This window comes from Lissotriton vulgaris, chromosome 6 (genome assembly GCF_964263255.1).
Source record: "Lissotriton vulgaris chromosome 6, aLisVul1.2, whole genome shotgun sequence".
Lineage (NCBI taxonomy): Eukaryota > Metazoa > Chordata > Amphibia > Caudata > Salamandridae > Lissotriton > Lissotriton vulgaris.
Genome location: NC_141694.1, coordinates 1,773,779,985 through 1,773,852,073, shown reverse-complemented (window position 1 = coordinate 1,773,852,073; position 72,089 = coordinate 1,773,779,985).

The window sequence follows — 72,089 nt, the reverse complement described above, 5'->3', positions numbered from 1 at the left end:
TCACATTGACTGTGTCTTTGTCGTCGACCCTCTACAGTGCTCACTGCATTTTGGCTTGGTTTGCTATATAAATAGTACGAAAATGCATATATATATATATACAAACAAGATTAGTCCTTTTACTCTGTCTACAGAGCAAAACAAATGTGTCAGTGGCTTGGAAAGGTAAGTTCAGACAAATTAAAATGAGTGCAGACTTTTAACATTTTATTTAATGGTGCATGCACCAGTACTAACAACATATACAGTCAGATTTGAACAAGCCAATATGTCTGGTTCTTCTATTGTACATGCACACAATGACACACCACATGCAGGCACCCATATCTGCGTATACGCACACAAAGAACACAGTGTACATATTCACGTTCCCATGCACATACACAGCAAATAACTACAGGTATACAATAACAAACATAAATCAATGTACATATGGAAACAAATGCTCACAGCCAACAGACATACAGACATTCATATGCACTCAATTCAATTCAATTCAAAATTTCTTTATTCGACTGTAAGTAAATTCAGTCATAAAAGTACAGAGAAGGGGGCGTGGCTTGAGCGCCGAAGGGAATGGCGGCGTGAGCCCGGAGCTCCGCGCCTCTTCCCCCGCAAGAATCCTGAACCAGGGCCCGTGGAGCCCGTGTGTGCCCCGGCGCCAGATGGTGGCCCGGCGGTGACCGCCTGGGCGTGTTTTGGGCAGCCGGCGACTCCGCGAACCCGAGAACGGCCGCCGATCGCGGCGGCCTCTGGAGCAGCTGAGGGTCTGGCGCCGTGCAAGATGGCGGCCGCTGCGAAACCCTGGAGAGCGGCGGCTTGCTGAAACTCGCACTGCCGGCGTGAAGGGTGAGGTGCGCGACAGCTGAGGGTGCCGTGCACCGCACGGAAAGGATTGTTTTCTCGACGATCGACCGCGGCAAGCAGCGCCACCGGTGGAAAGCGAGGTGGGCGTGGCCTCCTGGTGGCCCCGTACGGCAGAGATCTGGCTGCCCGGCCCGGACTTAGGCATCGGCCGGCCCGGTGAGCGAGGGAGGACCTCCTGGAGCGCAGGGGACCTGAGGGAGACGGTGAGAGCTACAGCGAACTCTGGGGCCCCCCCCCCCTTCCCCAAGGCAGTGACACACGCGTCTCGTGGAGGCGCTGGGTGAACCCGCGGAGGCTGCATCGAGCGGTGAAAGGGCCCCTGGCATACGGCCTGTTACACCGCCTCGGTAACGAAGAGCACGTTACCCCACAGCACCTGGGGGCTGGACACAGCGAAAAAAGCACGAACTGCGACACCCATCCCGGGGCGCAGTGGCCGTCTAACGAAGCCCCGAGGAGCAAAGGGGCGACACACGACGCCGGAGCCAGTGGGCAGTCGGGGTGACCGAGAGCAGCGGGCCGGCCACGATGGGAAAGCCGAGGACTAAGGCGGAGGAGGCGGCAGCATCAAAGGCAGGAGAAGGGGGCCCTGCGGAACAGACGGACCTACAGCGGCTGCAGGACCGAATACTGGACGCCATAACGGCCACCAGGGACGCGCTCCACAATGACATAGCGCAGGTGGCGTCGGGGCTGGGCCTACTCCGAGCTGACCATGATAAACTGAAAGACAGAGTTAAGGAGGCGGAGGTGGCGATCGGGGACATGGCGCCAGCTCACAAGGCGATGGAGAGTAAGCTGACGGAGGCCCTGGACCGCATAAGCACCCTGGAGAGGCGGGCGGAGGACGCCGAAAATAGAAACCGACGCAGCAACATTCGAGTCGTAGGTGTGCCGGAAACGGAGGGGACGGGAGACATGATTGCCTTCCTGGAGGAATGGCTGAAGACGGTGGTGGCGCCAGAAGGACTATCGCCATTCTTCACTCTGGAGCGGGCCCATAGAGTCCCCTCAGGATCACCCAAACCTGGACTCCCACCCAGACCGATTATTGCTAAGCTGCTACATCACAAGGACAGGGATCTGCTCTTGCGTAGGGCCCGTGAGGACGGCCCCTTCCAGATTGCCAACAGCAAAGTCACCCTCTTTCCGGACTTCACCTTTGAGACGCAGAAACAGCGCGCCTCCTTCCTCACGATCAAGAGGGAATTGCGGACCGAGGGCATCCCCTACTCCCTGCTATTCCCAACCAGACTACGAGTGGTGGTGGACGACAGGGCGCTTTTCTTCACGACGTCGGCGGACGCTTGGGACTGGTGGGAGACGTACAAGGCCGGGACCGATGGAGCCAGAATGAGAGAAGAGCGGGAGAAAGAGCGGGAACGATCGCCCAAGCGGCAGCGGAAATCGAAAAGACTCTGGAAAAGGGGCCAGGGGCAGCTGGGCCCAACGGCCTCACAAACGGAGGCGGAGAGGAAGGCGGCGCTGTTGGAGGTGGGGAAGCTCGGCCGAGCAGAGGGCTCCGAGTCCAGAGGGGCCTCAGACTCAGACACTCATGTTTCGGCCTCTGGCTCGGAATCGGACTTGTCGGGACTACATCGCATGGAGGGACCACTGGTGACACCGCAAACGGCTGATGAGGTCCACAATATCTGAACTACTGTCGATGATGATCGGGTAAAGTTGGGGCTGTACGGGTGAGGGGGTAGCTGTCCTCGCACACAATGGGGGCCGGGGTGCACGGCGGGACTCGGGGCAGTTGATCCATGAGGAACTGGGGGGAGGGACGGAGTTGGGCGACACGGCCTCCCTTTGGACAAGGCCGCACTCCGTAGGCCCTTAAGGCACCCACAGCTGCGGCTGTGTAGTTGAGACCTGGGCTACCAGGTGCGGGAGTTTGGATGGGGACTGGTATTTCGATATTGGGGCCTGTTCTGGGGGAGGAGGGGGATTCCACAGTTGGGGATTGTTGGTTTGTTTGTTTGACACTGCTGACCCTGGGTACGCCATTGACAGGGCTGATGGGGAGTTTTGTTTTTCACACAGGGGGCACCATCACCGCCGGCGGGCTAGACCTGGGAGGAGGGTTTCGACCGGATCACTGGGATAATGGCTAATGCAAATGTTTTGACTTGTATGACCTGGAATGTCCGGGGCCTTCACACTATGCAACGCAGACACAAAGTGCATGCCTTCTTAGTACGGAGAGGAGTACACATCGCGCTGCTGCAGGAGACGCACCTCACACAACGGGAGGGGGAGGCCTTACAAAGGAGATGGCGGGGCCAGGTTTACCACACCAACTACTCAGCTTATGCGCGAGGCGTGCTCATATGGATTAGGGCGGGCACACCTTTCCAACTCTCACGGCAATGGACTGACCAGGAAGGGAGGTATGTGGTGGTGGAGGGGAAACTCGAAGGTAGGGATATAGTGTTGGCTAGCGTCTATGCCCCGAACACGGACCAATTGGCTTTCTTAGCTGCACTGTCGGGTACGCTGGCCCACCCCCTTGCGGGCCCGGTCCTGCTGGGGGGTGACTTTAACTCCATTGCCGACCCCCTGCTGGACAGGTCTCACCCCCCCCTTCGTGACTCCCCGGTACACAGACTCTCTAAGGGAAGGAGGGAATGGCAGGAGAACTGGGGACTCGTAGATATCTGGAGAGGGCAGCACCCGACTGAGCGGGATTACTCGTTTTTCTCAGGGCTCCATGACCTGCACGTCCGACTGGACGCCATACTCTGCTCCCGGGAAGTGCTGCCGTGTGTCACCAGCTCGGAATATTTAACGAGGACAATCTCAGACCATAACCCGCTCTTGGTCCGACTGGCGTGGGTTAGGGGGAAACCCAGGGTTCCGCTCTGGAAACTGAGGCCTGAGACACTGGAGGACCCCCTCTTCGGGGAGGCCCTTGCAGAGGGCGTGACCTCGTATTTCGCGGAGAACGCAGGGACGGCTACCTCAAGAGCGGTGGAGTGGGATGCCTTTAAGGTAGTGGTAAGGGGCATCTGCATCCGAGACTATGTGGGTGTGCGGAGGGTACTGCTGAGGGATTTGACGAAGGTAGACGAGGACCTGAGGGAGACGGAGAGGAGGAGGCCTGGGAGGCCCGAACTCCAGGACGCCCTATGCTCGGCCAAGGAGGCGGTAGCCGTTGAGGTGGAAAGGCTTCGGGCTTTTGACCACAAGCGGTACGTGCTACGCTCCCATGTAGAAGGCGATAAGGTTGGCACCCTCCTGGCATGGCTGTCGAACCCCTCCAGAAGATGCGCTCCCATACTCCAGCTGCGGGATGCGACGGGAGTGGTACAGCAGACCCAACTGGGCATAGTCAACGTGTTCCAGCAATACTATGAGGGCCTGTACAAGAGTGACCCGGGCGGCAGGGCGGAACTGGTGGGTCCCTTCCTGGCTGACTTGCCCCTAGGCCAACTAGAGGAGGAGCAGGCGAAGGACTTGGGGACGGACATTGACGCGGGTGAGATACGGCTAGCGGTGAGGCGGATGGCGAGGAACAAATCGCCGGGGATAGACGGACTCCCCATAGAGTTTTACGCCAAAAACCTGGACATACTGGCCCCCCGTCTCCAGACTGTTTACAAGGAGGCGAAGGCAACGGGTCGCCTACCGCAATCGATGAGGGAGGCGCTGGTGGTCCCACTGCTGAAGCCCGGCAGAGAGAGCACTGACCCCACGTCCTATAGGCCCCTATCTATGCTCACCGCAGATTATAAAATCCTGAGCTCCATTTTGGCGGCGAGACTCCTACCGCACATGACGGGGCTAGTACATGACGACCAAAACGGTTTTATACCGACCCGCAACACCACGGCCAATATCAGGCGGCTCATCCGCATAATGGACGGGCTCACCGAGAGGACAGGGACGGAGCTGGTCATGTCGGTTGATATTGAAAAGGCCTTCGACAGCCTCGAGTGGGACTACCTCTACGCTGTCATGGAGCGCTTCGGCCTGGGAGCTGGCTATATCCACTGGACTAAGGTCCTTTACGCGGAAGCGATTGCGAGAGTGAGGGTAGGTCCGGCGGTATCCCTGCGGTACCCGGTGGAGCGGGGCACTCGACAGGGCTGCTCCCTATCACCGCTCCTTTTTGCGCTGGCCATTGAACCGCTGGCGGCCGCGGCCCGGACGGGGCGGCACTTCCACGGAGTGCAGACCCGTGACGGACATCATTTCATTTCGCTTTATGCTGACGACTTATTGCTTTTCCTCCGCGACGGAGGGGAGGACCTGAGGATGGCGGAAGCTTTACTTGAGAGATTCGGAGAGTTGTCGGGCCTGCGGGTCAATTGGCCCAAGACAGGCTTGTTCCCGCTGCTGGAGGGCACTGCCCAGCCGCAGCACCAGTCGGAGGCGACCTGGAACCCTACCTGCATGAAATACCTGGGGGTTCATATCTACCACAAGCCGGAAGACTTACTCGAGGGCAACCTGGGACGGTGCGTGCGCGGACTGAAGGGCAGTATGTCCTTCTGGTCCACATTACCGCTATCAGTAGCGGGCCGGATTTCCCTGCTAAAGATGGTAGCCCTGCCGAGATTACTGTACTATTTCCGGACGCTCCCAATTTGGATACCTGGTTCCTTTTTTAAACTCCTCAAATCTCAGATCACGTCGTTCATCTGGGGAGCGGGACGGTGCAGAGTAGCGCTGGCCACGCTCTCTCGCCCGAAGGATGAGGGGGGGCTGGCGGTGCCGGACTTCGAGCTCTATTACCTAGCGGCCCAATTGCAGATATTCACGCAGGAGGTTGCGAGGGTTTTCCGGGGCCCTGAGGAGGAAAACCTGAGAGGAACGCCCAGGCACGTCCTGGCGTACATAACCCTCCAGCAGCGGCTGGACAATCGGGATTTGTCGTTGGAACAGCGCACATACCGGCAATGCTGGAATCGGACCCAGAGAAGAGCGGGCTCCCGACGCCCTTATGCGCCTGAGATACCACTGGCCATGCTGACGGCGCTGCCACATGGCGGCGATTGGTCGTGCCTGCAGGAGTGGGAAGAAGCGGGAATTCAGATGGTTGGGGACCTCTTTGAGGGTGGAACACTGCTCCCGTTCCGGGAGCTAGCAGACCGATTCGATATTTCGAGAGGGGGATTCCTACTGCACGCAGCGGTGACCCGGGCGATGCATGCCCATTGGGGCACGGGACTTGGGGAGCCCGAGACGGCGGCGGCTTGCCAATACGCCATGATGGCGGCGGGCACGATTAAGGCAGTTACGTGCCTGTATAACCGAATGGTTAGGGAGGATATCCCTCCTCTCGCATCCCTAAAGGCCAAATGGGAGGCGGATCTGCACAAGGACATTCCAGACACGACCTGGGCGCAACTTGTCCGCAGGGCCCGTAACAGCACAAGGAACGCCAGGTTCCAGCTGATACACTACTATGTGTTACACAGGGCATATATGACGCCAGGTAGAATACGGCGGTACTTTGGAGACGACACAGCAGCCTGCCCCCGGTGCCCGGAAGAAGGAGCTGAGTTAGTACACATGCTATGGGCGTGCCCGCTCCTGCAGGACTTTTGGCAAGAGGTGGGGGAAGTACTGAATGAGGTGACGGAACGATCGCTAGAGTATGGACCGGCCGAATGCCTGTTGCACTGGTTCCCCCACACTCCCAAAAATAAGCTCACGAGTAAGTTCATCGACATGGGGTTGATGGTAGCGAAGAGAGAGATCACCAGGAATTGGAAGGCGCGGCTGGGGCCTACTCCACGGAGGTGGCGGCAGGAGTTTCTGAAATGGGCCTCGGCCGACAGCACACATAGATACCAGGTAGCGCGCAGGACCCCTAGCCAGACAGCAGCTGACACCGCGACGGCATGGGAAGTAATGGTGCAGGCGCTCAGGGACAGCGAGGCTGAAGCACAGGAGGAAACTCCCGGAGGGGAGGGCATAGAGGGAGAGAGTTGAGGCCCCAGGAACAGCAGGAACACGGGGAATATGAGGCTAGTTTCCCGGAGGTAGTCTTAATGAAGCCTTAGGCGGGGGATGGTGTGCGGGTTGGGGTGAGAGGGGGGGGGGGTGTTTAGGGGCTAGCGCGGGGAAGGGGGGAGTTGGGGTTCAGCGCGCAGTTTGGTAGGGTACTAAAAGTAGGCATACACTTCCTCCGGACATTAACCACTTCTCTTTACGGAACGTCAGGCATGGCAGTGCAGATACTCTACCGCCGCCCGACCCCCGGGTTGTGGGCCGGAAGGCTGTGTAATGATTAACGAAATGTACTGTATATCTGCTGACATTTAGACTGCTACTGTTATCCGTTTATTGGCCTGTACAGGTATGTCTACAATAAAAATTATTTAAAAAAAAAAAAAATAAAAGTACAGAGAAAAGAAATACATATGTAAACAGTTCATTAGTTAAAAAGATTCAATTTAAAATGGTGGATCGCGAAGTAGCCTATCATAGCTCACGCAAGCATGAATGTACAGTTTATCAGAGATTTGTATACATAAATAATGCGGGTCAAGTAGAGGTTAACCTTCCATGCTTTTCCTGAATTTCAGGGCTGTTTTTAAAAAGTTGCACGTAAATAAAGTGCTTTCACAGTGCAGCATTTTAAGATAAATTAGTGCAGGCCTTATTTGCACAAAATTCAGTTTTTTAAAAAGAGGTTTTAAAAACATTTTTCGCGGTAACGTGTAGTAGGAGCATATAAATAAAAAGTGTGCCAGGTCTTGCGGAGACCTATTGTCGCAGCCGCAAGCTGGCAACACTTGTCAATCAATCAATCAAAGACATTTATAGAGCGCACTACTTACCCGTAGGGTCTCAAGGCGCTGGGGGGAGGGGGGTGCCGTTACTGCTCGAACAGCCAGGTCTTCAGCTTCTTCCTGAAGGAGAGGTGGTCTTGGGTCAGGCGCAGGTCGGTCGGGAGGGAGTTCCAGGTCTTGGCGGCCAGGTAGGAGAAAGACCTTCCTCCTGTTGTTGCTCTTCGGGGGACGGCGGCGAGGGCGTGGTTGGCTGATCGGAGGTGGCGTTTGGGAGCGTAGAAGTTGATTCGGTTGTTGAGGTAGCTCGGGCCTTGGTCGTGTAGGGCTTTGTGTGCATGGGTGAGGAGGCGGAAGGTGATTCTTTTTTTGACGGGGAGCCAATGCAGGTCTCTCAGATGTCCGGAGATGTGGCTGGTTCGTGGGATGTCGAGGATGAGTCTGGCTGAGGCGTTCTGGATCCGCTGGAGTCTCTTCTGGAGCTTGGCGGTGGTACCGGCGTAGAGGGTGTTGCCGTAGTCCAGTCGGCTGGTGACGAGGGCCTGGGTGACGGTCTTCCTGGTCTCGGTGGGGATCCACCAGAAGATCTTCCGTAGCATGCGTAGGATGTTGAAGCACGCCGAGGAGACGGCGTTGACTTGCCTGGTCATGGAGAGGGAGGAGTCCAGGATGAAGCCCAGGTTGCGTGCGTGGTCTGTCGGTTTGGGTGCGGTGCCCAGGGCGGGACGCCACCAGGAGTCGTCCCAGGCGGAGGGCGAAGAGCCCAGGATGAGGACCTCCGTCTTGTCTGAGTTCAGTTTCAGGCGGCTGGTCGTCATCCACTCGGCTACATCTTTCATCCCTTCGTGCAGATTGGCTCTGGCGGCGGCGGGGTCGTTGGTCAGGGAGAGGATCAGCTGGGTGTCGTCGGCGTAGGAGATTATGTTGAGGTTGTGTTGGCGTGCGATGGCCGCGAGGGGGCTCATGTAGACGTTGAAGAGGGTGGGGCTCAGCGAGGATCCTTGAGGGACGCCGCAGATGACTTCGGTGGCCTCTGACTTGTACGGTGGTAGGCGGACTCTCTGTGTTCTTCCGTCGAGGATGGAGATGATCCATTCCAGTGCCTTCTCCTGGATTCCGACGTTGCTGAGGCGCTGTACTAGGGTGCGGTGGCAGACAGTGTCGAATGCCGCGGAGAGGTCTAGGAGGATGAGGGCCGCTGTGTCTCCGTTGTCCATCAGGGCTCGGATGTCGTCGGTGGCAGCGATGAGGGCGGTCATCGGTGCTGTGGTTGACTCGGAAGCCAGACTGTGAGGGGTCAAGGGATCCATTCGTCTCGAGGAAGGCGGCCATCTGCTTGTTGACGGTCTTCTCGATGACTTTGGCTGGAAACGGGAGGAGCGAGATGGGGCGGTAATTCTTGAGTTCGGTGGGTTCCGCTGTGGGTTTCTTGAGTAGAGCGCTGAGTTCGGCGTGCTTCCAGCTCTCAGGGAAGGTGGCGGTGTCGAAGGAGGTGTTGATAATGTCCCGCAGGTGGGGTGCGATGACAGCGTCGGCCTTGTTGAAGACGTGGTGAGGGCAGGGGTCGGTCGGAGATCCGGAGTGGCCGGAGTTCATCATGCGGACGGTGTCTTCGGTGCTGATCGGAGTCCAGGCGCGGAGGGTGGTGGTGGCGGGCGGTGGTTCGGTCGTGGTGTGCGTTGGTTGGGTGCTGAAGCTGTTGTGTATGTCCGCGATCTTGTTGTGGAAGTAGGAGGCGAGGGAGTTGCAGAGGTCTTGCGATGGGGTGATGTTGTTGTTTCCTGCGCTGGGGTTGGATAGCTCTTTCACGATGTTGGAGAGTTCCTTGCAGTTGTGTGCGTTGTTGTCCAGCCGGTCCTTGCAGTTTTCTTGGCGGCGCGGATCAGCTGGTGGTGCTTCTGGGTGGCAAGCTTGAAGGTGGTCATGTTGTCCGGTGTTGGTTCCCTTCTCCAGACTTTCTCGAGGGCTCGGCAGTTCTTCTTGGAGCTCTTGAGTTCGTCGGTGAACCATGGGGCTTTCTTGCTGCCGGGTCTGCTGGGCGGGGTCCTCAGCAGGGTGAGTTCGTCCGCGCAGTTGCTGATCCACTTCGTGAGGTTGTCGGCGGCCTGGCTGGGGTTCGCTGCGCTGGCAGGAGGGTGCTGGCTCAGGGAGGTGGCGAGCTGGTCGGCTGTGATCTTGTTCCAGCTTCTGCGGGCAACCTGTTGCTGGTGGTGGTGGATCGTCGTTCTTTTGAAGGTGAAGTGGACACAGCTGTGGTCCGTCCATTGAAGTTCTGTGGCGTGGCTGAAGGCGATGTCTGTGCTGGATGAGAAAACGGCGTCGAGTGTGTGTCCGGCGAGGTGGGTGGGGGTGGACACCAGCTGCTTGAATCCAAGATTGGCGAGGTTGTCGAGCAGGGTGCTGGTGTTGCGGTCATTGTTGTTCTCCAGGTGGAAGTTGAGGTCCCCCAGGAGGATGTAGTCAGCGGAGGGGAGGGCATGCGGGCTGACTAAGTCGGCGATGTCCTCGCTGAATTGAGTGCGTGGTCCCGGAGGTCGGTAGATCAGGGTGCCTCTGAGGGTGGTCTTCGGGTCAGTGTGGATCTGGAAATGCAGGTGTTCGGCGGTGGTAAGGGTGTTGTCGGTGCTGGTCGTGATACGGATGGTGTTCCTGTGGATGATGGCGATGCCTCCTCCCATCTGGTTGGCGGTGCGGTCCCTCCGGGTGATCTTGTAGCCCTCAGGGATGGCGATGGCGATGTCGGGCGCTGAAGAGGCGTTCAGTCAGGTCTCCGTGAGGAAGGCAACGTCCGGGGCTGTGGTGTGTAGGAGGTTCCAGAGTTCGATGGCGTGTCTGTGGACGGAGCGGGTGTTGAGGAGGATGTAAATGTAAATGTAAATGTGTTGTATTTGTATAGCGCGAACAGTAACCCGTAAGCATCCCGGCGCTTGTACTCCTACCACAAGGGAACCCCTCCTGGCTTTTCCTTGTGAGGTGTCCACTCCTGGGCATCCCATGGTGAAACCAGGCATCCCTTGTGTATCGGGGGCCGTTGTGGAGACTAAGCAAGCTATTGCCCAGAGTTGCAGCGTGGGGCCCATGCTTAGATTCGGTACTGAGGCGAGAATATCCGGTCAGAGGAATTTAAGCCCGATCCCGCCGAGGCGGGAATCGAACCCTGGTCCCTGGCCAGCGCTCTGCATCAAGGTCTGCCGCTCTAACCATTGAGCCACACTTCTCCACATGAGGTGGTTGCTGCTGGTGTTCGGCTTGGCAGGTGCTGGTGGCGGGCAGGTCCGGATGCAGGTGAACTTGCAGGCGTGACAGCTGAAGGGTCCGTGGGAGCGTCGTGGGGTGGCTCGGTAGCATCCTGGGGTTCGGCCGGTGTTGAGTGCGATGAGGGTGGCGGCGGTGTATGTCAGGCGGGTTGGCCGGGGTCCTCGTGGGCCAGGGGTCCTCGTGGGCCAGGGGTCCTGGCCCTGGGCGCGATCCAGGCGCGGACGGGCGCAGACGGGCTTACCTTTGGCGCGCCTTCGGCGCACAATCGCCATATATGGCGAAGTGCGCGGGGGGCGGAGCAGGCGGGAGCGGGGAGGGTACAGAAGGAAAAAAGGGGCGGGGTTAGCGTCGGTGGCGGGAAGCGGGGAGGGAAGGCGAAGATGCAGTTACTGGCAACAGAACAGGCAATACAGAGGTACAATTAATACAATTCTAAACAAATCTAAACAAAAATTACCGCAGGGGCACAGGGTGAGAAGCGGCGCCCAGGAGCGAGCACGGACCACGCCGCTCGAAGGAGGGGGCGTGGTCACGCGGCGGCAGCCGGGCAGCGAGGCAGAAGGCGGGGAGACACACGCAGCAGCTGGTGGCCGTGCGGCGCGGGGGGGTCCTAGAACTAGGTCACACTCACCTGCGTCGCACGGTCGCCATATATGGCCAAGTGCGCGGGGGGGGCGGAGCAGCTGGGAGGCGGGAGCGGGGAGGGTACAGAAGGAAAAAAGGGGCGGGGTTAGCGTCGGTGGCGGGAAGCGGGGAGCGGGGAGGGAAAGCGAAGATGCAGTTACTGGCAACAGAACAGGCAATACAGAGGTACAATTAATACAATTCTAAACAAATCTAAACAAAAAATGACCCCAGGGGCACAGGGTGAGAAGCGGCGCCCAGGAGCGAGCACGGACCACGCCGCTCGAAGGAGGGGGCGTGGTCACGCGGCGGCAGCCGGGCAGCGAGGCAGAAGGCGGGGAGGCACACGCAGCAGCTGGTGGCTGTGCGGCGCGGGGGTGTCCTAGAACTAGGTCACTTGTCCCCTATGAGCTCCACTGGGCAGGGCTAGCATCAGGTGAAATAAATCAAAGCGAAATCTAGTCAATAAGAAGCGCTCATATCTGGAGATGGACCAGGATAGGTATGGTTCTATTTGTATACATGATTTTGTTAAAACATGATTCATCACACTACCCTTCTTCAGTTCGGACTCTTCCCTGGCCAGCTGCAGAGTCAACAAGAAAGCGTCCTTTACAAATATTACATCGCGCTTAGATACTTGCTGTGGTGTTAGGAAGAGGTCCGACCTGCCCAAATCTTGAAGACAATTTCGAATATATTTTATCCAGGGTATCTTGAATTTACCTTCCCAGTTGAGTGCTTCAATTAAAATGCTTTGGGTGAAAGGTATTTCGTTATTCAACCAACAGTTTAGCCAGCACAGCAGGGGGTTTACAGCAATTTTGTCCTCTAAATGGGGCATGCCCAGTTCCTCATGAATGGAAAAGTTAGCCGTGCTCTTTGGTAGGCATAAAACTTATTTTAAGAAGTTGTTTTCAGTGATTGCAAGATCGGTCGCTGGTAAGAAGCCCCAAAGATCACTCCCATAACAGGCGACTGATATACTTTTGGCTTGATATAGTTTCATCAATGCAACCACTGGGGTGTTACCCATTTTGCGAGCAAAGTCAATTATTGCAGCATTGGTCCTTATTAGATCTCCTCTCTTTTTCCTTAAAGCGGGGCCCTATGTGAGTTTATGGTCAAACAATACACCAAGATATGAGAAGGTTGTTGTAGTAGGTATTTTTTCCCCATTAACTGAGAATGGGTAGGATTTTTTAGGTCCAGATCCTACCTTCATGACATATGACTTAGCATTGTTGATACACAGGCCTCGTGAGTTCATAAAATAGAAAAAAGAGTCTAATAAAGTCTGAAGGCCAAGTGCAGTTCTGGAAATAAGGACGGCGTCATCAGCGTAGAGCAGCACAGGGACGCCCCTTTTCCCTATGTATGGGTAATCCGTATTTGTTTTTAAAAGGTGCTCCTCTAAATCGTTAATATATAGATTAAAAAGAAATGGCGCTAAAATACAGCCCTGTCTAACCCCCGATTTATTTTGAAGTCTCTGGTTACTTTTAAGTATTTGGTATACCGCACATTTGCTCGTGTATCGCTGTGAAGGTCGGCCAAAAAATTAATCAGATTTTTTTCCACCCCCATTTTCAACAGGACATCCCAGAGTTTACTTCTGTCAACGCAATCGAAGGCCGATGAAAGGTCCATAAAGTCCATGTTTAGTATTCCATTTCTAGCCAGGGTGTATTTGCCTCTGATTAAGTATAGATTCTGGCATTGAGTTATTGTAGAATGCCCTGGTCTAAAACCATATTGCACTGGTGACATAACTTTGTTGTTTTTGGCCCATACAGTCAGCCTGTTTAAAATGATCCCTCCAACAACCTTGGCGACTGAGTTGATCAGGGAGATTGGCCTATAGCATGCTGCATTGCTTCTGTCTCCTTTCTTGTAAACGGGTACAATAGTTGAAGCTCCCCAAGACTTTGGTACCCCGGTGGCAGCTCCAGCATTGACGACCGCCGTAAGGATTGGGGCCCAGAAGGAGACATTGGATTTAAATAAATCTGGGGGAAGGCCATCTGGTCCCGGTGCTTTATTGCTAGTTAAACAACGGATCCCCCTTTCCACTTCCTTATCTGTGAACAGCAGAGGAGCTTCTACGGGAGGATTAGGAGCTTGTGTCGGCCGTGGATCATCGCTCTTAAAAATTTGGCTAAAATGGGAGATCCACTCGTTTTCTGGTATGATAGATCCGATGCTAACGGCGTTGGGGTCATCAAACATCGGTTTGTTGATTATGCTCCAAAATTTGGAGCTATTTCCCAGGATTGAAGGGTCAAGTAGAGACTCCCAGATGTTCGCCTTTATGACCTTTTTGCGGGATACCAAGGCAGATTTGTATTCAGAGCGCAAGGTTTTAATTAATACGGGATCCCTTGGTTTGTTCTTAAGAGCCGTTTTCAGTTGTCGACTGGCTCTTGAGCAGGTGTGGTCAAACCATCTTGGCTGTTGGTCATTTAGTCCCTTCGATGGTACTGAGAGTAATTGATCGACTCTACGAGTCAGCACAGCAAAAGCAGATAATATAAGATCAGGAGGTGTAGTATTAGAAATGCAGAGGGTAAGTTCTTGATCACAACTCATTTTAACGGATTCAAGCAGAGCATCACTGTTTATCGATGTCCACTTTAAACGGCGGTTACCATTGATTAGTTTTAGGACACCCGGGTCTTTGCGATTTTTGTGAAGTTCAAAGAGTCCATTTTTAACTTCCACTGAAATTGGGTTATGGTCGCTGTAGATGCTTTCGTGAATATTAAAATTCATAGCTGAGTTTGCCATGTCAACAGAGAGGAGAATATGGTCTATAAAAGATCCTTGCTCTGAACCTTTGTAAGTTGGTATTTCATAGATGAAGGAGTCCTCTTTCAGGGACATTGCAATTCTCAAATCCATACCATCTATTAAATTGTTCATGTTGGAGCCTCGTGGGCAGTGCGTAAAGTGAAGGCCTGACCTGTTGCCACAACCCAAAGAGCCCAGGGTTGACGTTGTCGAATGTCCACAGATATGCGCATTACAGTCGCCAACGATTATTTTGTTCCGTGGTAGATTTGCCAAGTTGTCGTGTATGTAGTCATAGAGTTTGGTGATATTACATTGACCTAATGGCGTTATGGAGTTATAAAAGTTGACCAGGGTTAATGTTTTTTTGCCCTTCCTAAGCTCCAGGATCTGAATATTCCTGTTGTCTGATTGCTTATTTCTTGTCTGTAAGACCAGGGAGAGGCTGATGAATATTGCCAGACCCCCCTTAGCCCTTCCACTGGGTGATGGAGATGCAGGGACAAAGAAGCTTTGAAAATAAAAACGTTATTATCAGTGAGCCTGAGGAAATATAAATTTTTGGTCAAGTTATGTTCCCTATCGTGTACCCCACCGTCTCCATGTACCAGCTTAAAGTGCATGTAACTTCCCTCCTGTGCCAGCTATGAAGACGCAAATACATTTGCGTCCAACTTTAACATGTCCTCTTTCAGACCCACCCTGGATGGGTTGAATAGTCCGTTTCTAAGTATGCCATGCCAACGTCTTTCTGTGGTGTACTTTACACGTTTTTCAGCTCTGGCGAAGTAGGCCCTGAATTCTGCCATCGAGCCTTTTTTCCTGCCTTCTGACTCTGAAAGCCTCAGCCCAGGCTGCCTCTGTACCTGTGAACTCTGCCTTACTTCCAGCGCGGCCCACCGCGCTTAGCTCAGCCTGCTGCCTGCCAAGACTGACTTCAACCTTCGAATTATCTGGTCCGCTCCTCGAAAATGCATTCCTGCCTACTAGTTTAAGTAAACATCCCCCAGCTGCAGAGCAAAAGGGCCCGGCCTCACTGTCTCTATGCAAGTAATTCATAGCCTCTGTTACCATGCTACCATGGAAGGCCCATGCCCCCACGCTTCTCATGCAGACACTTAGGCGCTTATACACGCACTCACAGTCAGTATAGAATAGCTTCTGCCCCAGAGACCTTTCCGCCCAGATAGCTCCGTTCCTAAACATCAGATATCAGATATGATAGAAGCACAAGTTGATCTGACATGCCAGACTTCTGTCTCTTTCCGTTAGTTTAAATGTCAAGTCCCCAGCACCCTCCAGCTTCACGTCAATCACACGTCATGCAGCTGCGCGCGCATTCAGGCCTCAGATTTCTGCTGACATTGCAAGATTCTGCTTATTGTTGCCACCCACTTATGACACCTACCTGTGACGTTTCTAGCACACACCTCTAGTTCACGCCTAGTTCACGCCTTCTAATTACGTATCACTATCACATGTGTGTTTTATCTTGTTTCTCTCAGCTGTTACGCCTACTGTATTGGTTTCTATAATGTAACTTAAGTATATAAGCTATGTATTGTCAATAAAATATTGCTCTATCCCTTCCTGCACCCCCAGTGGTGGCAGGAACCAGATATCCGGTCATGACCATTCCTTTTTTAAGGAATAAAACCCCTAAGAACTCTAACACCACGGACTCTGCGTCTTTCTTCCCGATTGAGTTATTATTGATTAAGTACTTACCTGCATAGAAATTAAGACGGTAAATCAAATATTTACCACATTATTTTGGCGCCCGAATAGGAACCCCTCCCCCACCCCACGCGCCGGTTGGTGCGTTGCAAACTCTGTCCCCTGCCATCAGTTAGACGGAAACTACGCGTACCGGCAGGATTTCCTGTATCTCCCTCTGGCCCACGGAGGTGACGAAGACTGCAATCAGCACCCAGACGAGGCGGTGAGGAGTGCGGAGGATCCCGACCAGAGCCTAGCCGAAAGAAGCAAGGTCCGAGGTGTCAAGAGGCCCACCAGTTTTCCGAAGTATCCACGTGTCGAGTCGAGTCGAGTCCGGTCCAGTCCAGTCGAGTTTTCCGAGGCCTTCTGTTTTCCGTGCTTCCCGGTGAGTACCATTGCTGGGACGTATCTAGACGGGTTTGGGTACACAAGTCCGGTCTGCACTGTTTTAGACAGTGTATCTGTACTGTTTAGCAGTATATCCGATGATTCCAGTTCTTGCACTGTTCTCAGCAGTGTATCTGTGCTGTTTAGCAGTACATCCAGTATAGGGGGTAGTCATATGTGTTTTTAAATGTTTTTTTCATGTGATTTATGTCGTTGTATGAGTGACTGTTTTCTTATGTGCATTATTGTGTTCTTGTAAACTAGCTGTGTCTAGAGTTAAGCAGTAAGGATTGAGCATTCAGTACTAAGTAAGCAAAATGCCGTTTTTCAACAAGTTAAAGCAGATAGGAACTAGGAAAGGGATACTAGAGGAAGAAATTCCTATCCCCCCTAGGGACACGCCTGGAAATTTCATGTATCAGAAACATGGCATAGATGCCATATTGTATCTAGATTTGTGGGCCGATTATACTAAGCATCTAGACGAAAGACACAGATGGCCCGTTACCGGAACATGGGATGCCGAGTGCATCATGGAAGTTAAAGAAACACATCGTATTGACACCCTGTCTGCTCAAGCGGCGGAGCTCATTGCTCTGACCCGAGCTTGTATACTAGCCAAGAACAGAAATGTTAACATATACACTGATTCCCGTTATGCGTTCGGAGTCGTACACGACTTCGGCATGTTATGGCAAGAAAGAGGTTTCTTGACCTCTCATGGTGCCAAGATCCAACACGGTCCCCTCATTCAAGCACTGTTAGAAGCAATACATTTGCCCTCGGGCATATCAGTCATGAAGTGTAAAGCACATACTAAAGTTACAGATTCTGTTTCCCAGGGTAATGACCTGGCAGACCAGACAGCAAAGCATACAGCATTGACTCACACCCAGACTACTGATGTGACAAAGACAACAGTACCAACACAGTGTATGTCAGTCAGGGATCCCACCGTAGATGTAATCGATATCCAGACGCATGCCACTCCAGATGAAATAAAGAAATGGACTGAACTAGGAGGGATTCAGACAGATCAAGGGTGGGTCACGAAGGAAAAATCTACATGGTTTCTCCCTGACTCAATGGTTCAAATCATGATAAATACAGCAAATAGTCCTGCACATCTAGGAGAAAAAGCTATGTTAGACAGTTTACAGAATCTCTGGTACAACAAACACTTACGAGCAGCAGCAAAACAGAAAGTGCGTACTTGCATGATCTGTTGTCAGTTCAATCCAGGTAAAAGCGTTCCTGTAGAGCAAGGTGGATTTCATCCTCCCGATCACCCTTTTGAAGTCCTCCAGATGGATTATATCCAGATGGACCGTTGTCGGGGATTCAAATATGTCCTTGTAGTTGTTTGTGCACTTTCCCGTTGGACCGAAGCATACCCAGTCTCAGATTACACTGCCCCGACCACTGCCAGGCAGCTGGTTCGAGAATTCTTCCCACGATACGGCTTGCCTCGTGTCGTGTACTCAGATAACGGACAGCCGTTCTCATCCGAACTCATGAAGCATGTCTCCCTTCTGCTAGGATATCAGTGGAGATTCCATTGTGTCCGACATCCCGAGGCCGCAGGCCTTGTAGAAAGGCATAACCAGACATTAAAGACCCGTCTTGCAAAAGTTTGTAAAGAGAAAGGGGTCGACTGGATAGTCGCCCTTCCAGTTGCATTATTCTATATGAGAATGGTTGCCCATTCGAGATCAGGACTATCCCCGTACGAAGTGGTCTTTGGCAGACCACCGAATATGTGGGGGACGCCCATGCCTAAGAAAATTACTGATGTCGATTGTAATATGCTGACAGATTACCTTGCCTCCTTGATGTCTGCACTCCAATCATGTCGTTCACAGGTTGCCGCAGCCTTCCCCGACAACACTGATGTAAAGCCGCATGATGTCCGTCCTGGTGACACCGTCTTAATAAGGAACTTTGACAGGAAAAGTCCGCTGGAGCCCCGCTGGAAAGAGCCGAAGACCGTCCTTCTTACTACGAGGACAGCAATAAAAGTGGAAGGCAGAAAGGGGTGGATACATACGAGTCATGTTAAAAAATGCAACGAACTGAAACCAGACCCAGACTCGTCCACCCCCACCAAAGACTGTATTGAACCTAGTGACTTTAAAGTTCCCGAACGAGAGAAAACTCCCCAAGAGGAGTACCGCCTGAAACTCCGATCTAGCAAGTCAGACAGTTTAATTGTTTAAGTCCTCCCCTAGGTGAATCGGTTAAATAGTTTCTGACATGTATCCCCTAGATCGAGATAGAGAGAGAGAGAGACAATTCAAGAAACGTGCATATTGCAAATCCCTCCGCAGCCACTGTATAATGACATTATTGATTATGTTTTTTCTAAGTCTTTTGATTATTGTGGCGAGTATATTGCTTCCCATATACTACCCTATCTTCAAGCGTGAACAATCTGCTTACAATGTTTCTGCTGAACATTCTTTTAGTACATTACCGCCTCACGAACTGTCTTACAGACTTGCGCTGCGCAACAACACATTCATTAGCATGTTACATCACTCCCATCAGACCAGCAATGCTACAAACTGTTGGATATGTGGCCGACTCCCTCCCCATCAGAAATACAAGGGAGTTCTGCCCCTCTTTCCGTATCCGTTCACTCACAATGGCTCCTGTGGTGCATGGAGTAGATTGATAAATTCTTTAGATTCTGATATTGCTGTTACCAGCGAGGGGGGCTGGATTTGGGGAAACCTGAATTCAGTTCTGTTCGACGTCTGTTACCCTGATGGAAGTGGACTATCCGTTAGAATAGGAACTGATCTAGAAAACGAAGTATATGGATTGGGTAATTATACAATTAACCTTATGATTCTTACTATCGAGTCCGAAGCTGCACCCATTCTACCCGCTATGTCAGTACTACCAGTTACTGGTCACCTTTGTGTTAGAAAGAAAGGTTCAGTACACTTAGGTCATAGTAAATGTACTACTGTGGTCGAATTCACTGATGAGGGTAGGTCCTCATTTCGAGCTACACGTCATTCCTACTTTGTTTGTGGCCATACCGCATACATACGTTTACCTCCAGATTGGGATGGTACCTGTTACATTGCTTTCCTTCTGCCCCCTGTTTTCCTGGCTCCTCCTGATTATCATAGAAATACAAATCTAGCAATGAATAGATTCCGAAGAGACCTCCCGATTGTCGACTATACTGAAACAGCATGGGAGCAATACACAGATTTCAATAAAGGATTCTTTTTCTTCATAGGCCCCGTCCAAAACAGTAAAGCAATACGTAGATTAACTAGAACACTTGAAGCAGTAGTACATGAAACTGCCTCCGCCCTAGGTAACTTAACAGAGGAACAGTCTGCTATGCGGATTGTTGTCCTTCAAAATCGTCTTGTTATTGACGTCATCTTGGCAGATCGAGGTGGAGCTTGTAAGGTCATCGGGTCAAGTTGCTGTGTTTTCATTCCAGAAAACGCGCCATCTGTATACAAAGCTATTACACGTCTTCATAAGATTGCAAGTTTGATACATCAGAATCCAGGCACCTGGACTTGGTCCGGTTGGTTCTGGACAACGTTGACCGCTTGGGGATGGAAGATCCTATCCTTCCTAGGCATTGCCCTTGTCATAGTATTCAGTTGCTGCCTGTGCCTACAGTGTGGGCCAGCGATTTGTGGACTGTGTGCCACATCATGCATTGGACATTCCAGTTTCCTCTCAAACCGTCAAAGAAAGAAAGACGAGCAAATGATGTTACAAGAACAGACTGATCGATTCATGAGGATCGATATATCATGAAGGGTCCGTAGGGAACAAGGAGGGAATGAGGAAATATAAATTTTTGGTCAAGTTATGTTCCCTATTGTGTACCCCACCGTCTCCATGTACCAGCTTAAAGTGCATGTAACTTCCCTCCTGTGCCAGCTATGAAGACGCAAATACATTTGCGTCCAACGTTAACATGTCCTCTTTCAGACCCACCCTGGATGGGTTGAATAGTCCGTTTCTAAGTATGCCATGCCAACGTCTTTCTGTGGTGTACTTTACACGTTTTTCAGCTCTGGCGAAGTAGGCCCTGAATTCTGCAATCGAGCCTTTTTTCCTGCCTTCTGACTCTGAAAGCCTCAGCCCAGGCTGCCTCTGTACCTGTGAACTCTGCCTTACTTCCAGCGCGGCCCACCGCGCTTAGCTCAGCCTGCTGCCTGCCAAGACTGACTTCAACCTTCGAATTATCTGGTCCGCTCCTCGAAAATGCATTCCTGCCTACTAGTTTAAGTAAACATCCCCCAGCTGCAGAGCAAAAGGGCCCGGCCTCACTGTCTCCTTGCAAGTAATTCATAGCCTCTGTTACCATGCTACCATGGAAGGCCCATGCCCCCACGCTTCTCATGCAGACACTTAGGCGCTTATACACGCACTCACAGTCAGTATAGAATAGCTTCTGCCCCAGAGACCTTTCCGCCCAGATAGCTCCGTTCCTAAACATCAGATATCAGATATGATAGAAGCACAAGTTGATCTGACATGCCAGACTTCTGTCTCTTTCCGTTAGTTTAAATGTCAAGTCCCCAGCACCCTCCAGCTTCACGTCAATCACACGTCATGCAGCAGCGCGCATTCAGGCCTCAGATTTCTGCTGACATTGCAAGATTCTGCTTATTGTTGCCACCCACTTATGACACCTACCTGTGACGTTTCTAGCACACACCTCTAGTTCACGCCTAGTTCACGCCTTCTAATTACGTATCACTATCACATGTGTGTTTTATCTTGTTTCTCTCAGCTGTTACGCCTACTGTATTGGTTTCTATAATGTAACTTAAGTATATAAGCTATGTATTGTCAATAAAATATTGCTCTATCCCTTCCTGCACCCCCAGTGGTGGCAGGAACCAGATATCCGGTCATGACCATTCCTTTTTTAAGGAATAAAACCCCTAAGAACTCTAACACCACGGACTCTGCGTCTTTCTTCCCGATTGAGTTATTATTGATTAAGTACTTACCTGCATAGAAATTAAGACGGTAAATCAAATATTTACCACAAGCCAAGTTTCCTGAAAGCACAATATGGTGTAATTTCTGACAAAAGCTACCCACATCTGATCATTAGCTTTTGCAGCCAAACCTGCGATATTCCACGATAGAATTTTGATGGAGTTAGGGTCATTATGGTCTTTCACTGGCTCTAAGTACGTGTATAAAGGTGAATGCAGGTTTAAGTTAGAGTGACTTTCGAAATCTATGTGGTAGTTTCTGTTGCTTTCTGGGGAATTGGAACATGTAATATTGGAGGGAGGGCGTGGGCCAGCAGTAGGATGGACAAGTACACCTTGTGAAGAAAAGCTTTCAGGGCTAAGTACTATCTGCTCTGTTTTAGAGATACCCAATGCCTCGCTAGGGGAAGCATGGATACTCACAGGTTTATCGAGTTTTGCTAAATTGAGAGGTACATCAAGGTTTAACTGATCAGTTAAGGAGCTAGAGTGCGGGACGGATGGCAGTCAATCCACCTCGTCCAGATAATCGTAGGTGTACAGGGCATCATATCTGTTTGAAATTGGGATCGCATATTGGTTATGGGCCAGGTACGATTTTGTAAAATCTTGTTTGTATAGATAATGAACAGGTTCTTGTTTCGAGTACATTGAGTGGGGTGGATAGTTATAAGTTCTTCCTTCCCAGGGATGGGCGTATCGTTGCGATTCTAAGTTCAGAGTCAGTCCCTGATTGGGAGCTGAGGGGGGAGCCCATGATTGGGAATGAGGTTGAGGCGCCAGGGGCCCCTCGTAGCCGTAAGGGCGTTTGTAGTTGTGCCTTTGACCATCGGGGTTACGTGGATAGAAATAGCTTAATCCCATTGTGCGAATCAGACTGTTTGTGGAGGAGCTCCTCCAGTTGGCAATAAATTTAGCAGCTCCTCTATCTTTGAAGCTGATCACAATACAGTCTCCCTCAGTTGATTTGTATCTTGTTCCCACCCAATCTACTCTCCTCACGTGAGAGATGGTCCCTGTTATGTGGGGGGGAAGTGGTCTGTGAGTGGTTAGCCATTGCATAACCTTGTTCTTTAGTTCCACATAGGTTTCCCTCCTGTTTTCAGTTAACTTGGGTACCCCAATCATAACTATTGTGTGGGCGTTGGTCTCGGGTGGAAGATTTATATGGGTGGTTGTTGTTGTCATCCTGGGCCTAGGCTGATTTGTCCCTGGTGCGTTATTGGGAGTATTCGTGGTTGGAGTAATGGAATGCCTAGATATTTCGTTATTGGCTGTAGCTGTGTCCGAGGGGAAACCCTCCGCGGCCCATTCACTGTCATCAGCGTCCTCGGAAATGGGTGCGAGCTGCGTGTTATTTATAGGTTTGAGTGCTGTCTGGGCTGGAGTAGGTACTACTTGTTGTGTTGAAGAGGAGTTAGTTGTAGGTGACGGGCCCTGTTTCTGTGTTGTATCCTGTTTATCAATACTAGTCGCTGAGTTACTAATATTGTTGTTAGCAGATTTCAGGTTGTTTACATTTAGAGTTGTGCTTGCTGGCACAAAAGTGGAGGTTGTGTTAGATACTTTGAGCAATTTGAGGATGTCAGAAGAGACTTCATTCTGTGCTCTTTCGAATTTTCCTAGGGCCTTCTCTATGTTGACTATCCGATTATTAATAGGTTGTAAAAGGGATTTGATCAATGTTTCGATTTCAGACAGGGATGGCATTTTCATTGAGGATATTTGGACTATATGTCCTGTCTGCTCATTGACCTGAATGCTCTCCGAGTTGATGTCATGATTACAAGACAGAGCCGGGTCTTGAGGAGGAGTGAGGAGGGGCCTTATTGAAGTATTGTCAGTAGGATTCCCCTGTGTAAGTTTCTGCCACATATCTTTAATTGAACGTTTCGGTTTACATGCAGGATGATGGGTTTTTTTCATGAGATATTTAGTCTTGCGTTTTTTCTTGGCACACTTCTTATTACTTATTTGATCAAGCATTGGCATCGGGGCGATTTGATTGGTGGATGCATGACTCTCAATTAGCTGGACCTCAGAGTCTGGAGAGGATATATGCAAACGATTTGTGTTGTTGCCACAGTTAATTAGAATTGAGGGACTACTCTCATTTACAAACGTTGTAGGACACGTAATCAGGGATTTTGATGTTGTATCCTTAATGTGCGAGTTTGGTAAATCTGTAAAGGATTGCATTAATAAAGATTCTTGTGAGTTAGAGCTATCGTCCATGATGTGTGTATTATTAGTGGTATGTAGGGATAAGTTTGGAAAGCACAAGTCTGGTGTCAGGGAGAGACGTCTCTCTGTGTCCTGAATAGCGTCCGCCACTACGCTGATAGTTTTTTGCAGCATTATATCAATGGCAGTTATAGTCGGTAATGGTGTACCCACAGATTTTAGTCTCGTTGTGGATCTCGTTGCCATTGGGGTTTTTTGCGCTTTCGTCATCTTCTGGAAATGAGTGTATATCCTCGCAGCGTGTGTTTGGCGCACTTAATACCTTATGTCAGGGTGTCTTCACTGCCGATATTAAGGGGGTGGCCCGTCCCGTCTCCTTCTGTCCCCTGAGGGCCACAGGGGCCCGCCCTTTGCCCGGGCTTAGCCCCGGGCTCTCCAGCGCGCTCCCGCGACGCGGGGGTGACGCCGCCTTTATGCGCCGGCTGGCGCGCTTGCCTCGGCGTGTTGCGCCGCTAAGCCTGCTGGGGTTTGTAGTTTTGGATGCCCCCCTCCGCTCGGCGGCCGCTTCTCTCAAACAGTGGTGGCGGCGAGGGGGGGACACTGCAGGCAGGCTCTGTGGGTCTCTAGGTGTCTTCCGTTTTTCGGTGTTTACCCCTCTCACACTTGGGCTCCTGCAGAAATTGGATTACTTCGCGTCTACAGAGCAAAACAAATGTGTCAGTGGCTTGGAAAGGTAAGTTCAGACAAATTAAAATGAGTGCAGACTTTTAACATTTTATTTAATGGTGCATGCACCAGTACTAACAACATATACAGTCAGATTTGAACAAGCCAATATGTCTGGTTCTTCTATTGTACATGCACACAATGACACACCACATGCAGGCACCCATATCTGCGTATACGCACACAAAGAACACAGTGTACATATTCACGTTCCCATGCACATACACAGCAAATAACTACAGGTATACAATAACAAACATAAATCAATGTACACATGGAAACAAATGCTCACAGCCAACAGACATACAGACATTCATATGCACTCTGATGAGCAGTCCTACACAATCATTGTTAACCATACATAAACCCATGTCCACACAAAGCATATATCTTTTTTGAATCCAGAAGCAGAGCACAACAACTACATGCTTACACACAAATACATAATATACATAAAGTCACCAATACTCACAAACTAACAGACATGCTGGTGCATGTGGATACAAGCACCATTGTACATACAGAAAATAGGTACAAGGACCTAGATATACATACATTAGCATTTGCATACACAGAAGTACAATATACAAAGAAGTACAAGCTGACAACTCACTACAGTTCAAAGACTACATGAATACTGTCAAGCATGCCCATCCAATGATACATAGAATATTCCTCAGAGACATAGTATGTTAAATGATGAGTAAGGAGTTGTGTTTTTGGGTGGGAGAATAGGCCAATTGGGTGTTGTTGTGATTAGATTATTAGCCCATTCATTCATCCATTCACTCACTCATTGATGTACTCCCCCATTCGTACATCCATTTACTCACGTTTTCTTTTTTAATTCAAACATTAACTCATTCCTCCATGGCCTCGGTCATACATCACTCATTCATTCTGCCAGCCGTCAATGCCCTTGTTACCCATTCATACACCATCACACTCATGCAGCATTTAATTTATCCAGGCACACACTCATATATCCTTCATGCACTTAATCACTCAACCATACATTCAGTCACACACGCATTCATCCATCCATGTACATACTCGTGTATCCATTCATCCAACTACTTAGTCATTTCTGCATACAATCATTAACTCATTCACAAACTTGCCAATAAATGTAGAAGCATTTTCATTTATTAGAAAAAGGCTAGATATATTGTCTTTGTTGAGCCTTATTGACTTGTGGGAGTGCCTTTTGAAGCTGAGCTGCCTCCTGTTGGACTTCAGACCTGACAACAGTGGCTCAATCTTTCTGCCCCTGATTAAAACCTGCCTCGGCTGCACCCTCTTTCTGAACATTATTGGACTTCCTTTTGTGGATTTTACTTCATATCTTAAGGGCTGCTAGTCCCAGCATCAAAAGTCTGTTGTTCTACATAACATGGGGGGGAAACGTCATATCTGTATCCTCAATCAGAAGAACTATCTGCCCTCCACTGAGCATTACATGAGAAGCTGTGTGGGGCCATCTTTGTGTTCAGAAAGCTAGTAGTGTCTCTTGGGTGATATACTTCTCCCACATGTATTTTGTGGCCACTTAGCACATGCTATGACCACCACACTGTGGGGTTAGGGAGCTTGAGCCATAAAGGGCAGTCCTTGTCTTAGAGACTAGGCGTGTTCCACCAGTGCCTCCTACAGATGGAGATGGACCTGCAGCTGTGGCAGGTGGAGATACAGCAGGTAAAAGGGGCTAAGCCAACAAAGGGGTCAGCAGTGCATTGAACCCCAGAGATTACAGGATACCCAACCACAATATGGGGGGCTGTGAGTACCTATAGGACCTCAATACTTAGCTGATGTTGCACTTTAAGAGCTCAGGCAGATGAAGGGGAGGATATAGTAACATCCACCCTAGGGTGGCCAGGAGGAGGCCTGACCAGTAGACTCATGCATTGGTGATTAGCCAGGAAGAGACATGGCCAGTCCTTGTGGCACAATGAAGCCAAGGCTGGACTATCCATTTTTACATCAAGCATTATCCCGGAGAGCTGGATCCATTGGAGGTCGGTTTTGAAGACCCAGGGCTGCCGTTTGCAGCGTTGTCACTGTCTATGGATACTTACAAGAGGCACAGACAAGAGACAGATAGGTAGGAGAGAGGAGGAATTATAGAGAAAGGAGAGGTGAAAAGAGGGCTTATAGGCAAGGGGGAAGAGAGCAGGGCTGGTCTGAACATATTTCTGAGGGCTCCTTTTTGTTCCTCATCCAGCCCTCATTTGGTAAAGGTGAGAAAAGCACTCCAGAGCACCAGGAAATGGGCTTTTATGACAAAAGGATTTTTTTTGTGACAATTACCTTGCTGATTTCTTCTCTATTGGATTTAAAAAGCACTGACACCTAAATTCTGTAAGAACAGGACCAGACCCTGAGCCCAACCTGACGCCGCGCATGGCGATGGACAACTTACTTTACAAAAACATGCAAATTCCCTGAAAAAAACGTTAATTAAGAATTGTAATATTATATTAGTTTGAAATTAAGAATTATAATCATATCTTATTTTATAATAAAAATGCTGTGCTAATTACTTCATATACTACAGCACTCATTGACATGTTGAATGACATCATTGATAGATTGCAATATCTGAAATGATTTAATTGATGACAACACTGTGCATGGTGGGGGCGTGTGTTATAGTTACCGTATTATAGTTAATGTACGGTAACATGACGATAAGGTGACAATTGCTGTGCAAGGTGAAGGCAGTGGCCCAATTAGGGTCACCCGGCTCACTAATGACCACCTCTCAGCCTCCTTACCAAATGAAGAGTCGATCAGACAGCAGAGAATACAAACCAAAAACTGTTTATCAGATACACTCAGAGTGGAGCCCAGTCTGCCCAGTCACTAAAAGTGCTGCAGAGGGACTGACATCGACTAGCATAAAGATACATTATCTACTTTTCGTAACTAAGCTAAAACATGCCCATAATGGAATTTTCCAGGCAGCTGCAGTTAGGCAATGGAATACAAAGAAAAACCATCTCAGGGCTCATATCTCATACAAGATTGCAAAGTTCAAGGTAACTCCAGCCGGGCGGTCACCAGTTAAGTGAAAGCGGCCGCTCTAGTGAGTAAGGTATGCGCTAGTAGGAACAATGTGCTCATTACAGGAACAGATCTTCATGGCAAAAGCGAAACTCAAGCCGAGACATTTCTCGGAATTTCAGCTACATTGGTTTCGAACAACCTAAAATGGCGCCTGCTAAGAAAATGGAGCAGCAAATGCTAACTTATACAGATCAATAAGTAAACATGAACATTTCTAATTTAACACACCCTCATTTTAGCAAACGCTAAAACATTTTCTCACAATGAACACTACCTTTCCTCAGCATCGGGGAAAGAAACTGTAAGGAGGGATGAAGTCTTGAAAATGCCCTTTTTCATTTAGGTGTAAGAATAGTAGTGCAATAATAGCAACAGAACGGGAGGCACTGAATAGGAGCTCGGGGGTGTCTAAAATATGCTTGGTAATATTTTTTCCATATTCCTGATCCCAATTACACATTGGTATCCTATTACCGCGCATGCACCACCACTCTTACCTTAGACAAAATATACTGCATATCTAGTCTGCTCAGAATATATTTGCATACTTTTCAACTGAGAGGTGATATCACGCTAAGCAGCCACGGTAGTATTGGATAACATTTGCAACTTGCACCCAAAATATTCTCAAGCCTTTTCATCCCTGGCCATAGAAGTACAACCCAATGTGAAAATAGAAGAAAGGATGTATCCAAAAGTGATCCCATTACTATAATTATTAACCTCTATATCGGTCATTCCCTCACAAAATTTCTTGGTCAAAGTCCTTTTAACCCAGTGGACATTAGGCTTAGCATATTTGCAGGGCACGCCCAAATGAAACACCATCCCGAGAGCCACATCGTCTGTGCCATTATGGAAATTAGAATAGTTACCGTTAGACAGGAGGTAAAACCCTGGGTGTGCATAAATTGGCGCTTCATAATTTACTGCAGCCTATCTAGTTTTCATTCTGAAAGTACTTGGGTCTTTGTCATTCACTAAAGGGATTGCATTTTTGTACACTATTCCAGAACAGTTGATATATAATAGGTTAACAAGCAGGATAATAACCAGCCTCCCGGGTGGCTATCAATTTCTTGTAATGCCAACCCACAAGTGTGACATTATGTTCTTCCATATAAAAGTCGTTGCAGTGTGTGTTATTATCAAAACCTGGATAACCCATTCCCAATGGCTTTCAGTAATATAATCAAGGTCCTGGATATCCAAAACCAAAGACACCCTTCACTTATGTAAATTGCGGAGGACGTGTATAGGTATAGTTTAAAAGTGAGAATGGATTTGCAGTTCATAAACTAGTGACAGATTCAGTGGGGTAACAAGCTGTCCCTTCTCCAAAAAATCATTTGTGTGAATCTAAAATATATCGCTTGGGCTGTCCTTTTCTCTCTTGTTGGGGAGATAACCTCAGCCTTGGTACATAAAGGCACATCCTGGTCATTTTCCAAAACCCATGACACTCCACATAATATCATTAACAACAAAACCAAAAGTATAACACTTGCTGTTTTCTGTTTGGGGGTCCACACCATATTATGTTGAGTAACAAGAAGCACCGGCTGCTCTTCTTCAGCAACCAATCTACTAAAGGAATACATAACGAATTATGAAAAAGAGGGCAAAGTGCAAAGGTAATATACAAATTCCCAGTGTCCATCAGAGCCTCACTGGTACAGGGTCCATCAGTAAGTTGGCGCTCTTGAGCACCGGCGGTGGTGCTTGCTCTGTCCTAAGCTTGTTTGATGTATCCCACGTCGATCACGATAGTATACCTCCGTGGTATACTTCGATCTTCTCTATATAATGTTCAAGCAACTAAACTAAGACAAACAGAATTCCTTCACCAGGCTCAACAAATTTCCGTTGGTACTATAACTCAGTACAGCCTATCTTACACACTCCATCCCTAATCTTTTTTCTCCTTCGATGCAGCTTCCCTCAGCAGAGGGCGCAAATTGTACTTAGGAGTGCCAGGCACCGTTCGGTCAATGAACAGAGGCTCCGTGATAGCTCGTATTCTGGGGGAACAGCCTCGTTCAACACCCTCTCATTCTTTCCTATTTTTATTTTTTGCAGCTGTCCAGGACCATGGCAAAGGGAGCCTGGAAGAGCAAGGGGAAGGGTCCCGCACCCCGTACCCGGCTCCCATGCGGGCGCTTAAGGGGGAAGCAGTTATAGCCTGGGAGATTTCCAGCACGGTGGAGGTGGCCGCACTGATGTTCTTCGTTCAGCGCCACTTCCCCAAAACCGTCGCGGCAGGCTCGGTGCCGGGTACGGGCTCCAGGAGCGTCACCAGCTATGGGGGAAGGTATGCCGGGCCATGTATCATGAGTCTGGGATCCGGCGCACCTACAGCCAGGCGACGCACCGGTGATCCGCAGTCCTGGACCGGGAACACGACCTGCTCGACCAGGTAGGCGTCGAGATCCCTGGGCTTGGTGAGTAGTAGTAGCTATTTAATCACTACTCTGTTTTCTCCTGCTCTATGTCATCATATTGCAAATGTTTGTTTTTTCCGAAGAGCAAGAATGCTGCTTATTACATTGCATGTAAATTATGTTTCAAAAGCTTCTGTGATTGCAGGTGCTGGCCTGCTCACTGGTGGTGCTACTATGCTTACTTGTTTTCAATTTTGTGTTCATTTGGCCAGGGTGATGATTATGTATCAGTGTATTTACAGAACTGTGTAATGCTAGACATTAGAGACTCAAGTCCAGTCCTTCCTTTGTACTCCTGCCACTAAAAAGAGATAGTGGTGGTGATCATGACAGACTGTGTCTGTCACTTTGCGTGCTGTGGAGTGCTGCCTGCCAGTCCTAGTAGAACCTTTTTGTAGTTGGTTTAGTGAGTAACATAACTTTCCAAGTAGACTGTCCGTGAATCCAGCAATATCCTATTAGACCACATCAGATAGGTCAATAAATTTAGTGCAATTGTTGTCTATTTCCCCGAAATATTTTGTTATTGTTTTTTTGAAATGTTTGATGTGGTTGACAACAATATCCATGTTTGTGTCTTTCTTTCATGTTGTACATCAGCTTCCCCCAGGGGCAAGGGGACACAGGAGGAGGTAGCGGCGCCGGCGGAGCAGGGACAACAGCAGGAAGGCCAGAATCGGTCCGGCGAGGACTCCTCTGCTGGCCCCAGTAAGTTTTCCTGTTAATATTAATAATTATACTTTTCTATCTTTTACAGCACCTGTATTTTTTCCAAACGTTCCTCATTCTATTTTTTCCTAAATCGTCTTTGATCTTCTTGTAGACTGTTTCTAAATTCTTATCCTGCCTCTAGTATGACTTCCTGTGGTACTACTAGATTATTATTAGTCTGTCTGTGTAGCTAACTAAGCTTGCACAGTTGGCAAAAGGTGTTAAACAAAACTCCTATTCTATTCAGCAATAGCTCTATGCACTGAGGGTAGTCCTCTGGGTTGTCCTTACTGTCTATTGAAGTCTTCTAAATGTTTATGCTTTGACAATTCCCAACAATCAAATGTCAAAGGCCACCAAGAATAAGATACTAGTTTACTTTTTGATTGGATAGGAGGACAATCCATACTACTACTGTTGCAGGGACTATTCTGAACAAACATAACTATGGACAAGAAATAGGGCATTGGTTATAAATTATAATAGGCGCAGTTAGACTTTCCACATGTAATGTAATGTAATGTAGTCTTGTAAAGCGCACTGCTGCCCTGAGGCGTCGTGGCGCTGTAGACCGCTGGGGAACCCGTCCTGGCTATCCCTGTGAGATGGTCCCTACTGGGTATCTCCAAGGTGAAACCAGGCATCCCCTGCGAATGTGGGGGGCCGTTGTAGAGATGAGGCAAGCTAATGCCCAGAGTTGCCGAGTGTGATCCCTGGTTAGAGTAGGCACCGAGGCGAGAATTATCGAGCCCGCTGACCCTGGTCCACAACCCTGCCGCGTCGGGAATTGAACCCTGTTCCCGGGCCGTTCTCTGCTTCCAGGTCTGCTGCCTCTAACCAGTGAGCCACACCACTCCACATACCTCAGTCATAACAGAAGTTGAACCCCCAATCTCCTTACTGACTAGCTAGTGTGTCAGAGTCAGAGTAGCGATGATTGATCCCCAATGATTATACAACCCAGGACATAAGACTACGGAGTCAGAGTCCCGACCTCTCTGAGCCACGGACTCATGCTTGCAAATTGCAAACCCTTTCGCTCACTCACTCATGACCAAAAACCACACAGTCTATGTAAGTTTTAAAGCGTTACTAAAAGTAAAAACATTTATTAAAATCAACTTCATCATATAAGAGAAACGGTGAAGGATTCAAAACTGAAAAGTGGCTGATTTCACACATTAATTGTGGGAGAGGCCTCACCTGGTTGGAACTTCAATTATTCTTTGTGGGGATGAATCGTTCCTGACTCCAAGTGATGATGATCTGATCTTGCTCTTGTTCTTAGAAGGGAAGCTTCTGTCTGTTATGAGAAAAATGGTGCTTGTTAAAAAGCAAGCATTCATCAGTTGTGCCAAAAAGTGTAGCAAGACATGTTACGGCTAAGCATAAATAAAAAAAAACCTTCCCTGAAGAAAGGGAAATTTGCAGTTTCAAGACTAGAGAATCACAAACTATTAAATTTGTTTATGTAGTACTAGTAAAAAAATGTAATTACTAGAAAAAATAGGGAGTGATGTATATGGCATCTAAGAATATGAAATGTATTTTCTAGGCGGAACATCGGCACAGCCATCCACCATTGCCGGGGCCAGCGTGGAGGTGGGCACTCCTGGGGCGGAGGCGGTGGAACAGTCATCGGGAACTGCTGTGGGGGATGCCACGGTAGTGGCGGGCAGTGGTAAGCTATTATATTCCTTACTTATTGAGATTGCAGACTCCACGGGTGAACGGGTGTATATGTTGTACAGTACAAGTACACTTTACTGTTAAGAAGACTTACAAATTTAGAAGTATGTTTTTGTCAACCAGGTAGAAGACATTCACCCTTGACTTCGCATGAGCAATAGCATTAGCGGCAGGAGTTGACAAGTAACCAATGGCCTCCTCTAAATTTGACTTCAACTCAGCTGTGAAAGTTTTATCGAGAAGCCAAGTCAGATCACAGATGAAGTTGATGGATGGGATGAACGAAAAGGGAAAGAAGGGTGTAAGGAAGGACGAGCGAGTTAAAAGTAATGAATGGCAAAGAATGATACATGTTTTTGAATGCTGCCCGAGGTGGCTGGGAATATGATGCATGGCCAGTTGAAGGCTGAAGCAAGGTTGGGTGGAAGGAGAAAGGGAAGAGGACTGCCTGGGTGGGTGAAACAGAAACTGTATGTGTGTGCAATATATCCTTTAGTTCAAATTCAAATGCAAGTCAAGCACGGATGCATGGCTGGTGGTTTCCAAAATAAAATAAAAAGGTTGTTTTTCCGTGAGAAAAACTAAGGTTTGTCCAGTTGAGACATTAAGAGGAATGATTGACATTTACTTGAATGGATGGATGCCTGGATCATGGTAATATCTTACTCATAGATAGCATAGGTGTATGCAGACAGAGTAGACGGTCCCTGGATGAAGTAAGTATTACTTTGAAGAGCATTTAAAACCGCACCCGCACGTCCAATCTAGTCTAGCAAAGGCGAGTAAAAGAAGATGTAATTTATCAGAATACTACCATGACTAGTAACAGTAGTTTGCAAGCACAGCATATATTCTGCCATTATGGGGGCCACTCACTACCTCTGTTAATAATTTTATTACAACTCTGTCATTCATGTGTGGCCTATCAGTGTTCACTCAATAAAAAACAAAGCATCCCATATGTAAGCAAATATCCTGTGAAGGGATAGATAATCATATTATTTATCTTCTTCATTTTCCTTTTCTAGTAGTCATTGGCACTGCAGGGTGAAAGTTAAATTAATCAAGTGCTGGGATGCCTCCGGGTAGCCATGCGCTATATAAATGCTTCTCACAATCACAATCACAGTAGCCCTTGTAACAGAGTATGGCCAGTGCCACCTGCAATAGAAAAGTAAGAGCTTCACCACCTGCATGTACTAGAGTGGTACAGTAACGCAAGTCTGTGTCATCATGGCTTGCGTCTGTTTTTCTCGGGTGCAAGTTGACTGCGCTGGCATCATGCCGGCTTCCAGAATTTTACGTACCAATTTCGCTAAACAAGAGAGAAGAAGAAGAAGATTGGTGTACTGTCTGAGTCTAATGTAGTGAGTCCATATAGTGCTAGTAGAATTGATTCCTGAAACTCCCACTAATGTTACAGCAGAGGCCGACGAAGTGGGAGGTTAGACAGATACAGACCACAAATGTTATGTTCTGTGCTTGCAAGTTGCTAGTGCTACTGTGACACAACTTTCTGCTGAATTATTTTGTGTTAATCTTAAAGAGCATTGGTTACAGTATGTTTTTCTTTCTTCATATAGATGCTCCTTCCAAACCAACATGGAAGGAGCTGGCTAGACGGGCCTGGCAAAGGAAGCTGGAGGCGATTGTCGCCGAATATCGGCGGCTGGTGGCCCAGGAGGAGGAGGACATGCAGCCTCAGTCCACAACAACATCCACCACGACAGCTGCATCCTCCTCCGCGCACCCTGGGTCAGCCAGTCAGCGCAAGCCTCCAGTGGTACGGAGCCGTTGGAACCGCAGCCACCCCCCACCACCAAGCAGCCAAAAAATCAGCTGCCCCCACAGCAAGGAACGCATCCACCGCCTAGCCCTCAGGGTGTCCAACCTTGAGCAGGAGATGGCGAGAGTGAAAACCCTGCTCAAGAAGAACCTCCGCAGGGAGCAACAGGACCAACTGGCCAAAGGACACCGCCGGCGGCAGTAGAGGAGGAGAGACTGTCCCTTGCCCCTTTTTTAAAGACTTTTGGGGGGGGTGGGAATTGGGAGTTGGGTTTTTTGGACTTTGGGGACTTTTTATTTCACGGACATTCTTTGGGGTTAGGGAGGGGGGTTGGTCGGGTCTTGCGGGATAGATTATTTTTGATAGGGATAAACTTTCAACTTAAACATAGCATACACGTTTTTACTGTTTTGCGGGGGAAGCAGGGGAACTGTACGTTTGTCTTCCTGAAACTTAACTGGCTGCTTGATTCAAATTGTCTAAGAAATCGCCCAAATGTTTACGAAAGTAAGTGCCACTCACAGAGTTAGTGAATTCAATTGTCCTACTACTTTACTAGTACTACTGTCAGTCTCTCCTCTCTCCTCCTACTCCATTATTCTTCCTCCCACAAACGCTTATCTTACCTGTGATTCGTGTTTGAGAATAGGGCTAGGCGCAGGGCTGGCTGCATAGCAAATGGCGATTAAAGTTGGCAATTCTGGGCGGATGAAATGGTATTGCTGTGGTGGTAGTAGTGTTGGTACAAGGTGGCAGTAGCAGCATATGAAAAAAAGAAATTGAAACCTTGAGTGGCCTGAGCCGAGCATTAGAACAGTACGATAGATAGCACAGTACACAAGAACAGTGCTATAATTTAGCCTAACAAATGCTAAAGTATTTAATTCAAAGTATAACTACTAGTTGCGTGGAGTTTGGTTTTGGCTACTACAAGAAATATTACTGAAGGTGAAGGACACAGCAGCGTAATCATTTGCCATGTGTAGGAGGAGGATGTTCTTGATGATCAATCCAGTTGAGGGCGCACATGAAAATCAGATTTGATTTGCAAATAGTCATGGGTGTGTGTAAAGCTGAGTATGAATATATCCTCAGATTCCTTCACTAACATTGAAATAAATTTTCTGTTGCTTTGACCATATCCTCCCCAGCAAGTTTGTGGAATTATTGTTGTCATTTAGTCACACCTCAATGAAAACCACACAGCCCGGGGGAAGAGGGTTAGGGTTTGAAAATTGGATGGGAATGGTTTTTTTGGGGAAAGTTTTTTGGACAGAGGAAAAAAAACACAGCATGGACAAACAACAAATCAAGATAAACAAATCTTTAGATATGAAGATATCCATAAATCTTTTATGGGACATAAAGGAAGTGCATGCACTACTGCTTGCATGAAGTTGATTGCTAAATGGATGGTTAGGTTACTTAAACTAAGTAGTACTTTCTACAACTTACTAACTATGAAGAAACAATGTGACAGTACAGGGCTGCAGTAATTACGCAATTTCACTTGCCTATCTCCCCCAGAGAGAATAAACAACACTCAGTACATGAAATTAGTTTTAAAAATAGCAAACAAAAACATATGAAGGCTGGAGGGATGAATTTAAAGCAGAGAGCAAACAAATGCACAGAGTCACATTCATAGAAGTTCACAACAATAACATTATTTAAAAGATAAGGAGAAGTGTAGAGGATACTATAACTGTATGTTGTAGTTGTCCTGTTGAATTTGGGAAGTTGCGTGCATCCAGCCATTTCTCTTATTCGCGGTACTCCTCCATTCCATCTGATGCTCCGTCGATCAATCTTGGTGACCAGACACACTGTCCACTGCCTGCCTGGCGGATGCGGAATTGCAGATCGCTAATGGTAAGCCTGAGTTAATCGACGTTTTTCCAATCGCACAGGGTAAAAGCCGGCTCTTAATTATTGATGGAAAAACAGGAAGTGATATTAACACCACGGCGAAACAAATATAAGGTACGCTGTGTAGTGCAAAAATAACACTTTCAGTTTCAGAGTCAACAGTATTATATACAAGCTTCATTTCGAAAGTGCGTACTCTGAGTCTCCTTTTCAAGGATAGTAATTAGTAAGTATGGGGGAATTTTGCGGATCTTTCCCCTCAAGCTAGCTGCAAACTGCTATTTTAGAACAAAATTAGACCTTTCCAGCAGTGCTCCCAGACCCCTAAACCCACTCCCAAAAACCTAGAACACCCCCAAGCAGCCCACCAAAACATGCAATACTGATGGGCCTCAGTTTAAATCGTGCCAAACGCTGTCTGCAACTAGGCCCAAACCCCCCTTTTCCACCACGGATTTTCTTCAAACCACTTGCAGTCAAAATTAGACCTTACCAGCAGTGCCCCCAGACACCCCAACTCACCCCCAAAAACCTAGAACCCCCCAAACAGCCCCCCAAAAACACACAAGTGAGCTAAAAAAGAAAAACTTTTCACCATGGATTTTCTCCAAACCACTTGCATCCAATATTAGACCTTCAAAGCAGTGCCCCCAGATCCCTCAACCCACCCCAAAAAAGTAGAACACCCCCAAACAGGCCAAAAGCAAAAATGGAAAATGCCACACTTAGAAAATCTACAGAGGCCTACCTGAAAATCGTTCCAAACGGGCTTTGTAGCTAGGCACTAACCCCCCTTTTCCACCATGGATTTTCTTCAAACCACTTGCAGTCAAAATTAGACCGTCCCAGCAGTGCCCCCAGACTCCCAAACCCACCCTTAAAAACCTAGAACCCCCCAAACAGCCCCCCAAAAACACGCAAGTGAACTAAAAATGAAAAACCTTTTCACCATGGATTTTCTCCAAACCACTTGCATCCAATATTAGACCTTCTCAGCAGTGTCCCCAGACCCCTCAACCCACCCCCAAAAAAGTAGAGTACCCCCAAACAGGCCAAAAGCAAAAATGGAAAATGACACACTTAAAAAATATACAGAGGCCTACCTGAAAATCGCTCCAAAAGCTCTCTGCAGCTAGGCCCTAACCCCCTTTTTCCACCATGGATTTTCTTCAAACCACTTGCAATCAAAATTAGACCTTCCCAGCAGTGCCCCCAGACCCCTCGATCCTCCCCCAGAAATGGAGAACACCCCCAAACTGCCCCCCAAAAACACGCAGGAGTGCTATCCTCAGCGAGGCCTACCTTTAAATCGTGCCAAACGCGCTCTGCAGCTAGGCCCAAACCCCCCTTTCCCACCATGGATTTTCTTCAAACCACTTGCAGTCAAAATTAGACCTTCCCAACAGTGCCCCCAGGCCCCTCGACCCACCCCCAGAAATGAAGAACACCACCAAACAGCCCCCCAAAAACATGCAATACTGCTAGGCCTCAGTTTAAATTGTGCCAAAATGCTGTCTGCAACTAGGCCCAAACTCCCCTTTTCCACCATGGATTTTCTTCAAACCACTTGTAATCAAAATAAGACCTTCCCGGCAGTGCTCCCAGACCCCTTAACCCACCCCCAAACTTCTAGAACCCCCCCAAGCAGCCCCCCAAAAACATGCAATGCTGCTGTCTCCAAAACATGGGAAATCGCAAAACGCGCCTTGACAAAAAAGTGCGGTTTTCAGCACTTCCACTACTTCGATCCTCTTGAAACTTACCAGGACACTTATTCCAGTGATTCCCAAGAATCTCAGCAAGGCAGAACAAAATCAATCCATTGTAAGGTGTACGACTAGTTCACCCAAACACACGTTCCCGCAAAACACCAAAAAAGGCCACAATTCGGCCAATTCTGAAAAAACGCCAAACCCCCCTAAAACCTTGCCAACATCATTATGAATGAGCCTGCATCGGGCCCTGAGCCCTAGACTCCGGGAACCCTACCAAATTATTAATTAAACCCAAAAACCCTAGTAAACCGCTCTGAGCCCTAAACCCTAGATATGCTTTGTCTGTCTGTGTCAAAGAGCCTAGGTATGCTACACCAGGTTGCTTCACTCATTGGTGCCTGCCTTGACCGTCTGCATGGCCCTGCCGCAAGCATGGGCCAGAAACAAAAATCCGTTCCGCTCGCGGAATTTACTGATTTTCGGCAGAAAATTCACAATCCCAGAATCTCGAGAAATTGCCGAAAATTTGCAAACTCTTGAGCGTAACAGATTTTTGGCCTATGCTTGCGGCAGGGCCATGCAGACGGTCAAGGCAGGCACCACTGAGTGAAGCAACCTGATGTAGCATACCTAGGCTCTTTGACACAGACAGACAAAGCATATCTAATTGTATGCAGCAAGCCACATAGCCCCAATTTTACATGAACTGCTGTACTCTGTAATCTGCCTGGCAGTGGAGAAGTGTGGCTCAGGGGTTAGAGGCGGCAGACCCGGAAGCTGAGATCGGTCCTGGACCAGTGTTCAATTCCCCGCCTCGGCGGGTCTTGGGCTAAAAAATTCCACGGACTTGATAATTCTTGTTCCGGTGCCTACTCGACTCACGGGTTCACACTCTGCGACTCTGGGCAATAGCTTGCTTAATCTCCACTACGGCCCCTCGCTGCGGGAGGCCTGGCTTTCACCTTGTGGATACTCTGCTGGGGTTATCTCACAGGGGAATACCAGGACGGGTTCCCAAGGCAAGCGCCTTGATGCCTTCGGGTGATACGTGCGCTATATAAATCGCAATACATTTACATTTACATAACAACACTACACTGCCTCGACCACTCCATACCACGACTAGACAGACATGTAGTTCTGCTGTAGAAGTTGTTGTAGACTGGTTTACCTGTTTGACACTCACGAATTGGCCATAGTTCTTCCCGAAACCGACGCTGATGATCCATCCATCCCAGTGAGTGACTGTAAAGAAAAAAGATATAATATTTAATCAATCATCATGGTATATTGGCAAACAGTAGGTCCAAGGACATTTTGCATAGTGGCCCCTGCAGTTGACGTACAATTTGTATTAAACAAGGTAAAAAAAAAGCAGAGTAGACTTCAGTTACATTTATTGTGTAAAAGATTAAATAATAACAGAAGACATATGATTCATTTCATACACAACAAACAAACAGCAATTGCTTCATCAGAGCCAGACAGCCATTGATGTCCACTGCATGCCATCTTCTTCTTATTATTCATTACCTGTTCCACTTTTTTTCCGCATCTTCTTCTGAAAGTGCGGGACACAGGGCAGCCTCTCCTGTCAATCAATTTCAGAAGTAACTGTCAGCAATCAGCAAGCATGTAGTCAGTAATTCCAGTCCCACTTGAGGGGACTCGTCTACGAGTACGAAGACAAAGTTTCTTTATTCTGCGTAATCCAGCCATCTGCCTTGAGGTAAATGGATAGGGAGCATGATTGAGTTGTGAACTTGTAAACCTCAGGAATGCAGACTGCGGCACCTTCAAATCAATAAGGAAAGAAGATGAAGACAGTGCTGCTGATGGACTTGTTGTGATTAGGTGATTAGAGTTTTGTTGTGGAAAAAGTTGCAAAAAAAAGAAAGACACACAGGAATAAAAGTGAATAAGGATGAAAAAAGGAAGTCGTTTTCAGGCCTCGGTGTCAAGGAAGTAGAGCTCGTCCTCAAACTCTATGAATTGAGACGGGAGTAGGCCAGCTAACAGAGAAGAACTTCTGTCACCTAAGTCGGTGTCCTCTTCTTCCTGCGTACATTCACGTATTTTGTAATCTGGTGGTATGAAGTGCTGATTCATCTTGATCAGTGTTAACCTCTCCACATTTTTGGGTGAGAGGCGGGTCCTTTTTGAAGTTACAATGGCACCAGCAGCACTGAAAACACGTTCGGAAGACACGCTTGCGAGTGGGCAAGACAAATAATTTAGAGCCAGGTTGGTGATCAGTCGCCAATGAGGCCTTTTCCGGTACCAATACACAAATGGGTTCTGATTAACAAAGACCTCTGTTGGGTCATCCAGATAGGCCTGCACCATTGACTCAAGGTTCTCCAGGGTTGCTCCACTTTGCGTACCATCTCTGGCCTTTGCATCACTGGAAGGAGCAAACCCTTGATGAGTTAGCCAATCCGCTTCCAACAATATTATGGCTGGGCCTGGTGCCGGTGAGGATGATGATACGGTTGCTGGTGTCGTTAACGGCTGTGAGGGAAAGTGACTCCCTTCGGCCACAGAGTCAGAAGTGGAACTTGACGCCGGAGGGCCTACTGATTCAGTTGTACTTCTTCGCTCTTTTTCGAACCGAATGGCTGACACAGCTAGCCAATGTTTGTACTTTGAAACATCTGCTTCATCAAAAGGAATGAATGCTTTGCTGGCCACTGCCTTTTTGTACCGTTGATCCAGAATAGTGGCACAAATGTAATGTTGTTCTGTATGTATGTTTTGAAGCCTTTCATTGGCAACTAGGCGGCTTAATAACCTCTGTGCCAACTGATATGCATCTTGCTTTCAGCATCATCTCGGAACGTTGAAGACACCGCCTTTAGTTGGTGCTCTAGCATGCGCAACAATGGGATAGCTTTGCCCAAATAACAGTCCTCCCTGCTGACTTCACGCGTGAAGACCTCAAAAGGACAAAGCATGTCTGTCAGGCTTGCAACTAGCTTCCATACCTCCAACTCTAGCCTCATGTCTTTCATAGTAGAACCCAGTTTATAGACATACTCATTGATTACCCCCCACTGCTCAGACAGATGCTCAATCATGTAAAAGGTTGAGTTCCAACGTGTTGCCACCTCCTGGATGAGTCCTTTGACTGGCAGTCTTCGTTCATGTTGCATGCTCCTCAGCTCCTTCCGGGCCTTAAAAGAATGACTGAAATGTGTGCAGATTCTTCGGCAGGTGGTCAGTAACTTGCTGACTGTGTTTTCTTTTTTCAAAAAATCTTGCACCACGATGTTAATACTGTGCGCCAAACACGGCACTCTGAAGTAGTTACCATCTTGCATGGCCTTAACTATATTACTGCCATTATCCGTGGAAACATAACCAATTATGCGATTTATTGGATGCAGCCATTTATTGAAATTCCTATCAAACTCCTCCAAAAGGTTAGGTGCAGTATGAGTTTTCTCCATGGCAAACATGGCTATTGTTGCATGTTTCCGAGTAGCTTGAAAATCTGTGTCCGTGTCAACACCTACTTTTAACTTGTCTTTAACCCCTGCAAAAGAGACCCAGTGTGCAGTGATGCACATGTAATCAAGGGCTTGGCAACTTGTCCACATGTCTGTTGTCAGGTGGATAGTGTGAACAGCGCTCTTCTGAATAGCTGCGCCAATCACCTCTAGCACATCTTGATGTAGTGCTGGAACAGCAACCCTGGCAAAATAGGACCGGCTTGGAACCAACCCATCACTTCCATGAAAGAAAAAGGGAGAAGGTCCAGCGCTAGCATTTTAGCCAGCTTTGCGTTATACAGACGTACCGATGGGTGGTTGCGTTCAAATGGCGCATCCGACCAAAACATTCTGCTAATGGTGGTCTGGACCATTTTACGTGATGATGATGATGCAGACTTCGTCAAACCAGTTAGGCTCATTGATGTACTTTTTCACATTGGTGTCTCTCCCAGACTCTTAGTGTGCCTCATACATATTGCAGGGGTAGAGGGTGTGGGCGCTACCACTGCAGTGCTGCTTACAGGGGTACTGGGTGTACCAGAAAAAATGTCTGTTGCTTCTTCACTTCTCCACCGCATGATCAGCCCCTCGTCATCATTAGATGCAATATGAATGGATACATTTGGATTTGTTGTACTTTTGGCTCCCTGGATCTTCCTTAGGTGCGCCTCCCAAATGAGAGTGTGGTGTTTTTGGAGATGACCTCTCTGGCCTCTGGTACCATAGTTGGTACCAAGCTTACCCCGACTACCTACAGTTCTACAAATCGAACAAATGACCATGTTTTCCGCCTTTTGGCTAACACTAAAGAAGTCCCAAACTGGGGACTGGAAATGTCTGCTGGTGGTGGCGGTGCTACTTTCAGTTTTAATGCCAGATGAAGTGGAGGATGGGCATGGCTGAATTAGACTCTGTTGTGGACTTACAGCACCACTACTTGAGGTAATGAAGGTTGAGCTGGATGGAGGTCCCTGCTGGCCCTTCTGAAGAGAAAATATGGAAGCTGTAGGTCATGTTGGTGTAGTAGTTAAATGTGTTGGAGGTGATACCAGTGCCATGCCGCCCACATCCCGCTCAGCAGCAATTCAGGATAGGGTAAAAATGTCTGTCTGCTGCATGCCCGCTGGGGCTGGAGTGACATCTGTGATGACTGGGTCGTCGTTAGACTGTTCATCAGCAGCATACACCACTTCTTAATCGTCGTCATCATCAGCCATAAGTGAAAGCCTTGCGGGAACCTTCCTTTTAGGCTTAGCTACCTTTGTTGGCTCATGGCATGCCTCCCCCTCAGACTGCATTTGTGGGTTCCAATCAAGATCATCAGAAGGAAGGGTGCTTGAAGAAGAACTTGTAGTAGTCCTCCTTGACCTTTTTCTTGCTGGGGATCTGGAAGACAATGGATCATCCTCAAGAGGAGTGGCTTCCTCGGATGATACCTCCGCTTGCATCTCGATTTCCTGATTGTGCCCCTACTTCTGGAAGAACAAGCATTGTGGGCAGTTGTGCCGCTCCATGCGCCTCTAGTTGCGCCTCTCCTTACACCTCTCCTTGCGCCTCTACTTGTGCCTCTCCTTACGCATGTACTTGTGCCTCTCCTTGTACATGTACATGTGCCTCCCCTTGTGCATGTAGTTGCGCTTGCACTAGTTGCACCTGTGGTTGTCATTGCGGCTGTGGTTGTTGAACACTCGCCAGCTGTGTTACACCCTGTGTTGATTGGGTGCTACTTTCTTGTGATGAGCCAACATCCCTGGTCGATGGTGATTCAACAACCAAAGTGGCTGCCTCTGCAGCACTCATGGACTTGGACCTAACTTGGTGTGGTGGCACTGAGCCCAATGAAGCGGAGTAGCTGCTCCCAGCTTGGTCCCCGGCAGGCCCCGTTGCTGCAGGCGTTGTTTTTTTTCCCCGAAAAAAGTGTCTGTGGGCACACCAGTCTCCTTGGTAAGTGGCACCACTTGCTTCTTCTGCTCCTTCTTACTGGCAGTGGCAACTTTCTTTGTAGAGGAGCTACAGCCACCATTCTTTGGGCCCATCTTCATCAGATGTCAGAACAGCAGGCCGCAGTTGCACGAGTTGCAGAGTTGTCTGTGGCCACACGTGACGTTGTGCTGCACACACCGCTGAAGGACTTCTTCCTGGCACTGATGGTTCTCCTGTCACCTAAAAGCAAAGGAAGCCAGAGGAACATCAGTTAAACACCCCAAAAAGTCTAAACACACACAAAAATCAACACAACCCAATGCCATCCATGCCCTCAATGATGTTTAAATTCAAGAGGCCCCACAGAAAACCTTGGTCCATACACCACTCACTACCCCTGGGCATAATGGGTGAAAGCAGGGCAGGCTGGGTGCAGGCCTATGGCTCAAAGCACACTGCCTGGCTTCAAAATGGCCCCTTGCCCCCCAGACACATGGCCAGGCCCTGCCTGGACCAGGTCTCAAAATGGCCCACACCCACATGGTCAGGCCCCAACAGCACCCACAAAAAGTAAAAAAACACACACACAAAAACACCACAATCCAATGCCATTCATGCCCTCAATGATGTTAACATTCAAGAGGCCCCACAGAAAGACTTGGTCCATGCACCACTCACTACCCCTTGGCCTACTGGCTAGTGAGGCTGCACAGGCACCCCCCAAAAAAAAAATCCACATATAACAGTGAGCTAAAATTCCATGACATAAATGAGATTCAAGTTAAAAAAAACTCGCAGAAACTGTTGTATCATGCACCCATGACTAACCCTGGGCCTTCTGGATACTGTGGCTACCCACAATCTTTTTTTTTTTAAGTTGTGAAAAAGTTTTTAAAATTTTAGTTGCAGCAACTGCAATGCCCCAAACAACACCAACTTACTTGTAAAATCTCAAATCCAAAAGTGATCCAAACTCCAAAGTCCAAAAAGTCCTCAAATACAAATAACCAGCAGCAGCCACAAAAAGTAATCCTTCCAGCTCCAGATCCAAATCAAAAGTGACCAGGACATGGACAAAGCACTGGGAGGAGCCTGCTGGACAGGAACAGGAAGTGAGAGACTCTGGGGCACTTCCTTCCTCCCCCCCCCCCCCAAATGGACTCCTTGAACAAAAAAGTGCAGCCAAATGTCAATCTGAGGAGTTATTCTGATCAAATCATGATTTTCAGAAGGTTTATGCTGCCTGTGGTAGATTTCTTGTGCAGAATTGCAATTTTTGCAAGTTCAGGAACGCGGGATGTTCAAATCTCCTGCCGGAAGTCAACTGCGCGCCGCATCTACGGCGATGCGTTATCGCGGGCCCTTATGACGTACTCACGTTGTCAAACTCTTCTGTGCAAGATGGTGGGCCGCGATGACGTAATCGCGGTTGAAAAACTTTCGTGCGATCGCACAGCAAGATCCAAAACGGCGCAGCACACGCAAACCGGGAGAAAAGCAACTCGGCGAACACAGAATCACGGTAAGTCAACGCCGCGCGCGATATTATATTTTTCAAGAGCGACCAAGCAAAACAATTCGCCAGCTTGCAAATTTGCGGATTTTGGGGGAAATTCGTACGATTCGCGGACCGCGAATTTGCCAAAAGTCCATAAATTCCTCGAACAAAACTAATTTTGTGCCCACGCCTAATATCCACCACTCAAATTACTTTCATATTCCGCTATACTAATTTTCAACACTAATCCTTTATGGGTTCTGGAGTAGTGTGCGACTCGCCAAAAAAACGCTTCAACACCCCATCAGGGCTATCAAGCGCTATATAAATGCAAACCTTTTTTTCCTCTTCTATCCCTCCACTATCCTGCTCACTCTAAATAACTGACTAATATCCATTACTCAAATTACTTTCATATTTTACTATAGTAATTCACCACTAATCCTTAATGGGTTTCAGGAGTACCATGCTACTCGCCGCCCAAAAAAACGATTCAACACCCCATATGGTGTAACAAAAGCTATATAAATACAAACCGTTTTTCCCTCTTCTGTCCTTCTGCTCTCATTCTCAATCCAAATAATTGACTAACCTATCCACCACTTAAATTACTTTCATATTTCACTATATTAATTCAACACTAATCCTATATGGGTTCCGGAGTAGCGTCCTACTCACCGAAAAGGCGCTTCGACGCCTCGTCAGGGGTAGTAAGCGTTATATAAATGCAATTACAGTTACCTATTCACACTCGGAGTCCCTGGTGCCGTCCTTCACCCACTGATCACAAGGTAGAGGTAAAGGAACCCTCAGACAGTGGGTCGCATATACCCAGTTCTTATGATCAGCAACCTTTACAGCAGTGCGAGTCACCAACAGGACCTGGTCAGGCCCCTTCCAGCGTGGCTCCAAACTTTTCTTCCTCTGGAAATTCCTTATTAAGACAGAGTCGTCGGTCTGGATATCGTGGTCAGGTGCCTCCGGTGTGGAAGGTAGGGTCTCATGCACCTGTTGGTGAATAGAACGTAAACTATCGGTCAACTGGCCAAGATAGCAAATCAAGATACTTGCTTTGCCTGGAAAAGCAAGTATCTCAGCTCGGGGTTTATCACCTGGCTTTATTTCCTGATCCCATCCCTTAATCACATCCCACATACCAGGCGGCCTCTGTCAATTAATTATAATAAGCTGTAGGATTCTTCCTAGAATCAGGCTAATGGGCCTTGAGAGCTAAAACCTCACCTCGTTTCCACGCAGTATTAACCCATTGTTCCTGGAAACGAGCAGCCATGGCTGGTCTAGTAACTGTCCCGTGCTGATCTGTCAACTCAGGTATTTCTGGGTGATATATAGGATGGACATCCCGTATCAGAAACTGAGTTACCGGAGTAGGGATCCTGTCATGTAATCTGCCCCTATAATCTATTAAAGTTGTGACGATTCCCAATTCCTGGCCTGGCTCCAAATCATCCACATGTACACAATCTCTAATGTCATACAGAATTTGAGGCGCTCTGTCCCAATGTGTTTCTGCCAAAGACTAATCAACTTATACAGGATAATATGTAAAAGTGAACATTTCTAATTTAACAAAGGCATGGAATTGGATGCAGGAACTTGCCTGTGGGCAGGCCCTGTGCTGATCCCCATTCAGTCTCCCTAGCCCCCGCAGTGCTCAGCGTTTGGACGAGAACAGCTGGAGATGGGCGCAGGGTCTGGCTGCAAGCCAAGCCCTGCGCTCAACAACCTGCTGGCACGCAGCAATATAGAGGGTGACATTTTAATTGAGGGAAACATACTGACTTTGTCAAGAAGCCACCAATAGCTATAATCAAATGTATATTTAATAAATTCACACAGTGCAGTGATGGTCGTAAAGTATTTTGAAGAAGGCCGTTTAAAAAAATCATTAGTATGTTTTTGAGTGTTGAACCAACCTCTGGAGGTCTCTGCACTCCAGCTGAAGAACATGCAGTTGAAGCTCAGAGTTCTTTTAAAAAGTATGGTAAGTTCTGCTGTGGTGATCGATTTAATTGCCTAGAAGGCTAACTGTTTTTAATGCTGCAGGGAGGCTGCTGCACTCCCTGCAGCCCCCACAATATTAATAAAAATGTTAGCTGGTCCCCTTGGCTCTTCTAGGGGCACCACCACATGAAAACATCTACTTGAAAGAAGCCCTTGCTAATTATGTGGCAATCCTTGCTAGGAGCAGTAAATAATAAATGAGCTACTCTTTTATTATTATTTTTCTCCTTTTTCATTTTTCTTTATGTTTATTGTGGGCGTCCCGGGACACCCACTATCTTTTTTTTTCTTCATTGAAGGAGCTTCAGGGCCCCAGCGGCCGCTGGCTCCCCTGCCAGCACCCGTCCTAGGTGCTAGAGGTAGCTGGAAATTATTTTCTTTTTTTGTTTTTTAATTGGGGAGTGTGAGTGATGCCTCCGCCCCCCTCCCCATCCCTGAGCCAATGCTATTTTCGGGGACTCAATTTCCATGGGACAAAATGTTTTAAAGGGGAGGGGCATGCAGCCTCTCTCCCCAAGCCGTTACTGACCCTGGGGTCCACATCTGCGGGTGCTGAAATTCCGTTAAAGAGGAGGGAGGTGATTGGCCGCCCCTTTCTGAGCCACGGACCCCAACCCCTAGCAACAACATCCATGTAACTAGGAGAGGTTATTTGTTTAGCTAAGAACATATTGTTTAAAAAGTGTGGTTTAGTCACCTGTACAGATTTCATTTCGATTTTTGGTCGGATGCACTGATGTAAAAAGGCCGCAGTGTCTTAATATGGAAAACTAATAAAGGTTCTTTTTAATTTACACAGCTACCCCTGACGAAGAGCTTGTAACAGCTCGAAATGCATTGGGATATGTTGATAACTGCAGCTGTTAAAATATGAATTGATGTAACCCACGTGATGCGGTAAAAGGCCTGGATTGGCATAACTGCCTCATTTGAAAAAATTGGGAATATGGACAGCCCGTTTGTAAATAGTTAAGAAAAGCATGAATGACTACGATTGGATTTTGGAACAAGAAAAGCTTGAAATAACTTTCCTTGTAGCTGTGCGATTGGAATGCATCACAATGTTGTTGCTAGTGTGTTTCGACGTCAATGAAATGCGCTTCGAGGCAAGGCACAGATCCAATCTCTATGCAAGCAGGTTAAAATGGAATAAACAGAGAACAGATTGGCAAACTGGTGTGCATACTGCAACCCCACTGAGATTGTTAGTAACCCCAATGAGCCACAGGGAGCCTTTCTGCCCTTCCTCATCTACATAGAATGTTATTGTTATTAATGTTTTTATAGATTTGTTTAGATTACAGGGTAGGGGTAGTAGTTGTGGGGGTTTTATAGGGGTGATTACAATTTTAGTAGCTAGGGGTACTTTGCGAAATTTGGGTGGGCTTGATGTGCTATATTTGTGTTTTAAAAAAAAGAAAAATACAATGTTTTTTTAAAAATACCAAAGAAATATATGATTGTATAGAATTATATGTGTAGTTAGATGATGTTAGGTGTAGGTTCTGTTGTCCTTGTTTGTAGATGTGTATTAAGGGGGCTGGAGGTTGATGTTTATCAAATCATTGTGTATGTGGAGAGTAAGCTAGGTTAACTTTTAGATAGTATGTAGGATAAGGTAGTGTAGGTTAGGTTACATTAGTTAGTTACTGTAGGTTGTTTCAGTCATATTACTTTTTCCGTTCGCATTAACTTTCATTGTTTGCTACATATGGATCTACATCATGATTTACTGTGCAGGAGTTAGCATGTCTGCTAAAGGAATAATATGTAAATGCATTTATCTTTGCTAGCAGTGTTTGGCAACATGTGTGAGTAGGTGAATTGCCTATGGACAGGGAGCTGTCAGGTTGGCCATAGATTTACATAAATGATCTACAGACATTGTTGAGCAGTGTCCGTAGCAATCAGGATGTGAATGGATACATAGCAATTGGGGAGAGGAATTTGCCTAATGGCTAGGGTATTCGACCTCAGACCTGGGGAACCAGGTTCGAGTCTTAGCAATGAGGCTGAACATCCTGTGATTCTGGGCAAATCACGTAATCTCCCCGTGTCTAACAACAAAATGAATGTGTCCTCATGTATTTATTTATTTATTTACGCAACTTTTATAGCGCGACAAATACCCGAAGGTGTCTCGGCGCTGTGGAGCAACAAAGGTTCATCATCCTACCGTCTTCTCACTGGTTGAACAACCATGTTTTCAGAAGCCTACGGAAACTAATCAGATTCGGAGCGGCTTTTATGGCAGTTGGCAAGAGATTCCAAAGTTTTGGAGTGGCCATTTGTAATGCAACTGGTGCTATCTAAAGCGCTCTGATACCCGATTCGGGTCAAGTTTGCGCCATATAAAACTCTGTAAAATAAAACAAAATTATAAAAAATAATGCAACACTTGTATTCGCATACATTTCTCTGTGTGGGTATGTCATGCAACATGCATTGGAGGAATGTGGTTGGTAAGAAATCTCCCAAATTGAAGGTTTTGTTTAACTCACACATTGACGCCTATCCCATACACACTTTCACTTGCATAGTTTGCTTGACAGCCCAGTTGTGTTTGCTTGCTAGTATCCATGGCCAGACCTGGCACCTGTGGGGTTACTTCATTCATCATTAACATTAACTGCATGATACCTGCTGCACTTTGTGTTTGTAGGCTTCAGTAACCACTTGCTATTCAAAATACACATAGGGTTAACCAAATGAAGTAGTGTGGCTCACTGGTTAGAGGCGGCAGACCCGAGAGCAGAGGACGGCCGGGGACCAGGGTTCGATTCCCGGCACGGCAGGTTTCTGGACCAGGGTCAGTGGACTCGATAATTCTCTCGCCTCGGTGCCCACTCTGATCAGCGATCACACTCGGCAACTCTGGGCATTAGCTTGCCTCATCTTCACTAACGGCCCCACCAGACCGCCGGGGATGCCTGGTCTCACCCTGGAGATACCCATTAAGGGACCATCTCTCAGGGAAGCCAGGAAGGGTTTCGCAGCGGTCGAAGCGCCTTGGGACCCTACGGGTAAGTAGTGCGCTATATAAATGCCTATACATTTACATTTACAATATGTTCCACCCTCACTGTGTAGCTATATCTCTGACTCCAATCAGCACATGTCCCTTTGGCAAGTAATTGGTGTCTTTGCCTCACAGAGTGCACAATGTTCAACTTGGCCCAGACTCTAACAGACAGACAACACACAGGTAGTACTTGGTGCATTTATTTACATGTGTTGATACTTATGCAACTCACATGGACAGATCAAAGGACAACAACCCCAAAAGATGTTTTAAGCCAGTGGATTTCCAGACAGAGTCCACGGGGGGAACATGTCATGGGACATGCAGAGGAGAGTGGGTCAGTGAGGAAGATGACCACATTGGCATTAGGGGGAATAGGCCACATTGACAGTCCACAAATGGTTGAGATCAACAGGAGGAAAAGCAAATTGAGGACAGTGCCAGCTAAATTGAACTGGCATGTTCATAAGATCAGGGCAAAGGAGAAACTGGGTATGTGGCACAGATAAATGCTACTGAGCACATACGCATGTAAAAAGAGGTGCAGTCCACATCTTCGTCCTCTGATCTATGCGGTGGCTTTCGTGAGAGGGTGTTTTGCAACACAGCAGCAACATCGCAGTGGTAGGCAGCCATGGTAGAAATGTAGGAGTCTTGCTTCTACTCCATGGACATCAGGATGGTTCTGATTGCCCCCTGCCGGTTGACAACCTCGCTGGCGCCACTTTGGCAGAGATTTACTCATGCCTCTGCCTCATGACATCAGTGATGTCAGCCAGGGACTGCTGGAAGCCATAGAGCGGTGAGTAGGTGCCAATTTTGGCTGCAGTGTTGTTCCTATTGGGACAGAGGCACCCACGGACTACCTGTGGGGTAGCCACCATGGTTTCCATCATATTTGTAGGTCCTAGGAGTCCAGGGCGCTGAGTGGGCTGGCATGTGGTGTCTGTTGGGAGGTCTGCAGATCATGTGGAGACCCCTCAACACTGTCGACACTCCCCGTGCCGGGTGATGGCGTCTCAATGGAGTCCAGGATTTGCAGGAGGGTGTCCTGGTCAAGGTTTGCAGGTTGTCATCCACATCATCGCTGAAATCTGGGACAGCCTGCTGGCTTGGAAGAAGGGGTTCATCCTCTGCAATGAGATGGAGAAATGCTATTGGTGAGCTCTGTTAGAAGTTGACATGAGTAATCAAGGTTTCATATTTATCACTTTCAGTTCCTCATTAATGCGTAGGACACCTGTTATGTATGGGTACTGAGGGCAAATTGCGCTGTAGTTCCCTTTCAGATGGCTGGATCTCAGCATTGTTCTCACTACCACGGTATGCCTACTCAGAGGGGATGGGCCCTGTCATACTAGGTAGATTACGATCACTGACGTTCACCCCATTTCATTATGACCAGAGCTGGCTATCTACAGAGTGTCACTCATCATTTTAATCAAACCCCTGCACTTGTATGTGTTCATGCTTCCTCTGGCTTCTCGCAATTTGGTCCTGGCTGACGACTTACTGCAACGCCATGATGGAACCCAGATTAAGCATTGACTTTCATGTGCCTACGACACCTACATTATGCATGACCATATCCAATGGAATAACATGGCAGGCTGTTATTGATGGCCGTGGGTCAGGCAGCACCCCACATGTCAGTAGTGCTGGAAATGGCGATATGCACCTACCCAGTTTTCCCACACATCTGGGCCCATTGAACTCAGCCTCTGACCTTCCCTGCCATGTGTCCTTTGTGGTGGATAAGTAGCTCTTTCTATCCCTTAACAGTTCCCTGCTTGACATCCTCCGTGTATACATGTGGCACAGTGAGACAATTTTGGTTCAGATTCTCTCCTGGCACATACTACATCTTCACCCAGGTCCACGTGACATGTAGAATGTTGTACCACAGTTGGTGTTGTCTGTGATCCCTAACCAGCTGCAACACAAGTGTGACCCAGTCAAACACACCCATGCATGTGCATGGTGAGGGTACCTTGCTGTACATATCTCCCCTTACCTTCTTGCTATTCAATGTCTGCCCATTCAGACAGAGTGACTGTTCTAAGTGCACCGCAAGCACCTAAAATGCAGTGCACTAGCAGGAGCCCACCAGGGCCACACATCATCATTTGTTATAAAACACGTGGTCCTCTGGTGTACATCACTTGCATTAACCCCCACACCCAATCAGATTTAGTAAATGAAAAGAGTAGGGGTGGGTGGTAAACTCCGCCCCACTGGCATAGATTGCTCAGATATACCACTCCATGCTCCGCTTGAAATGTGGAGTTCGTTGAAAACTCTGCCGGCAGAGCAGAGTTTACTGGCACGCTCACCCCTAGACTTCATCCCCTAAGAGTAGTGTACAAGGAGGCGCATTTGCAGAATGCTTGAGGTGGGCCTCCGACAAGATCATATTTATGCCCTATGTGTTATTTTATTAGGAGAATAGAGGACCTTCCATAGGCCGTAAAGGTTCTATTGTAAATATTTGCTATTGTGCTTGTCACAACACCTTTACCCTGTCCCTCACTTATCCAAACACCCCCATTTTTCCCATCTAACCTTCCCTTTATCACACTTTGAGCACTGTATAAATCACACCTGAACGATTTCAAATGTCTTTGATTTAAAAAGCATTTATTGTATGCATAAACAAGTGCATAAAAGGTTTGAGTTAATACATGAAATCCCATTGGTGTTTTGAACAAAAAACATCCAACGAATGTGTTACTCAGTATAATAAATATATGTTTCTGACGAACATAACAAGGAAATCTGTTGTGGTGGATTATATGTAGAATTTGATAGGTATTAACACTACCTCGACCCCTCTCTCACACGTAATGCTCCGACAAGATCCCAGCAAGCCTTCTGTGAGGGACTAACTGGTGGCAACGCTAGGCGTTTTTGGTACCCAACGACCCTCAGCAACCAAGAGGACGTCACCCCCGACCAGTAGGGTGCCAGAATGCAGCACACATAGTAAGAGCAAAACACGAGGAAAAATCTTAGTATTTCTCGTCATAGCACCACTTCTACATGTGTGTTTTTGGTGCAGCCTCAGATTTCCAGATCCTTGCAAATCTGGAGCAGTGTCAAAAAGTAATAGGTGTTGCGTGGAAATGCCTACTGCAACACCCACTGTACGCCCAACTGCTACAGAAAACTGCGTCGAAGAACACCATATTTACAAGGTGGCATTAAGCCATGCAAAGTAGCCCAGCACCGCCTTGTAAATATGGAGCAGGGCACAGCTGCACCAAAGCATCGCAAAACGTGACGCTCCGGTAGCGCAATTCCCATGTAAATATGCCCCAGAGTTGGCATGCATTGTCACAGTAAGGTTGGCCAGGGTTGAGAGTATGCATGCATGAAGTGTTGTTCCATTCCATGTTTTTCCTTTGTATTCTGGGACTTGTAGTTCTAGTGACTGATGTTGTACATTCAAATGCAAGTGTCAGTATGCAGAGAAAGGCGAATTTGGACTCGTATTGCACTTCACATATGGAAGGGATAAAGGTGACAGAGCTGGACTGAGCTGTGCAACGTGTAACTGGGCAGTGAGACTTTCATCTATGTTTACCATAGATGAGCCAGCATACTACCCTTTGGCCTGCAGACAGTGCGGTGGAGCGCTGGAACATAGCTGGCTGCACTGCACAACATGACCTAGTTACCCACATTGCCCCTTGTTGCAATTGATGGTTCATCATTGTCAGCACTGTCCTGTCCTGGAACTCCTGCCACCGACTCCCGATCCAGCTGCTCCTAGGGCGCTGGACTTCCACCTCCAGTCTGCATGGCAGCCTTGAGATTGTTGGCCAGTTTTTCCTTTGCCCTGCACTTGTAATCATGCAACGACTTTTTGCAGTCAGTAACTGTCCTCTTTACTTCTGCCACGCTGTTGACCTTGTCCACAATGGTTTGCCATATGACATTCTGGAGTTGACGAAGAGTTGATGTTGGTGCTCCATCACCTCAGTGATCAGGGTCTCATTCTCTTCCTCACTGAGCTTGTACTTCCTCTTCCCCTGGCAGTCTGTCTGGACATCCTGGCTGGTACTGGGATTATTATACTAGGCTCTGCTCTCTCCTCCATGACTGCTTTCAAGTAACTGAGCTAATATTTTTTCACAAAGAAGCGTTTCTAAAAACTTTTTTTTTTAATGCTAGGCACTCAAAACTGACACTAGGATGTCTTGCATCTATTAAAAGGATGCAATTCAGCCCGTCACTTTTACAGCAGTAGCGTTAGATTTTTTTACTACTCGGCGCTCAAATAGCGTCAGCTGTTACGAAACCAGCTATTCCCATACGCCATGGTGTGCCGCATTGTAAATACAGCACATCCATGGTGTAGGATTCTGTCATACCACGTCAATAGGTTTTTTGATGTATCGCTACGGCAACACAACATGCGCCAGTTCTTGTAAATATACCCCTTTGTTTTTTTCCCTGCATGCGCTCTTGCAGGCAGGGAAACAATGTCCAGAGGCTGGGCTCCAAAAACCGATGGAGCCTCCAAGAACTCTCGAGGCTCAGGGAGGGGGCCGTCCCTTTTAAAATAGCTGCCCAAGGGAATAGGATTTCCCAGCCCCTTATGAGGCTAGGGGAGGGGGGCATTTACCTTTCTCTCCTTTTAAGTAATTTTGGCCCGTGGGATGGGGTTCCAAGGGCCTTCAGGGGCTAAGTGGGGTGCTGCATGCCCCCTCTACCATTTAATTTCGAATCGGCTCCAGGGGATGGGATTCCCAGGTCCTCCTAAAGGCTCTGGGAGGAGGGGCTGCATGCCCCCTCCCCTTTAATCTACCTTCAGACCCTGTTTGTGCCACATCTCCTGGCCCTGGTCCACCCCGAGTGATTTGTTTATTTAAGACGCATGCGCTCCTCCATACACAGTTATCAGGTCGGTAATTTCTATAACTCATCACTCTACCATCCACTGTGTTTTCAAAAATTATGAGATTTGAGATGTCATAAGTGTTGTTATAAATGCTATGATTTCAGATGGCAGACGTAGTGTAATATGAAAGGGTTTAAGCAGTGCAGGGTAGAGTGGCAAGTTATTGTTGTGTGGTTAGCAAGCTGAAAACAGTGTGTATGGAAGAGCACCTTGTTATAATAATGTAAAGTTGGTGCATAAATTATAAATGTAAGGTATAATTATAACTTTAAAAATATTATTAGCGTCCAGGAATCACTCCAGTAGAGGCCACCAATAAGTCCAGTGAAACTGGTCAACTAGTCACTTCAGGTAAAATGCCTCTTGTAGCCTTTTGTGTCCTTGTTTCCACACAGTAGGGAGGCCAACTGACCCTTGGAATTAAACTTCTTTGTCCTGGGTACTTGAGTGAGCGGGTTCAGTCCTTTGGGGCTCCTCTCAGGTCACAGCAAGGAGGACCCGGTCCTCTTCTGTTATTACGCAGGCACAGAATGTATCCAGAAGAGGGTTAAATGGATGTTACACCTATGATTGGCAGTAAGTAGTGGGTGAGGGTGACTGCTGGGCGGATCACTGAAACAATATTAATGACAAAAATATAGAACTACCATAATATTGAGTAAAAAATATAGAATGCCAAAATATCGACTTCCTATCTCCAAACAGGTAAGTACAAAAGTATTGAATCAAAAATATCGATGTAAAAAATATAGTCAAAATATCGAATTTTATTAAATGCTTTAAAGTAATTAAAAATTAATGAAATAATAAATATAATTAACTTAAACATACTTAAAATACTTAACCTTAAAATTAATAAATAACTAATGTAAGTTAAAAAAAACATACAAATTGATGTATTACTACATATATATATATATATGAACATAATATTAATAAAAAATATAAAATATTTTTACCGTAGGATAGCGGAAAGGGTAAAATTTACTATTACCACTCCAGTGAGTGCAACAGTAGAGAAAGCGCTGGATAGCGTAGGGGTAAAAATTATTATTCACACTCCAGTGAGTACAACAGTATGGAAAGCGTTGGATAGCGGGAGGGTAAAAATTACTATTCCCACTCCATTGAGTGCAACAGTAGGGAAAGCGTTGGATAGCGTAGGGGTAAACATGACTATTCCCACTCCAGAGAGTGCAACAGATGGGAAAGCGTTGGATAGCGTAGGGGTAAAAATTACTTTTCCCACTCCAGAGAGTGCAACAGTAGGGAAAGCATTGGATAGCGGGAGGGTAAAAATTACTATTCCCACTCCAGAGAGTGCAACAGTAGGGAAAGCGTTGGATAGCGTAGAGGTCAAAATTACTATTCCCACTCCAGAGAGTGCAACAGTAGGAAAAGCGTGGGATAGCGTAGGGGAACAAATTACTACTCCCACTCCAGAGAGTGCAACAGTAGGGATAGCGTAGGGGTAAAAATTACTATTCTCACTCCAGAGAGTGCATCAGTAGGGAATTCGTTGGATAGTGGGAGGGTAAAAATTACTATTCACACTCCAGTGAGTGCAACAGTAGGGAAAGCGTTGGATAGCGTAGGGGTAAAAATTACTATTCCCACTCCAGAGAGTGCAACATTAGGGAAAGCGTTGGATAGCATAGGGGTAAAAATTACTATTCCCACTCCAGTGAGTGCAACAGTAGGGAAAGTGTTGGATAGCGTAGGGGTAGAAATTACTATTCCCACTCCAGAGAGTGCAACAGAAGTGAAAGCGTTGGATAGCGGGAGGGTAAAAATTACTATTCCCACTCCAGAGAGTGCAACAGTAGGGAAAGCATTGGATAGCGGGAGGGTAAAAATTACTATTCCCACTCCAGAGAGTGCAACAGGAGGGAAAGCATTGGATAGCGTAGGTGTAAAAAGTACTATTCCCACTCCAGTGAGTGCAACAGTAGGAAAAGCGTTGGATAGCGTAGGGGTAACAATGACTATTCCCAATCCAGTGAGTGCAACAGTAGGGAAAGCATTGGATAGCGTAGGGGTAAAAATTACTATTCCCACTCCAGAGAGTGTAACACTAGGGAAAGAGTTGGATAGCGGGAGGGTAAAAATTACTATTCCCACTCCAGAGAGTGTAACAGTAGGGAAAGCGTTGGATAGTGTAGGGGTAAAAATTACTATTCCCACTCCAGAGAGTGCAATAGTAGAGAAAGTGTTGGATAGCGGGAGGGTAAAAATTACTATTCCCACTCCAGAGAGAGCAACAGTGGGGAAAGCGTTGAATAGCGTAGGGGTAAAAATTACTATTCCCACTCCAGAAAGTGCAACAGTAGGGAAAGCATTGGATAGCGTAGGGGAAAAAATTACTATTATCACTCCAGTGAGTGCAACAGTAGGGAAAGTAAATACTCCATATATTAATTTAAAAAAAATATATATATTAATACCAATTACAAATTAATAAAAAATATTTTTACCGTAGGATAGCGGAAAGGGTAAAATTTACTATTACCACTCCAGTGAGTGCAACAGTAGAGAAAGCGCTGGATAGCGTAGGGGTAAAAATTATTATTCACATTCCAGAGAGTGCAACAGTAGGGAAAGCGTTGGATAGCGTAGGGGTAAAAATTACTATTCCCACTCCAGAGAGTGCAACAGTAGGGAAAGCGTTGGATAGCGTAGGGGTAAAAATTACTACTCCCACTCCAGAGAGTACAACAGTAGGGAAAGCGTTTGATAGCGTAGGGGTAAAAAATTCTATTCTTACTCCAGAGAGTGCATCAGTAGGGAAGGCGTTGGATAGTGGGAGGGTAAAAATTACTATTCACACTCCAGTGAGTGCAACAGTAGGGAAAGCGTTGGATAGAGTACGGGTAAAAATTACTATTCCCACTCCAGAGAGTGTAACAGTAGGGAAAGAGTTGGATAGTGTAGGGGTAAAAATTACTATTCCCACTCCAGAGAGTGCAACAGTAGGGAAAGCATTGGATAGCGGGAGGGTAAAAATTACTATTCCCACTCCAGTGAGTGCAACAGTAAGGAAAGCGTTGGATAGCGGGAGGGTCAAAATTACTATTCCCACTCCAGAGAGTGCAGCAGGAGGGAAAGCGTTGGATAGCGTAGGTGTAAAAATTACTATTCCTACTCCAGTGAGTGCAACAGTAGGGAAAGCGTTGGATAGCGTAGGGGTAACAATGACTATTCCCACTCCAGTGAGTGCAACAGTAGGGAAAGCATTGGATAGCGTAGGGGTAAAAATTACTAGTCCCACTCCAGAGAGTGCAACATTAGGGAAAGCGTTGGATAGTGGGAGGGTAAAAATTACTATTCCCACTCCAGAGAGTGCAACAGTAGGGAAAGCGTTGGATAGTGTAGAGGTAAAAATTACTATTCCCACTCCAGAAAGTGCAATAGTAGAGAAAGCGTTGGATAGCGGGAGGGTAAAAATTACTATTCCCACTCCAGAGAGTGCAACAGTAGGGAAAGCGTTGAATAGCGTAGGGGTAAAAATTACTATTCCCACTCCAGAAAGTGCAACAGTAGGGAAAGCATTGGATAGCGTAGGGGAAAAAATTACTATTCTCACTCCAGTGAGTGCAACAGTAGGGAAAGTAAATACTTCATATATTAATTTAAAATATATATATATTAATAACAATTACAAATTAATAAAAAATAATTACCAATTAAATATAATATAATAATTATTCAATTAAGAATACAAATATTTTTTTAATTAAAAATCATTAACTATTAATACAAATTAAATACCAATTTACAATTAATTAATTAACAATGAAAAAATAATTAACAATTAATAAAAAATAAATACCAATAAATATATTTAAACATTTAAATAATTACAATTAAATTACTTCCCACCCTATTTCCCTATAAACCCACTACCCGCTACAGCAAATAAATTAACATAATTAAGATAAATATCAATTAATCAATTAATAAAAATTAATGACTAATTAAAATGTAATTAATTACCAATTAAAAATTAATTAACAATCAATTCAAGATAAATACCAATAAATAAATTAAAACATTTAATCAATTATAATTAAATTACTTCCCACCCTATTCCCCTATAAAGCCCCAACCCACTACAGAATTAAATTACTAAAATTAACAAAATTATCAATTAATCAATTAATACAAATTAATTACCAATTATAATTTAATTAATTACCAATTAAAAATTAATTTACAATTAATTCAAGATAAATTCCAATAAATAAATTAAAACATTTAATCAATTATAATTAAATTACTTCCCACCCTATTCCTCTATAAACCCACAACCCGCTACAGAATTAAGTTACGCAAAAAGTAAATACCATAAGAATCATTACTTAAAATAAATTATAAAAAAATACACTTTTCACACATATACTAACATAAAAATCACTTTAAAAAATTGGCTATTACTGAAAAATCGATATAGTTAACATCTACATTATATACTTCGATATTTTGACTTTTTATATTTATGTAAATCAATATTAACTTACTTACCTCAAAATCGATATTTTTGTAGTCTATATTCTGTCCATTCGATATTCTGTCCATTCTATATTTTTTACTCGATATTTTGAGTGTATACCCCGCTGAGCACTCCCTAGCTATAGGGAAAAAGTTCCCTTGGTCAAACCTACCCACATTTTCAGCAGTTTTTGTTTGCTCTACTGCAAACAATCCCACAATAACCCTCAGTCAAAGGCCCAAGGTAATCAAACTGTCTCCATTAACTAACCTGTGATAACTAAACCAGCAGGAGTGATGCACAAGGATAGTCCTTCCACTCCCCCTGATGTTCGACAGAGTGATTAACATACCCACTCTCTCCTGAAGAACACCAATGGGAACAGGAGCAAAGACACCAAATAAAAAGTAGTGAACTCTTGCTTTCATGGCAGTTGACACGCAACAACCACACAGAGCTCCTCTCTAAATGGGAATGACTTCTAGTTTCGTTAGTCTGATTGAGGAAGATTACAACAAATTAGTCACTATGTTAAACTATACACAAGGAACACATTTCAGCTGTGAAACTCCCTTCCAGTAGTTGAACACTTTCATACCTTCACTTGTATTTCTTGGCAGGCTTTGCACCAGTGACTATTCTTCAAACATGTATGTTGCGCTAGAAGCTCAATTCACCAACATAGGTTTTGAGGGGTTTAACAAGAGCCTTTGCAACGGTCCAATGATCTCGTCTTGTGTCTCCTTTTGTGCACCTGGCATGTCCACCTTCCCAGCTTGCACTTGGCAAATGGGTTATATACGTGACAAGAGAGCAGCCCACCTTGTTCAATACCTGCATGACCCCCCTTGAAACCTCCCCTCGCAGACATCGGCAGATCCCATGGCTTCAACATAATTTCCTATGCAGACAACAATCAACTCGTCCTCTTGCTCACTAAAGACGCTTCCACCATCAGAATTGACTTCTATGATGCCATGACCAACATAGCCAACTGTATGAGAGACAACTTCCTTAACCTCAACTCCAACAAGACAGAAGTACTGATCTTTGGGAAGAACACTTCCATAAAACGTGGATATTTGACAAGTAATCCTCCTCCCCTCCCTAAGCGCCTTGAGACCCTCTGGGTATGTAGTGCGCTATATAAATTTTATGACTTGACTTGACTTGTCTATGGGACCACAGCTGGTGGACAGCTGAGCTTGAACAAACACCCACCCCTACAGACCATGCACACAATCTAGACGTCATCCGCGACAGTGAACTGACCATGAACACACAAATCAATTCAGTCATCTCATCCTGCTTCCATACCCTTTGCACGTTCCACAGAATCTTCGGATGGATCCCACTACTCAGAAAGACCATCATTCAGGCCTTCGTCACCAGCTGCCTCAACAACGGCAATGCTCTCTATGCTGGCATCTCTACCCAGCACCACAAAGGACTCTAGAAAATACAGAATTTGCTGCAGCCTGACTCATCCTGGACCTCCATAAATGGACTCACATCATCCCCCACCTCAGAAACCTTCACCTGCTCCCAGACCAGATGAGATGCCAATTCAAGTTTCTTACTCATGCCTACAAAGCTCTGCATGATCAAGGACCAGCCTACATCAACCTTTGCCTGAACTTCCACCTACCCGCAAGACTTCTACGCTTCTTCTCACTTGCTCGCGTGTCTCCCCTGCATCCGTTGTAGCAGTACCGGTGGCCGCTCCTTCTCCTACATTGCTGCCAAGACCTTGAACGATTCACTCATCCAACTTCAAACACCACCCTCCGTGGTGGACTTCAGGAAGAAACTCAAGACCTGGTTCTTTGACAGAGACGTCCACAACACCTAGATATACCTCCGGGTTGTGCCCAGTGAATGGTACTGTATGAAGCTCCCCTCCCACTGGGTTCTGTGCAAGCCTGGCTGAGGTCGAACACATTGTCACCTTCCTCAGGTCTCACCCTAAATTTACTTGTGAAAGGGCAGGCCCCGTTACAATTTTATGAAAATCATGGGTCTGCGCTAACTGGTCTTCCTGCAAGGGGAAAAAACCTCCCTACACAAAGGGCATACTTCCTGTTCTGTAAGTAGTTTTCATACCTCATTAAGGCCAAACACTGGCAGACAAGCTGTCAATTGGCTAATTCTAATTAGCATAGTGGAGGTTCAAACAGGTAAAAGGTAACTTTCGTAAAGTTACTTTTCCTAAGTAATTATTAAAAAGCTGAACACCAATGAATTGGACTTTTAATATGTATGAAAAATAGTCACTCAATGACTATTATAGTGAATTCCTCTCAAAACATACAGATCGAAGTTTATAAACTCTAAGATCCAACTACAGCCCTGCAACTGAAAACTGCATGTGGGGGTAGTCACTGGTGGAAAATTCCAATTTTAATTTTACATGTTACGCTTTTGAGACAAACTCCTTTGTCTTAATAGGCTCGATTTTATGCTCATGCTAGTGCTTCATTAATACGATGGCTGGAATTCCGGGGAAAAAAATGGAAAGGTAGAGTTTAAAAAAAAACAAAAAACTTCTTAGTGGATGTCTCCCTTCCACTGCCCTACCCTACCCCACAGGGATTCAAATAAAACTACAAAAAAAATACATTCCGCTGCAAGGTGATGTCAATTCCTTGCAGGGCTTTGGAAAGACTAAATAAGTCTGACTTCTTCCAAGTAGGCTCCCCAATGCTGCAAGATTCATAGGGAAATTCAAGAGTCTAGAGTAACCCCTCAATATGCGCAGAACACCAGCTAACACTAGCTTAGTTTTGGAATATTCATACTCTTACACAAATTGTTGGGGAGATTACCAATTATCTGTGGCTACACAGTATTTACTTCTCCATTCATAGCATTTGCTTCATACTCATCAGCACTCTGTGTTTTACTTTTTAAGGTAATGAAAACATGTGTTGTGTTTCCTGACTCTTGAATAGTGCATGTGATGTCTGCATATTGTAACTACCTTGACTGCATAACTATTTTTCTTTGTCTGTATATATGTATGTACTTCAATCAAACAATCTCACATTATATGTGAAGTGCTCGGATACCTTCGGGTCTAGCTAGAGCTATATAAAACATATAAATAATAATAATAGATTGTATGGATGTCACAAAAGAGCTGTGGAGCTACCGAGCCCCCCCCCCCCCTCAAGGTGCTGTTAGTCATGTTTCAATAGGCAGTTTATCTGTTTCAGTAATGAACACAAGCACTGAATTGTCTTTAACATATATGAATTAATTCCAAGGTCATAATGAGACAAAACAGAAAATAGTTTTCAAGTAAACACAGCTGTGGCACACTGAGCTGTTTACATCTAATGCTATTGAAAAGGAAATAAGCCAAATTAGTAATCCATGGAACCGGAACCAAAAGTCACATAACGTTCATTTCTTACATTTTTTCTGGATGTGTTGGACACCTAGCAACATGCTCTACAGTCTTACAGTACAGAGTGAAGAAAGTGTAACTTGAATTTATTTTCATGTGTATTGTGTAATACAAACAACACACAGCTGAGACTCAATTCTACGAGTGACACACCACCCACTCTATCATTTCATATGTAGTTATGTTTTTATAAATCTTTTCTATCATGAAGCACCCATTCAATTTCAAACTATGAGAATGTCTGTGTAAAAATAATTGTGGGGTGTTCAAATGTTTTGGAAGTATATTGGCCATTATACATTTTAAAAGCCTCAGCTATAAATGTTCATTGACCCCTATGTTCAATACCAAGGACACAGTGTTAGTAGTATTTGTAGCCTTCAAGTTAAGAATTAAGGGGCTGTTTACAATGATGGAGAGACTTCCACCGACAATCTGTCGGTGGAGGTCTCCCGCCATCTTAAGCAACTTTTCTGCCCGCCATATTAGGATGGCAGGCGGATGAGAGGTGGTCGTAAAAATTGACCGCCACACATCTGACTGTCTCCCTAAGCCGGCCTGTGCGGCAGAGGGGCTCGTAGTGCTTACAATGCTGACGGTACCTACCAGGCATCTCCGTAGGGATTATGATGTCCCTCTCCGTCAGTCGCTTCATGGTGGGTTACCCTCCATGAAAAGGCTTGCAGAACGGGACATTGGGGGCCCGTAGGAGGACCCCCGTACCCTTGGGTGTGGGTGTTTGGGGCATATCCCTGTACCATGTGGTAGGGACCGCATCGTGCCTGACATGTAGTGCAGGATATGTAACATTTCCTGTTTTTACATTGCGGCGGGTGCCGCAACCAGCAGCACCCGCTGCAATGTAAAATATAGGAATTGCAACAGCTGTGGTGGCGGCCGCATTGTAATTTTTTTTTAAACAAAGTTTATTAGGTTTATAATGTCAGTCAATAATACAGGACATCTCTTAGTCAATCTCCCCCTTCCCCAATAGAATTCTGGGGCATTTGTTTACGGATATTTAGTACATTCCCACGCTTCCCCTTTATCTTGGCCATGAAAAGCTATAGTCAGTAAACCAGGGGTGGATCATCTACTCTTCACCATATCCCATAACATGTTACATCAATAATCCCAATAAATCTTAACGTAATCTAGCTACTCCCCCCCTACCTCCCTTCCAGGCATGTTACCTCTAGTTCTTCTTCTTAGCCTTCGTGCCCTATGAACTATGTGTAATCTGTGGACTCCGACTCTTAAGCAATTAAGACTCGTGCAGGGTACCACTCCAACCTCACAGTTCTTATACTTTGCGGAATAGGACGAATAAGTGCATCTGCACGCCTCAAAGGACCTATTCTGTGTCCGGGGTTCTCAGTTCCGTTTCATCGTCAATCACATCATCCGGTTCTCTCAGTAATCCCACCAAGCTTTCCCACGCTCTTGCTGCCTCTAGCGCCCTATCATTCCCCACTCTTTTTGCTAGTTGTAACCTTACTATGGCGTAACACTATGCCCATTTAAGTAAGTCTCTCTTGCAGCGATCAATGTACAGGGGCCCACTCGCCTTCTAATGCATCGTAATTTCCCTCTTGGCCAACACTAGTCCCATTTCTATAAACTTGTTGGTAATCTTAGTTTTGGCTGTGTGAGGGAACCAGTGCAATGTTCAAGTCCCCACTGACAACTACAACTCTCTTTCTGTCACCTCCTTCAATAGTGCAAGCACATCAGTCCAATAACCAGTTAGCAGTGGGCAGCCCCACAACATGTGAGGAAAGTCCATCCCCTCCTCTCAACACCTCGGGCATTCGTCTCTTTTGAGACTGTGCCGCCAGCATTGCCGTGCTGTTCTAAGTTCTTCCGAAAGACCACCCATCCGGAGTGGAAGGTCCAACAATATTTGGGAGAGCTGCTGCAGTTCCAAAGTAACACCTCCTTCCTCTTCCGTGCCTCGCAGCTTCAGTGCCACTCTCTGCGTCAACCATTGCAACTGGGCAGCTAGATAGTAGGTTTCGAAATCAGGTACCGCCCAGCCTCCCTCCGATCGTGGTCTCAGCATCACTTTCGGGGTGGCCCGTCGCCTCCCATTGCCCCACAGAAACCCCGTAATCATAGATGTAAGTTGCTCAAATATACTCACTGGGATCCATATCAGCAGGGTTCCAAAATAGTACAACAATCAGGGAAGGGCCACCATTTTAAGCAATGCCACCCGTCCAGGGACCAATAACAGTAATGTTCCCCAAAAATCTAAATTGTCCGCTAGGCCCCGTACTGCTCTACCAATGTTGCCCTCTAATATATCTGATCTGAAAAGGTATACCTGGCCCCCCAGGTATGGGAGGCACCTGCATTCTCATCGCACTCCTGCTACCTCCTGTAGATGTTGCCGATTCCCGTCTATGGGAGAAAAACAGGATTTAGCCCAGTTAACGCGAAGGCCAGACATCTCCTCTAACTCATGCAATACCGCCTTCACTCCCAGTAATTCACTCTCTGTGTCTCCTAGGAACATCGGCAGGTCATCCGCCTATAGGGCTATGTGATGAATTTGGTCCTGTACCTGTAATCTCTGTAGTATATCCACGTCCTAACTTTCCCCGCCAAGGGTTCCATGGCCAACGCAAATAAAAGGGGGGACAACGGACATCCCTGTCATGTGCCCCGGGACACCTCATAAGCCTTCGATATCACCCCTCCCGTCCGGACCCGCGCTGTAGAGGATTTAAAAAGCAAAGCCGTCCATGCTATGAAGTCATTGCCCAGACCAAATCGGGCCATAACATGAAAGAGGTAAGGCCATTCCAAACTATTGAAGTCCTTTTCTATATCGACAGAAAATACCACAGCGGTAGGCTTAGGGTAAGTGGCCGCCTCCAACATGCGCAGCAATTGTCGTACGTTTAGGGTCATATTCCTAGTAGGTAGTAAAACAGATTGGTCATGGTGAATTAGGGTCGCCATGCAGGGCATCAGACGGGTGGCCAGAATACGGCTTAATATCTTATAGTCCATGTTAAGCATGGACAGCGGACAACATGCCGTTCTGTCCCATGCCGGCTTACCAGGTTTCAATAGCGGGATAATAACCGCCTCTCTCGTACTCACAGGTAGGGGACCCAGGTGCCTCGCCCCATTGTACAAATGCACTAACCGCGGTGCCAACTGTTCCGAATAAGTGTCATAGAACTCAATCGGGAGGCCGTCTGTTCTCAGGGTTTTGTTTCACCCCATGTGCTTAATAGCTGCCCACACTTCCCGTACGTCGATGTCCCCACCAAGTGCCTCAGCTTGGTCGTCCTCTAGCTGCGGAAGTTGTTCGCACGTGAACCTCTCAAACTCATCTCCGGTCATGATTGTCCTACTCCTGTATTATTCCTGTAATAATCACAAAAACAGCCCATTTATACCTTCCTGAGTAAAGCAAGCATCTCCCCGGACATCCCGAACCTCCATAATTGGCGAGCCCCTGCGCTACGGGCTAGCCAGCCAGGCCTGCAAAGCCCCCAACTTATCCCCTTCGACATGAGTGTGTGCTATATATGCCTTGTAATCAAAGCACCTCAGGCGCTCCACCTGCCCTGCAACTGCCTCTCTTGCCTCTTCCAGGTCTCGCAGTTTTCCCAGCTTGCTAGGACGAGCCTGCTCAACCGCTCGCCTCAGCCTCATTTATCTCCTGCAAGAGCACTTTGCGCACCCCCGCCATCTCGGCTAGGCGGCGCCCCTGAAGGACTACTTTAAATGCGTCCCATTCTACATTCGGCGTGGAGGCAGTTCTAATGTTATCCCCGAAATATTGAGTGATAGCCGTGCCCACTGTTTCCCTAAACACTGGGTCCTCTAAAGCCTCTGGGCGGAGCCGCCAAGTAGGTATCCGGGCCCGGGACTGCAACCAGCACATTCAGAGCAACACTGGATTATGGTCCGAGAGTGTTCTGGCAAGGTATTCTCTACAGTGCACCCTGGCGTGAACATCCAGAGTGCATAAACACATTTGCAAATTGTGCAGCACGGAGAAATAGGAATAATCCCGATCAGCCAGATGCTTGACCCTCCGAGTGTCTACCAGGCCCCATTGAGCCTGCCAATTTCGCCTGGCCTCCGCTATCCTATGAGTGGGAGCATTAGGGAGCGGGGGGTGGGAACGGTCCAAAGTCACGTCAGTTACACAATTAAAATCAACGCCGATCAATACCGACCCAATAGGATAAGGTGCTAACTTCGCGGATAACTGCGCGAAAAAGGCTGGCTGCTCTGTGTTGGGTGCATAGAAACTGCACAGGGTAATGTTCCACCCATCCAACTTCCCAATAACCACTACGAACCTACCCTCTGGATCAACCATCTTTTCTCTGCACTGAAAAGGCAGCACCGCTTGCTCCCAAATCAGCACTCCTGGGGCAAAGGCAGAGTAAACAGTATAATACAATTGACCACGCCAACGTCTCTGTAAAGCTGCCCCTTCCTGCGCCTGCAAATGTGTTTCTTGTAGCAGCGCAATGTGAAATCGCTGCTGCACCGAATACTCATGCAACTTTTGTCAACACCACATGGAGTGCATGCCCCGCACATTCCAGGTAAACATTTCAGGTCACTTGACTGCATCTGAAAAGCACCTCTGCTATCTAAGGTAGTGACATGCCTGGCCCTATAACCCCTAAAAACTTAGAAACAATCCCAACGCCCCCTCCCCAGGAAAGCTACTATTGTGATAGTACCTATCCAAACCATAAAATCAACACACTCAAAAAGCCTCTGACGAATCCAGAGGCATTGGGGACTGTAGCTGGCATAAGAAACTCTGAATGAACCCCACCAGTCCCAAATCTACTAATCCATGCCGGAACTGTCAGCCAGACTCTCACCAGTAGCAATAGTTGGTAGATTTCAATCTCGCTCCCATCTCACCGCCATCTTCTTCAAGCTATATTATCCGCTGTCTGCGGTGTCACCACAGGCATCTGTTTCTCTCCGGTTAGAGAGGAGTCCGAGTCTTGCCCAACTGAGCCATCAGTGGTAGCGCCCTTCTCTTTGTCAGTTACAGGAGCGCTGTTCTGCACTAGCTCCACCATTGCCTACAGCGCCGCAGCTCGGTCATGCACCGTCTGGGTAAACATGTTTTGTTTTCTGAGTTCTGTTGCGGATACGCGTTCTCAATTGCACAGGCCTTTTGGGCAGCCGGGCCCGATCCTCCCGCAGCTCCCCATCCCTCGGGGTTTCCTCCCTATATTTCTCCAGCCAATCCCATGCCTCTTGGGGAGAGACCACATAGTGCGTAGTGCCATCCAGGATAAGGTGCAATCAGGCAGGAAACATCATGGAGTATTGGTGTCCCTCCTCTCGCAAAGCCTTCTTGACTGCTATGTAAGAGGCTCGCTTTCTTTGCACCTCCATCGTATAGTCCGGGAATAGCGTGACCTTGGCATTGTCTACCGTGAAGGGGCCATCCACTCTTGCCTTCTGTAGCAACAAGCCCTTATCTCGAAAATGGAGCAGTCGTGCCACCACCGGTCTCGGGGGCCTCCCTGGAGCCGGCAGACAGGCCGGTATTCTATGGGCCTTCTCAAGCGTATAAAAGGTTGTAAGTCTTTCCAGTGTCACCACATCTCGGAACCATATTTCCAGATAAGCCGCCATGTCTCCTCCTTCTGCTCCCTCTGGCAGTCCCATGACTCGTACATTGATCATTCGATTGCGACCCTCTGCATGTTCATCCCTTCGTTCTAGCATTGTTACCCTACCTGTTAAAGCCTGCACTTGCTGCACCACATCCTTATGCGCTGGTGTCATTTCCGCAATGTCAAGCTCTGTTTTCTTGAACCTCTCAGATAGTTTCTTGTGCTCATCCCGCAGGAGACCCAGCCCCACTGCGAACGTGCTAATGACTTGGTGGAGGGTCGCTTTCATGTCAGCTTTGGCGGCCAAAATCTGCTGCCGCTGCACTGGGTCGTCCAATGTCCTGCTCAGCAGGTCCTGAGCTCCTTCTTCCTGGTCCTGGGGGATTCCGGCTGGATGTCCTCTAGGCTTTCCCATGATTGCCAGAATTCTCCACGCTCCTGCCGTTGCACTCCTCACACTTAGCTGAAGGTCCTACAGGGCCGGCCTCAATTCACCGGTCTGCACAGCAAGGACCGCTATTCTATTTCACGCAGCAGGGTCCAGGGGACGGTATGTATAGGGGCACAGTTCAGGTCACTGGTCATATCTCTCTCCGACCCCTTCTCAATCACTGTCCACTTGCCAGGAGGTTCTATTTCCTCCACTTCTCACACTCAAGCCACACCACCACCTCCGGGGGACCAGCAGAACTTTTATTTTGCCGCTCAGTAGGGGCCCTGTTCATCCCAGAAGCTCAAGCGCACTCTCAGACAGTTATTCGGGGGCACGCAGCAAAACGTGCGCAGTCGGCTTAGGGGGCCACTTTGCCCTGAGGTGTAATGCCACAGCAGAGTCTCAAATCCGTCAGCAATCGCTGGGCCCTATTATAGCTTTGAGCATTCGCTCCCAAGTTCCTTCCAGTGGGCACCATAGTTTTGCCCGCTCAGGGGGCCCGCCAATTCTCAGCCAGCTCTCCAGCTCAGGCTCCTAGCAGGAAATACACTCCAGAAAGCAGGACTCCCCACCGAGATCAGCCCCCAGATTCCGACCACCTCGAAGGTCCGTTGTCAAGGGGCTCCCAGTGCATTCCCTCGAAGTGCCCAGTTCCAGAAATCCTCAAGGCACCGCCCGCTCGCCCTACTCCGCCAGGGCGCCCGTGAGAACACCAAGATCAAGCAACAGTCCCACATCTTCTACTATGGACCCAGGCAGCCCCTACTCTAGTTCTGGGCCACCAACCTCAGTGCAGGTTGTGTCCCTCTCACCATCGGTAATCCACCGCACTCAGCTCTCTCCCAGTAGCAGGCAGTCTTCTACATTAGGTCGGGGGGTGAATCCGAACCCAACCCCTCTCTGCTCTTCAAGCTTCCTTTCCCATATGATCCAACTGCCCCCACCCGTACTCATTTGCTCTAATGCGAGTGCATCCACAGGGCCCAAAGCACTTTCAATCCAGCGCTCCAATCGCCTCGGCCGTTCCAGTTCTCGGTGACCCTGTCTCCGCGGCCATTGAGCATACGCACATCCCCGCAGAGCCGCGTCTCGGCTCACTCTGGGTCCCGGTCGAAGAGCTCTTTCCCTATTCAATTAAGCGTCTGGGAGCCACGGAAGGTGCGTCCCCCTCGCTATTCTTGGCTGTCCCCAGGGCTTCGGGCAGAAGACAGGTCTCCGTTCCGCGGCAGGGAAGGGGGGAGCCAGGACCAAGCCGCCCTTTAGCCCCCAGCGCCACCTACTTCCGTCCGATCGACTGTCGTTGCTCGGACCGTGGAGCTTATGCACGTTTCCCTCTGCTGGGCTCTCCACAGGTATGAAGCAGTGCTCAGTTCCCCGCGACATTCTTCTCGCTCGACCTCTTCTTTGTGATGGCCATTTTTGTAAAGTCGCCGCTGTCAATAACCACTCTGATGCCTTGGTGTACTTCAACTGCAATTATTTATTCACAAATACAGTAATACTGAAGAGCGCCGGCCGATGCTGCCTCCTCTCCTAGTATCCAGTGCGCTAATGCTAAGCGCGCGCATTGCCTACAAGATGGCGGCACGCACGTCACGTCTACGTGACGTGCATAGGCTAGTACGCTCACTACATATCTCCCCCTTTTACCAAACATTTAAGAGTCACTTACAGTTCATTGTCCAATTCAAAATCTCGAAACCGGGAGGGCCTTACCACCGGCCTGCCGCTCCTTGTGATCCTGATAGGGTTCTCCAAGGTCCTTTGGCTCTGCACCTCGGAACCCTCCGTTCCTTCCTTCGCCCTCACATTCTCTTCCATCTGTCTTCCCGACCAGACCTGGTCAGTCCTCTGACTTCCGCTCGCTCCTTCTACTTCCTCTTGTTCCATTTCTTCACTTGCTCCGTCTTGCTGCTTACCTACATTTTGTCCTTCCTCCGTGTTCGAATCCTCAATATCCTCCCATTCCATTCCGGGGTGCCCCCAACGTAACACTTTGTTGCACCTGGCCATGCGGTCCTGTGACCACACGTTACCATCACTCAGCAGAGCCGCTCGGTCGTATACCTCCTTGACTTGCATGGGTTTGCTATATTTGCTGTCCCCTTTCTTCTGTAAGGTGGCTAATTTCACTCTTACCCACTCTCCCATCTCCAGGTCAGTTCCTTTTACATTCCGACGTTTGTTGTAATGGTTGGTGTAGATGGTTTGTGCCCTCTCAAGATTGGCACGCACCACTGCCGGGGACCATTCACTTGTGATGACCTTCTCTTTCCAGATCCTGTTGTCATGCGTGAAGGGCTCTCGCCCTCTCAGTATTTGAAACGGGCTGTACCCTGTGCCCGTGGGCGTGATCCTGTAGGCCCATACCATGTTCTCTAGTGCTTTTTCCCAGTTTTTGTTGTTGGAAATCGCAGCTTGTATGGCTCCCATCACTACCCTATTAAATCTCTCCACCAATCCATTTCCAGCTGGATGGTAGATTGCCGTGTGTTTGACAGTAATGCCATTCCTTTGCATAAACGTAGTCCATTTCTCAGACCTGAACTGGGGGCCGTTATCGCTTAGAATGGACTTGGGGATACCTTCCCTAGGAAAGGTCCCTGACAGAAACTTTAAGATGTTCTCCGTATCCATGGTCTCATCCACCCTTAACTCTGGCCATTTGGAATATCGGTCCATGAGGACACACACATATTTCTGTGTGCCCTGGTCGTCTAAGACTGGTCCTAATATGTCGATAGACAGTTCCTCCCACGGGTTCAACGGGGGGTCGAACCTCCCTAACGCTGGGCGCAGGGGTTTGAGTGTCTTGTCCGCCCCTTGGCACTGCGGACACTCTCTGACGTGCCTTTCCGCCCTCTTGTCCATGCCTGGCCACCAATAGTTTTGTCTTGTTCTTAGTTTTAGCTTGCCGATTCCCAAGTGGCCCTCATGTAGCATGTCTAATAGTTTGGTGATGAGGTTCCTCGGGGGAATCACCTTGTCTCCTCTGTAAGTGAACACCCCCAGGTCTCCTACCGACAGTTCTTTTCTTACTTCATAGTATGGTTTCATGCCTTTTCTCACGTGTCTTTTGTCTGGCCATCCTTGTATGATGTGTCTCTTCACTTCCTTCATGTCATTATCCTCCTCATATGCCTCTGTCCACTCCTGGTGGCTGATCACCTTCTCCAGGTCGTCTACTAGGGCCACCAATTCCCCTTTGTTTGCGGGGTCTTCCTCCCCTGGCTCCATTGCAGCTGCTCTACTCAAGTAGTCGGCTACTCGGTTCCGATTCCCGGGAATGTATTCCACGTCATATCTAAACTCAAGCAGTTTTAAAGTCATTTTGGATATCCTGGGAGTGTGAAGGACTGGGTTCTTTTGGACCCAGCGGTGCCAGGGCACAACACCTGAAACCTTCGTGGGTAACCTGCTCCGGCGTACAAGTCACAGAGACACGGGACACTTCCTTTGACGTCAAAGATTCAAGGTTTATTTGCTGCAGGGAACACAGAGATCACGACAAGTACACAGCGTGCAACTTGGGGAGACTGCTTCAAATTGGTTCTGTGGATCGCTCCTTTTATACAGTTTTTACCCATAGGATAACATGATACACAAAAGTTTACAACCCGGTTCCCACAATTATCCCCCAGAGGGGTCGCTTTGGTCACTTTGAAACACACGAGGTCCGGAACATGAGTGCAGAAACATT